The following is a 60,948-nucleotide window of genomic DNA, read 5'->3' as shown; positions in this document are numbered from 1 at the left end:
GATTTTCAGAAGATTTTAAGAAATACATTTTTTAAATATGCATACTTTATAATTCATAATGATTTTTCTTAAAAGTTTAGGTCCCAGGAAGTCACCAAATGTATCTTTCAGGTCTCAAGCTGAAAATGTTTGGGAAACAGTTATGTTCTAGAGAAGATAGCATTCCCTTTATAAACGGGACAACTCACAGGGCTTGGTAAACAGGACAGGTGAAGTTCTTAAAGCTGAGGCAGTCGAGGAGGCTTATGGGAACTGTAGGCAGCAGAGGCAGCAGTTTGATCTGGAACCACATCCTGATGAAGTCTGGGTCCTCCAGGTTCTCCTGGGTATCATCGACTCTGACATAGTGAGGTTGCTACGGGCAGCACAGTGCATGAAACGGGCCACATTTTCCACTGCGTTGGTAAGCTGGTAGAAGAGATGGGGAGAAGGATAATGGATGTACAGGCATGACTTTCCTATCCGACCACATCTAGAATAGAATTTGGAATCCTTTGTGTAATACATTTAAATTAAAGAAATTCAGAAACAATTAATAAAGCCTTCTCACGCCACATGATCTTTCTTCAAGGGTGATGCTGCAAGTGTCCTGGACCTCAGTGGTGTCATTGCCCATGTCCAAATAGCTGTTCAACAAGCAAGCACAATAATCAGCATCATATTCATAGATAATGGACAGTGGACGAAACAAGGGACTTACAAAGGACATAACCTGCAATATTTCTGGATGGCCACCAGAGGGTGCCCAGAGGCTGACCTTTGTTATCACTCCAAAAGCAGGACATTGTTGACCTTTGTCTTGTTAGGTTCACTATCACAAAGTGACAAATTCCTTGTGTCGGTTTGTATTTAAGTTCCCTTTAATAATTTTAACTTTGTTCAGCCACCTACCCTGTGTTCACATCTTAGTAAAGGGCTTGTGTTTGTCTTTCCTTTTGTAATCTTTGTGTCCTGCCTTGCTTAGGTCACTTGTTTAAGGTTACAATCAACAATTCCAGTTATTACTCACTCAATATTTGCTATCTCGCATGTAATATTCAAAGAAACGTTTTGAGTTAATCCATAAATAAACGTTGCCCTTTTGTTGATTTCCATTATTTTGTGTTGTGTTGTGTTGAATGTGAAAGGAAACAGAAGTCCACTAACACCACCGGCACTCTTAATTAAAATAGTTCGGCTCATCCAGGAAAATCTGTGACTTTGGTCAAGACTAACCTACACAACATAATTGGAAAGACATGGACGCTGGACTGTACATGCATCTACTCACTGTATGAAAGAATATGAATTGTACTTACAACACTTGGTGGAAGGCATACTTGATTTGGTCAGGGAGTTGCCCATGGGGTAAGAATCTCTGTAATAGTGGCGGTACAACATGGTTGAACCAATCCTCCACATTTGTCACATCAAACTCTTCCATTGGTTGGGCTATGGACGTATTATGTGGCGTGTACATGCCAGCCAGCTCAGCTAGGGTCCAGTTCAGCAGGGTCTGGGTCAGAGTCATGCTTCCGATCTCGGATACATTTCTCTGGAGAGCAACAGATAGATAGGAATGTCAGGGTCATGTCAGGTTAGCAGATGTAATATGCATAACCATAATAAACTAGTCATATAAAAACAAGTAATTGGCTTCTCATATATGCATATAGTATATGTATGTACGCTGTATGTACCTCACGTGTGAGACACAAACTCACTGACGAGGCTCCCAACAGGTCTGAAAGCTCCCATCAACCCATTCACCACCTGCAAGTGTTTCAAAAAGAACAAAATAATATTGTTTAAGGTTATGAAGATTACCATCAACAATCTGGTAAAAGTTTAATTGGATGAAAGAAATGTATAATATTTAAAGCTATGCAACCTCTCTGAAGCTATTCTGTGGTGGTGGTGGTGGTGGTGGTGAGTAGGGGCTATGTGAGGTGTATGTGTATCCGGGGGTGGAGGTGGGGGTGGGCCCAGGACCACCGGTCATCAAGCTGTGGAAGATCAGGCTGAGGGTCCCGTTGTCCAGGCCTGCAACCTCAGGCCTCAGTAGCAGCTCAGCCTTCTGTTCTGGAGACAGCAGGTGAAGAACCTCCAACTGCAACCCGGAAGACACGGAGAGAAGGAAGGTCAATTCATAGACAGTGTAGGGGAAGTTACTTTTAATTATTACACATGACTTTCAATTAAAAGTAATCATCGTCTTCACTTGGACCACAATAACAAAGGGTGGGTGTAAAAAATGTATCTGTCACCCCCCAGACGTTACGTTTCGCGTCCGGAGGAGCAAGCCGTTAATTCAAACTATACCGTTGACGTTTAATTGTTTTGTTTTGTTTTAGTTTTTTTTATCCCAAGAGAACAGTCAAATAATGACAGTTACAAAAATATAAGCCTGTATTTGGCCTCCCAAAAGATGCATAACAAAGAGGCATCAAATAGAACAAATAGACCAATTCCAATATTCATTTTGTGAACGTGAACACAGCTTCTGAACCATTCCTTAGCTCCATGGTTACTGAACTAAATATTGGACCCAATCGTCACAAGACACACAATATGTACAAGATTTTCATACGAAAATGGAACATTCGTGGTAAAATACGAACATTCGTGGTAAAATATATACCATATAAATAAAAGGCACGGGGCCTTTTATTTATATGGTATATATTTTACCAATGTTGAGCAGAAACAGGAGCACATCTAGCATAAGACTGAACTAGAATTTTAACAATTCAGGGCAATTGCAAAGTGTGGTTGCGCCGACGCAGAGTTCTGGGTTGCGGCCATGGGGGTCCAAGGAATCCATCGTCACATAGTTCACAGTCCAGTCTCCAGTGGTGTTGAAGATCTCAAAATAAATTATGGTTAAAGCAAACTTGCCTCTTTTTTTTTACCTTATTGTTCTGATCTGAGATATTGAGAGGAGACAATACCCTGTGTATATAGAGTAAATGGCATATCTGCTATTTGCAAACAAGTTGTAAATACTCAGAAGACATTTCACGTTTTCCTTATATTATGATGTCATGTTTTGTGAGTATAAGATTCAGCACCTATTTTCCCCCAGCCTGATAATAGATATTAAATACCTAGTAATGTACTTGGGAATGTCTCACCATATAATACATGTGGAACCATTACGATACATGTCGACCTGGCTAGTAGCTGGGTTGAAGCCATACCATTTTGTATATTGTAAAATAGATACTCCCCAGCATATCAGGCACATCAATGTTACTGAATGGCGTCAATACCACAATGAAAAACTATTGTTTAGCCTACATTGTGACAGACTTGTCATCACCAGGCAGGAGTTTTGGTTAAGCTCTAATGTCCATGTAGATTGCTTCACAGTTTTACACACAGTAGAGGGATTGAAGTCCATTTTGTCCAGCAGGCAGAGATTATAGTCTGACAACACTTTCAATTACAAGCTTTGACTCTTGCATGGATCAAACCGTTAAGTGGATAAGTTGGTCAAATAAATTAAAACACCAGATTGTAGAAGGCAAAAAGTATTGTCAGTTAAACAAAAAACTTTTGTGTATTATGTTCATATGTGTATGGGCTTAGGTATTAAGAGATGTTACATTCCAAAGTTTCACTTTTTGTTCAGCTTTAGTAGTGAAGAACCCTTCTGATTATGAATAGTAATTAAAAAAAAAAACACACATCTGTATTCATTGTAAATGTTAAATACATGCGACTAAATACATTACCAAACATATAGATTCACTTTTCAACCACATGGTAAAAAGAATAATAAGTAGAGACAAAGCAGAGCAGATATAGTTTAAAGTATTTATTAACACAATTGTATTATTGGTACCTTTACTGTAAGCAACACCTTCAATATATTTGGTATAATGTCCTATCAATTATTGTTATTATAGTTGTTGTTATTATGATTATATATGTAATAATAGTATGGTTATATTTTATGATTCTATATATAGGTTAATTATAGTTATTATTGATAATTATACAATTATATAGTATGGTAACTATTACAATGCCTGTAAACAGTTTATTATTGACAGATATATTGTTGATGCTATAATGATTATTATTACTACTATTACTGTTATTATCCAAAATTATATTCTAACTTTTAAGTAAATTCAATATTTTCCAGGGTGAAGCAAAAAACCCGCCTCCTATTTCAGCCAATTTAGGAGTGCACGGGGAAAATAATTCTTGCACCGACCCATTTGTTAAAAAAGGGGATCAAGCAAGCTCCTGGTAAATATATTAATATATTATTAAACAACATGTAACATTCTGAAAAAATAGGTACAAATTGTAGGGCTGCAACTATATTGATTAAGTTAATTATCTCAAAGTGTATTTTGTAGATATCTAATTTTGTATTTATCAATGAATCAATGTGTAACATTTTCCATAATTATTTTGGGATTACATTTATTAGTTTAATTAGGAAATTAAGTCCTATTTTAATAAGTGTATATTGGCTGTTTGAATAAAATTACATTTTTTGTCAAAATGAATTAAAAAATAATTTAGTCCTAATAAGTGTTACAGTCTTACAGCCCTAAAAACAAATGGTGAGTTAAACATTTACAACATGCACATGTAAATATAAGGTAGTGGGTCATGAAAAGGCAGTATACAATCCAAAATAGTTTGTTGTGAGTTTGTTATTAAATTCAGGGATGGCCAATATTGTGTTATAGAAATTGGGTACTACCGGTTCACGAGCCACAACATAAATGGAATGCAATTATCTTAGAAATATGACAATTATTCACAAAGAACATTCCTGAAAAGTAGAAAAAGGTTAAAGGCAAAAAAACATGTCAGTGCTGGACGGCTTCTGAAAAACAGGGAAACAAGTGTTAGTGTTCTTTTCAAACAAATGCTTCACAATCAATAGTTATGAAAAAAGACAAAACAATGCTACAATATGAATAATACTGTGATTTATGCCTTGATTTCATGGATTTATTTTTGTTTTTGTGGCATTCCTAAGACAATAATTTGATAACCGTGTGTATTTCCAGTAGGAGACACAAATAATCTACTTTGTCTCTCCTATTGGATACATTAGCTGGTAGGAGACGGGAATCAAATTATTGGCTTAGGAATGCGACAAAAACAAAAAAATAATTCATGGATTCAAGGCTTCATAGGGTGTGCAATTGATAGAAAATAAGTAATTTTTTGGGTGAACTCCTCCTTTAAACACTGGCCCTGGAATGACCCAAAGACACGTAGGCACACAGAAGTGAGCATGTTTGTATGCCAGGTACTTATTAAAGCATACTTTCAAATGGAAACGAATATACTAAATAATACATTGCATCCACGACGTGAAAACACAGCAACTATACCAGTTAACTACACCACTGTACCAGTATGCAAACACAGTCTTACTTAAGTAGGGGTGCGACTGCTATTATACTGCTTCTGGGTGAATACAGTAACTGCCTTTAAAACTAAATTGTGATTTTGAGAGACCAATTTCATCCAATCAGGAGAGAGAACTCATACAGGACACATCCTATACAATCAAGTTGTTGATTATGGTTGGATGAAATTGCCAACACACCCTTAATTTTCTGTTTAAAAAGGACCTGCAGAGACAGGCTGTTCCCTGTTACTAAACAAACACAAAGCAATGATGGCTATCAGCATATAGCTTTCTATAAACTGGACAATAGCAAAGAAACAGTGCCAAGATCCATCTTGAAAACTGTCATATTGTGCTGAAACATTGGCCACATATGGATAACCACACCTCTAATCACCCCCCTATTATCACCTTTCAGTCAGCTGACTCGTCCACGCCTTTATCTCCTCCAGGCTGGATTACTGCAATGCACTACTCATCGGGATCCCTAACAAGAGCCTCCAAAGGCTCCAATACATCCAAAACAGCGCTGCTAGGGTCCTGATGAGAGTGCGAAAATATGACCATATCACACCCACCCTCCGCTCACTTCACTGGCTCCCCATCTCCTTCAGGACCGAATACAAGATTTCCCTTCTCACCCATCAGTGCATTTACGGCAACGCCCCCCCCCCCACCTCAAAGAACTCCTCACCCCAAAACCTGCCACCCGAAGCCTCCGCTCCAACAACACCAACCTTCTTGTCGTGCCTGACACCAACCTCCGCACCATGGGCGACCGGGCCTTCTGCCACACAGCCCCATGTCTGTGGAATTCCCTCCCAGACCACCTGAGAGCGCCACAGTCCACTGATGCTTTTAAAAATTGACTAAAAACCTACCTTTTAAAAAAAGCATTTTTCTAATTTTTCATGGACTTTGTTTGTTTTTCGTATTGAGTTATAATTTCTAAAAGTTGGCCCTTTAGTTTAGCCTGGTTGGGTCTATTGTAATTGTTTTGTTGCCTATGCTGTTTTTATGCTCTGTTTTTAATCTGTAGCACTCTGACATCCCTGAGAATGTAAAGTGCGTTATAAATAAAATGTATTATTATTATTATTATTATTAGCTGACAACTATAGAAAATGTAAGCAACATATACTTGTCACCTGAATACCAGTGGTTCTCAAACTATTGTAATGTCAAAGAGCTTCCATTTTTTAGCCTATGCATTAAACCACAGACCCCCACAACCTAGTATTTGACCCCAAGACAATGTCAATAAGCCAACATTAGATAGTTACACACCTTGCAGTAGGCCTGGGATGGTGTGTCTGTCACCTGGGTCCGCAGCAGGAGCTGTAAAAAAAAGAAATACAATATTTTAGACACAAAGCTATGAAAGTACATGCATATCAATAGACAATAGCAGATCTACAAGCTGACAAGTGTCCAACAAGCTGACAAGTGAGCTTGTAAGCCTACAAGCTCACAACATGTTGCATTGTGAGCTTGTAGATCTGCCATTTTCAAATAGCCAAAGTTTAAATGGGGCTGAAGTGGTTAATGTACCCTATGTTTTTTTAAACAATAACCAAAATCTACAAAGTAACTAAAGTTTTCTAACAATTGTAGTGGATTAAAAGTACAATATTTGCCTCTGAGCTGTAGTGGATAGAAGTACAAGTACAGTATTTTTCTATGCAAACTGATACAGTAAAAATCACTGTTTTTGCTGGCAGCAGTGGCACACTATTACACTGTTCATATGGCAGTCAAAGAGTTAAGCTACAGAGTATATATATTGGCAATGCCTCCTTAAAAACGGACAATGGACTGACCACAAGAAAATGTCCATATGCTAACATTAGATAGTTAGATCTAAAAGGTTTTGATTTGCACATGTGTCATGTTATGTTAAACAAACCTTGCAGTAGTGCAGTCTGGGACGGTCCCCTCAGTCCACAGCTGTGTTGGCCAAGATATCAGATCCAGTGTACAGCCACGCCACAGCTGAAAATGTCAAGCAAAAATACTGTATTTTAGACACAAATATATATTTGTCACTATATAAATATAGTGACAATAGCAGATCTACAAGCTCACAAGTTATCTACAAGCTGACAAGTGAGCTTGTCGATCGGCTATTTAAAATAAGGCAACAAGTTTACAGTGAGCTTGTAGATCTGCTATTTTCCAAACATTAAACTCACAGTGAGCTTGTAGATATGGAGAGAAGGAGAGAAGGGGAGAGGAGAGGAGGGGAGGGGATATATATCTGCTATTTTTGAATAGTCAAAGTGTAAAATAATGCTTTTTAGCTCAAATGAAAAAGTGACACAGACGCTTCCTCAGGTCTTAGTGGGTTAATGCAAGGCAGTTGAAGAGCCACATACATACATACATACATACAGCCACATATACAATGGCCTCACGACACTGGGTTTCTGTGGTTAGCTGGTTTTCCTCACAGACGGGAGCTCTGTCGCCAGCATTTGGACCACCTGTAACAGTGTAGAAACCACATATACTGCTGCAATACTTTCCAGTGATATGCATTTACTATAAGGACTGGTTCTTCCTGTGTGTGTGTGTGTGTGTGTGTGTGTGTGTGTGTGTGTGTGTGTGTGTGTGTGTGTGTGTGTGTGTGTGTGTGTGTGTGTGTGTGTGTGTGTGTGTGTGGGTGTGTGTGTGTGAACATGTGACTTCAGCCTTAAATTCTAGCTACAATCAAAATCACACACCCGTCAGCGGCTGAACATTTCAGCTCTTTTTTTGTCCCTCTGATGCTTCTTTTTGAAGTGATTTCACTCGCCATGCCAGAAACGCACTCCCATCGACTGGACTGTAATACTGTTCCTAAAACACAAGAAGAAAAGAGGGGGGAAAAGTGTCATTTGGTTTTAATGAGCATGTGTAAATGTGCGTTAGACTGGTGTTTTATGTACTTACATAGCCCAAATTTCCCTGGGGATCGGCCAGGTATGGGAATAAGGCAGTGATGCCCTTTGCATAGTCCTCTTTAACACGCCTTGAAGGACTCGTCCTACAGTACACACACACACACACACACACACACACACACACACACACACACACACACACACACGTATGAGATCCAAACAAAAGTATTGCTGTGCCGCTGCCTTCTGCAAAAAGGAGGATTTTGGCCTGCACCAAGTACAACCAAAATTGTGTATTGGGTGCATAATTTTTAGATGACAACATACCCATGTTCACTTGCCATGTGTGCAACCAATATCTTCACCATGTCGCGTCTTCTGGTATCCGTTAGGCTTTTTGTCCGAGCATACTCGGTAAGGATCCTCTTTCCGCCAGGTCTGTCCTTCAGATTTTTTTCAACCATCTAAGTGGAAGTAAAAAAAAGGGAGGGGAAACACAGGGATAGACAGTAATATTTTAAAGCACTGGTCAGGGTTCCCACACATTTTTACCTGGTCATTTTCAAAACTTTTCCATAACTTTTTCACCCTATTTCCAGGCCTATATCAATCGTATGGTGGCAATAATGAGGCTCTTACTCCATCAATGCCCCAAGACAGACCTCGAGCAAAGGCGTCACGCGACAGAACAGATCTACAAGCTAACAACGTTTGTTCTTAGCTTGTAGATGTATTATTTTTGTTACGTAATGTTCTGTATAATAGGCAGCTCTCACGCAGCACTGCATTTTACCATGTTACATATTTCATGAAATGTCAGACATGTTTTTTATGAACAAAATCAATAGCCAAAAACTATGTATATCCAAACATCTTCCAAAACATTTGATGAATTCCAAACATTTTCCAGGCCTGACAGACAGTTTTTCTCATTTCAAAATATATCCAGGAAATTCATGACCGTGGGAATCCTGTTATTAACTGTTAAAGTACATAAAGAAATACATTCCGGTTGTCAGGGGCAAACACTCTAAGAGAAGTTGTCAAACAACATTTACCTGTATGTGGAATGGTCATTGTGAAAAATATATCAGTGAAATATTATATCAAAAAGTAGCTTTTTTTTTTTATTGAAAACATATTTTACAGGGTGGATTGGCGTTCCCAGAGATGAAGAATTGACCCCAGAGATGAATTGCACCAAATGGGGGTCTGTGCCCTAGTGCCTCCTTGAAATTCAAAGGTTTGAGAATCACTGACCCGTACAGACAGTAGAATGGGTGTATGTGTACCTGTGGTCCAAACATGACAGCGGCGGGTGCTCCCATCACGTCCGTTCCGGGCATGCAGCGACGGATCTTCTTGCAGAACTGTCTGATGTCGGAGCAGGAGGTGTCCAGGTCCTTCAGCAGGATGCAGAGGCTGGAGCTCTCCTGACCGGCGGTCAGGAAGGCCCGCAGGCGAGCCGACTCCACTGCCACACAGTCCAGGCCACTCTGGATGAACTGAGACACACCCATGGATTAAAGCAAAATACAATCTCACGACTGAAAAAGGTTTGTATGACCAAGTCGTAATGTGTGATTTGTGAAACAGTCGCAGGCGCATTGAGAGCATAGGTGCGCAACATGATGCCATAGAAGACATGCTGGCTTCTATGGAATACAAATGACTGAAATCAGTCGTGGCGAGAACTTGAATCCATGCACACCAGGCACTTATTCTCTCTCTCCATTCCCCTGTATCTCAGGGGCGCCCAACCTCTAGAGCCTGGTTCTGCCCAAGGTTTCTTCCCAATAACCACATGAACCCTATTCTGGGGAGCCTAGAGGTCCTGTATTGTTGTTACCTGGTAGTATTTGATGGCCTTGGTGAGTGGCTCCACTTGAATGGTCTCATCCAGCTGGTCTTTGTGCAGCAGGTCGATGAAGTAGTCCAGAGAGCGCTCGTGGACGCTCATTTCAGAGTACAGCGTGCCCATCCTCTTAAACACCTCCACACTGCAGCCACTCATAGCCCTGGATGAGAGGAGGACATGACAATGGAAGGACAGATAATGTTAGAAGTGGCGAGAGTGGAGAGACCGATAACGTTAAGGTTTTTGTGATACACAGGACGCTCAAAAGTAATGCATTAAGTGTGTTTTCAAACCAGTAGTGCGTTTGCTTTGTTCAGATTCAGGGACCAATATGATACATACAATGTTGCACTTTCCCTTGCAGCAAAAATAGCAGATTGTTGTGAGCTTGTAGAATTGCTAGTTTCACTATTCGTCATACGGTATGACGGTAAGTATGTAGGGCTTAAGTAGTTAACAGAGGACAAAACTTACGAAAAAAATACGAGCGAGAAAAGTTGTCTCTCATTGGACTGAATTTGTATTGAAGATGCTCAATACATTGGGAATAAAGGTGTTCAGTTCTGGATAGCAACATGGAGCATTACCAGAATCTTTTAATTTATTTGGAATCTTGTTATAAAGTTTTAGCATGGTGGGTATTCTCCAATGACAACATTCCCAATTTAGTCTCTCATGTGCGATAGTCACTCACTGTTCATATTTGTGCAGAGTGGCCTGCAGCAGGCCCAGGGAGTAGACCAGTCCTGAGGCGAAGCTGAGCTGCTCTCCACGGGATCCCCTCATCGCGGTTCCCTGCAGGGGGTCACCGTTCAGGTCAAACTTCTCCTGGGCCTGCTTGCTGATCAACTCCGCCTGCAGGGGAAATGACACACGGACATGTTGGGAACAGGTGGTAAGCAGAGCCTGAGCGATACATCGGTTGGCTGATATATGGCCATTGTTTTACTTATTTGTCGACGATCAGTATTGTAATTATGCAGCAGATGTGTCCAAATGTTTTACCACTTTCAACAGAGTATCCCTACTACCTATTTGGGCATGTCATTTTAAGTGAACATTAACAAACGTTTTCAAAACAATAACAAAAATAGTCGATCTACAAGCTCACGACACATTGTGAGCTTGTAGATAGGCTATTTCTGAAAATGTATGAACAGGGCTTATGTTGTTAAACACATTAAAATACTTTTTTTTTACAAAAGATCGGTCAAACATTAGTGGTCTAGGACTCTCCAAAATCAGGATCGACCCATGTGGCATTGGTCAGACTATTTTTTTCGTTTTTTTGCAGATCACACACACCTTGCAGATGAGCCTTGGAATGAGCAGCAGCACCAGAATACAGTCGTGGTCTCCTCCATGGCGGAGGAAGGACTCAGGCATGAAGGCGGTGAGGAGGGACACCTGGCGGTTAGCCTGGCCCACCTCCATCTTCCTCAGTTCCATCTCGATGGCCTGGAAGACACACAGTCAAGGTTGGGTATAGAAGTTAGGGTATAGAAGAACCATATCCAAACTGCCAGGTACCCATGAAAATGAAGGAATCGGAATTGATAAATATCGTAATAATTTTAGGATCCAGAAATGATTATCCTAATTTTATGATATGAGCGGTTACTATTCATTACTCTTCTTAGGGTTTATTAATGTAAAACTTTTAAACTAAATGTCCATTGATGCCATTAACAAGAATTATGATCACGTAAGCCTAGTGCTCAGTTAAACTGGATACAAACTTTTCCAATCCATTTCTTTCCAGTATGGCTTGGCTTGAGTTTTGTGGTAGTGGTACCAAAGTGTCACTTTAGACATTTTATTGTCATTGGATTGATTCAAATCCCCATCAACTCCCAATCAGATTCCTAGCATTCTGACATTCGTCTCAGCCGTACCTTGGCATAAGCTTTGGTCTCTGCAAACTTTATCTTGAAATCAAACATCTCTGCAGGAGGATGCAGCAGGACCTGCTCAGCGTTGGCATTCTGCTGGTTGGTCAGCTCTCTGTTGGTCTCCTGGTGTACAGGGAAAAGCACACACAGACAGCAGTGAGTAATGTGCATTTACTGACGACCTACTGATAATCATAGCAGCTCACTTCTCATTCCTGTGTGTGTGTGTGTGTGTGTGTGTGTGTGTGTGTGTGTGTGTGTGTGTGTGTGTGTGTGTGTGTGTGTGTGTGTGTGTGTGTGTGTGTGTGTGTGTGTGTGTGTGTGTGTGTGTTTATGAATATACTTGAGGGCCACGTGTTCCCATAAGTATAGTAGAAATTGACCTTGTGAAGGCCATTTTCCTGGACACCACAAGAGAATTTGTTAACAAAGACTTTTAGAGCCAAGGTTACAATTAGGAAAAGATTCAGGTTGGGGTCAGAATTAGGATTTAGAGTTAGGTTCAGGGTTACAAACGGCAAAAAAACTCATGGGGGAAAAAATGCATTTAAAACGAAAATCCATCCTAAAATGTTGCGGTAAGTATAGTAGTACAACGTGTATGTGTGTACTGTGTAGTGATCTATGCACCTGCAGGCTGGCAGTGAGCTCTCTGTACTTGTTGATGGTCTGCTGGTAATCGGCCATGGTCTCCTGGGCAGCCTCAACTCTCTCTTGTGGGCCTCGCAGACCTTTACCCCGCTCATGTCCAGCTGCTCTCTCAGCTCCATCTCAGTCTCCCTGCCGTTCTCCTGGAGCTCGTCGTTCATGTCATTAATGGCCTCCTGTTGGGAGGACAGAAGAGGGGACCGACCGTCATGTGTGGTAGTATATACATTGTAAGGCGTAGAACAAAGCCAAATGCAGTGGTGGAAGGAGTACTCAAATCTTTTTACTTAAATAAAATTATCAATAATACAATGTAGGAAAACTGTTACAAGCTAAAGTCTGGTATTCAAAATTTACTTGGGTAAAACTACAAAAGTAGTGGCATCAAAATGTACTTAAGGGATAGTTCACGCCCAAAATGACGTTTTCTATCGATTACTCACCGGCAGCGGTTCTGTATGGAGACACAAAGAATCTCCTTTGTGTCTCCATACGGAACCGCTGCCGGTCATCAAATTATTGGCTTAGGAATGCGACGGAAAGTTATTTTCGGGGTAAACTATTCCTTTAAAATACCAAAAGTAAAAGTATTCCTTATGCAGAATGTCCCATTTTAAGTTTTCAAAATGTATACCGGTACAAATCTTTTGTAAATAGCAGATCTACAAGCTCACAACGTGTCACTTCGTGCCACGCTGCAAGCTTGTACAACAATTTGGGGGTCCTTGACATGAAAAGGTTTGAGAACCACTGAGAGGGCGTTTGTAAAATGGGCCTCAGGTCTTAATGGGCTATGAAACAAAACACTGATTGCATGCAAGTCGGGGTGAAGAACACAGGTGCACTGACCAGGTCAGTGACCGTCTCTCTCAGCTCCCGGACTTTCTCCTCCAGGTCCAGGTTCCTCTCCGTCAGGGTCTCCACCATCTCCACTGACCCCAGCGCAGCATCCACCTGTGACACACACACACACACACACACACACACACACACACACACACACACAATCCTTACAAGAGGCACATGGTTTGAAAGTCAGGTACAATTATCCATATCCATTTAAATGTCACTTCACCCCATCCCATTCACTAATATCTGCAAATTTGACAGAATGACATTCATATCTGCAAAGGAAACCTGTTTAACCCAGATGGTTTGCCTCTTACAATTTTTCATCACTTTGTATTGTGTTTCTTTTGCTGTGCTTTTGTTCTTTTAAACATTCTATTTTTTTGACAATATCAGCATCAGCAAATACAATATTTAACCACTTTCATTCAACGTCCCGTCCCAATTTTGGGCATGTAAGTGAGAATTTTAGGGCTTAAGTGGGGTTAAATAAAATTAAGTTCATGTGTATTGCATACTTAGCTGTTTGATTGTTCATTGTATAATTAAAGTGTGTAAAATGTATTATTAAAGTAGTTTAGATATGGTGAAATAGTAAACTAGAACATGTTACCCCTTAAAAATGGGAAAGGATCTGTGTCATTTTAGATTTTATCTGCCATTTTTTAACATTTTTGAAAGATCTTGGAAAAACTACTGGTTTAGAAGGCATTTGCAGCATCGACCTCAGGTCTTAACGATAAAGAGCATTAGCAGTCATCTTTTTAAAGAAAAAGATGAAATCATCTTCATTTTAAGCATGTGGTTCATATCCTATACAGGGGAAGACAGTACCCCCTCTTCAGAATGATAGTGATTCGCTCTAACTGTCCGTACCTGTTCTTTCAGCTCATCGATAGTTGCCTCGGCCAGTCCTCTTGGAGTTTCTCCTTCTGGCTCCTCACAGTGTCCAGCTCCACGTTCTTCTTCTCCGTCTGCTTCTGCAGCTTCACGTGGTCCTGCTTCTCTGACGAGGACAGGTCACGCGTCCTGTGAACATAACAGGGGGGTTAACAACTTACAATTAGAGATGTAACCGATACCATTTTTTCCCTTACCGATCCCCATAACTTGCGCATCTCATTTAAACAAATCTAGGACAGTGGTTCTCAAAGTGGGGTTCAGGGACCATCTGGGTTCCTTGAGGGGGTTCCAAATAGACCCTTACAGGTCTGAGAGTATATCATTTGTGCACTCTCAGGTAAATAGTACAAGTAAGAGTATAAAACAGTCGTGCAACATCAATTGAAGAAATCAAAATATGAATGAAATACCATGTCATTTATGTGGTATCGGAATGGCATCCTCGCCAATACAGACACCAGCCTTTTAGGCAGTATCGGCAGCTTTTCCGATACAAGTATCGGTACAACTCTGCTTACAATTTGACAGGGAGGCAATGCCATAACCAGACTATGTCTTGTTATTGTAAAAGTACAATGTGCGTGTGTCCGAGGCAGCAGAGGACACCTACATATCATTTAAGTCAAGTGGTTTATTTTTAAACCACTTGCTTTTGTGGATAATGGTTATTATGACTATCATGCTGTTGTCAAGTCATTCCTGATTGGAAACCATTTGGGTCAACTGCTGTTGTTTTTAAACAGATGTACACATTTTGACTGACCTGACCAAGGCCTCCTTCAGCCTGCCGTTCTGCTCCTCCAACTGTTTGACATGGTAGCTGGAGGCCGTGCCGTCTGTACCTGGAGGGACAGCATGATGAGAGGTGGGAGAGAAAGATACACACAGGGAGATAGGGTTGATAGAGAGAGTGGCGTAGAGAGAGGAGTCAGAGACAGAGAAAGAATGAGAGAGACAGCAAGGAACCATTGGACAGAGAGACAGGGGTGGATGGGAGAGAAAGATAGACAGATACAAACCATTAAGAAACACGTGTACATAGATTTTTGAGCAGTGATTATCAACCTTTATCATTTTGAGGACCCCCAGTTTGTTTTGCATGAGGTCGCGGACCCCCATTTCATACGATTCTCATCTCTGGGAGCCCAATCTACATGGCAAGGCATCAGTCTGAGTGTGTAAATGGAACCAAATGGACCACTACGGGTCCATTTGGTTCCCGCTATAGACTCTGAGTTAAAGACCCATTAAGGGTCGATTTGGTTCCTAGCAATCAATCAAGCTGGGGACCCCCTGGAACCCCCCCAAGGACCCCTTCAAGTTCCTCAGTCTGGTCCTACAGGCCAATACATTTGGTGGCCAAGTATATTTAAGGAAATTGGAATGGAATTGCTTGCAGAGGGGCTCACTGAATCTAGCAATAATGTTGACATAACAAGTGTGATTAGCAAGAGAGGAATGTTTGTGGCAAGTGTAATGTAAAAAGCTCACATTAGATACCGAAGGATCCACACACCAACAAAGTTCTTCCTCAGACACTTTCTCTCTTTTACTTACATTGGGCGTATAGAAACAAAGATCATTTAAAAGTACAAAAATATACCTGTGTGACATTTTAGGTTAGCCAGAACTGTATGGATGAGGCTATAAGGCTCCATGTTGACAAGCAACAGAACTCTTCAGGATTTGAGTCTTGGGGTGAACAAATCTCCAACACACAAGGTCTGGTTTCTTTATAAAAAAATGAAACGCCTCCTCGTCAACTTCAGTGTTCAAGTCATCATAGACTTTTAAGTCTGAGGTACTAGGAATTTCAAATTTCTTGGCAACTGAAGACAAAACAAGATTGCACAAGCTTATTGATAAATCTGTTGTGCAATTGATTTAATTTGTATTAATGTGTCATAAAAATGGATTAAAATAGCCACAGAAAATTCAATCATATGAGGAAGATTGACAGCCCTACCGAAGACATTGAATCACTCTATCCTAAATAAAATGGATTGTGCCTTGTACTGTACACCCAGCATGTTGTTGCATATGACAGTGGTTCTCAATTTTTCATGTCAAGGACCCCCCAAATTGACAATTAGCCCACAGACCCCCATTTGAAAAGATATGCCAGGGACCCCCATAATAAGAAGACTTTTACGGCTCTAGCAGTGATTCTCAACCCTTAATATCAAGGACCCCCATTTAATGGCATGTCTATCTCTGGGACCCCAATTTATATTGTAAAATCAATGTTAAGACAGTGTAAAAATGGAACCAAATGGACCCCAATCATTTATTACACCATCAATGGCATAGGGCATGCTGTGGAACAATGTTTCACTCACCACACTCCAGAAATGATGTAAAAGACAGTGGTCCCTCAAAGCAGATGTATTTCTGCCGGTCAAGATGTTTCACACGTACAGCATGCATGCTTTGATGGAGAAAACATAATAATGTTACTAAGACGATATAGGGTACAACATGCAGTATGAGGAGTGTTACAATTAGAAACTATTACAAAAGCACTATCTACAGGCAGGCTATCTAGCAGTGGTGTAAAGTAACAAAGTACATTTACTTAAGTACTGTACTTAAGTACAATTTTGAGGTATTTGTACTTTACTTGAGTATTTCAAATATACTATTGTAATTACTTTTACTCCACTACATATCAGGGGCAAATATTGTACTTTTACTCCACTACAATTATTTGAAAGCCATTTTAGCCCTACTTTATAAATATGCTACTTGAAAATAGCAGATCTACAAGCTCATGAGCTTGTAGATCTGCTATTTTTCAAACATTCTAGTACTTTAAGTATATTTTATGTTTGAAGTTTAAACACAGAAACACGAGGAGACAAAGAGATGTTGAGCTCTCTCAGATGCCTCACCTGTCTTTAGCGACTTCTTTCTCCTCCTTCTCCTTGTCCTCTTCCTTGCCCTTGTCTTTGTCCTGGTCAGTGATGATGTCCGACACCAGTTTGAGGGCACGTTCTGTGATGGACACAATCTTCTGGATAGCTTGGAGTTCATCCTCTGAGGGATAAATGGCTGCATGCTTGGTCATTACGTAGCGATCGTCTGAAGAGTCGGGGCGACGAGGCGGCTAAAAGAGAAATGGTGGAAAGAAAACTATTCATTCACAGGACAAGAAAGGAATCGCAATGAGGTTTCAATTTAGTTCATGTAAGAGTATTCCAAAGAGTTACTATTCTCAGTAGGCAATTCTGTAACCAATTACTTTTTAATGACAAAGACGTAGTTCTGAAACGAGTTACTTGATTAACAGAACGCAAAACTGCATTCAAATAGTAAACAATCACACCCAGTGTGAAGTGGGCGGTGTGTGGTCATCACAACATGACTCACTTTAAAAAAGGATAAATTACTTTTTTTAAAGTCCATACTGCTATTCATAGGGCTGCACATGTGTCATGTGTTTCGCTAGCCAATCACAGTCCTGAATTTGCAAAGTCAGCCAATCACATTACAGTTAGTGGTGATGACACTAGCTGTAATGTGATTGGCTGACTTTGCAAAAGTATCGATTTGCATTAACAATGGAAGGGTTAGGGGTATACAATGCGTTGTAGACTATTGGCCAATCACGGTGCAGGATTGGTCAGTGTCCAAAACTCACTTATAGGGGGCGGCTACACCGCCCCAAAAATCACACCCAGTGTGAAGTGGGCGGTGTGTGGTCATCACAACAAGACTCACTTAAAAAAAAGGATAAATGACTTTTTTTTAAGTCCATACTGCTATTCATAGGGCTGCACATGTGTCATGTGTTTTGCTAGCCAATCACAGTCCTGAATTTGCAAAGTCAGCCAATCACATTACAGTTAGTGGTGATGACACTAGCTGTAATGTGATTGGCTGACTTTGCAAAAGTATCGATTTGCATTAACAATGGAAGGGTTAGGGGTGTAGACTGTGTTGTAGACTATTGGCCAATCACAGTGCAGGATTGGTCAGTGTCCAAAACTCACTTATAGGGGGCGGTTACACCGCCCCAAAAATGTGAATTGGGCGGTGTGGTCATCGCAGTGATGGAAGCTCACTTAAAAAAAAAAGTTTTTTTTAAAAGTGCATAGTCCTATTTATAGGTTATTAATTTCATCATGTGTCTCGCTAGCCAATCACAGTGCTGAATAGAGTCAGCGGGGGTGTCCAGGGGCCACCCATTGTGGGTGGAAGGGGTGTACAATGGGTGACCAATCACAGTCCAGGAGTGAACTATTGGCCATTAGACTGCATGGTTAAACTAGGTTATACACTTGTTATTCTACAAGGCACAGAACTTCAAGAAATGTCAGGTTTGGAAACGCACGCCTGGTCGCCGTCCATCACTACACAAGTTGGCAGAGACTTATCCAGACATTGGCATGTAGCCTTTGAGTGCAAAGCACGCTCTGTGAAACCAGCTTCACTCTTTATTAGTGATGAGTGTTTGAACCACTTTCAACCTGGTGTCCCTATTTTGGGCACGTCATTATAGGTGCAAATTGTCAAAAATAAAATGTTTTATCATTTTTAAAGTGAAAATGGAAGTCGTTTTCTTTATTCATTGTGTGATAAGTACATAGGGGTTCAATGACTTAAACCCTATATACTTAGATGGGTGTGCAAGGGGTCTGTAATTGGCCCCGTCCTTTTCTATCACTCATCAATCTCTGCCGATCTACAAGCTCACACAATGCCTTGTGACGTGTAGTGAGACATTTTTTGTTTTCACTGAATGTTTGCCTATTACGACGAGCCCCGAATAGGGACGCTAGGATTCATGTGGTTGAACTGGTTAAATGCAGAGCTATACTAATCAAACAGGAATACAGCAAAAACACAGTACAGAGCATAATGGCAACAAGGTGAAGAATGAAGTCATTGTCAAATACCGCCAGGAGACGTCAAAATTCAAAGGGGACCTACTGACCGACAGAGTTGATCTTGGGGGGCGGAGGCCTTCTTGGCGGGGGCGGTGGAGTTGGCAGACGACAGACTGTTGCCGAGCGCGTTCTTGCCGAGCGCCCCCCCGCCACCGCTCACTATGTTGACCGGCTTCAGGTAGTAGGAGGAGTTGTGGGTGGAGGCAGAAGCATTGGAGGAAGAGGTGCCCATGGACAGGGACGAAGAGGTGGTGCTGGAGCTGCCCCGGCCAGAGGAGGGGGGGTCTTACTGGGGGCGGCCGTGGTGGAGGAGGAGGTCTGGGTGACCACGCTGGGCTCCGTGGAAGGGATTGGGGTTTCCCCAGCTTGGTGTGAAGCTTCACCACCTGGGGAACGGAGCAGAGCAACACGTTTGAGGGTTTGTTGTAAAAAGCAGCTGTCCAAACCCTTTTCTAAATCAGTGGTTCTCAAACTTTTTCGTGCCAAGGACCCCCAAATAGACTCTTATTAGCCCGCGGACCCCCATTTGAAAAGATAAGCCAGGGACCCCCATAATAGAAGATTTTTACGGCTCTCTAGCAGTGATTTTCAACCATTTTAATTTCAAGGACCCCCAGTGTGACATGCATTAGGCTACGGACCCCCATTTAATAGCATGTATGTCTCTGGGACCCCAATTCATATTGTAACATCAATGTCAATTTAACTCTGAGAGTGTACAAATGGAACCAAATGGACCCGTTAGGGTCCATTTGGTTCCATTTGTACACTCTCAGAGTTAAAGACCCATAAGGGTCCATTTGGTCCCTTAGCTGGGGACCCCCTGGAACCCCCTCAAGTACCCCTGGGGGTCCCCGGACCCCACTTTGAGAACCAATGTTCTAAATGACATTGTGTATTGTAACGACATGTATGTTTACGACACTGAATTTTGTTAACTAACACCACTAAACTAAAAGCCTATCCATCCATCCAACATATCACTGTTTATTTGCCATCCTAGGCAGCATGATAGCAAAGCCATGTTCAGCCATTGCTTGAGCATCATGCAAATTGCTGTGTGGCTTTGATTGATTGAATTCTTTATCAGCAGTTTGCAAAAAGTACAGAGGCACAGTAAGGCCTACACAATAATGCTAAAAGGATAACACAAAAATCCCTGAGGGCTTGTTTCCATTGTGGTCCTGCGTATTCAATTCATAAAGGCCGAGTTCTGTAGGTGGACACATGTTTTTTTTTCTAAAATGAAATTATAGCTATTCAATAAAGGCTTTACCTTCAAGAAGGATTGCCCCTTTTCTTTTCAATTGAAATTAAAAAAAATAAATTGTACATCATGCTGAATATCAGTATTGTGGTAAGATCTAAAAACACTGCAGCATGATTTAATACCACAACACAGTCACAGACAAACGTTGGTAATCATTCCAGCGTGCGTCAGTACGGCCAATGCTCTCATATCATAAATCTCATATTTGGGAACACACATGTTGACATCTTTGCTTTAATTGCCAAAACACGTCAAAGCTAAAGTTCCCCTTATGACTTATGAAGCTGTAAAAGGATTGGCTTATGTCTTTATTAAACCAGATATGCAAATATGTTCTGTTTTTTTGTCCTTCCAAACACCTGAACCAAGCATAGAACTTGCGTACCGGTCATATATGCATACATCTGTGCCAAATATACACAGTATAGAGACAAGTACACAATGTCCAGTAAGCCTGCCTGTATGTGGGCGTGTGTATATTGAATGAGGGTTAATATCTTTTGTGACCGTTTACAATCCATTATGTTCCTAAATAATGTGTTTATCGGTGTCAGCCAGGGGTCTATAATGGGCCCCCTCCTTTTTTACCCCTTTACAAATATCTACAATCTCACAGTGCGACACGTTGAAAGATTGTAGATTAATGTAGTTAACCACATTAATCCTGGCTTACCCATTTTGGGCATGCCATTATAGGCAAAGGTTTAAAGACTTAAAAAATATGTTTATCAAAGTTCTCACATTTTGAAAAATAGTCAATGTATAAAACTTCATAAGACAAGCTGTGAGCTTGTATCCCAAAGTACAAATTAGTGCTTACGTGGTTAAGCCTAATCCATAGGTAAAATGGTGTCGCTGGTCAAAAAGAACTGATCTATGCGAGCAAGTGACACATGATGGTAATACATGGTAGCATAAAATAAATACATTACCTTCTGATGCTTGGCCCCACGGATATGAGCGGCGTAAGCGTCGGCTCCGGTGCAGGAGACGTCACACAGCTCACAGCGGAGCTGGTTCTGGACGCCGCGGGCAGAGCTGCTGGTTCCTCCACTGCTGCTGCTGCTACTGCTGCTCTGAGACACCTTGAGAATCGCTTCCTTCTTCTTGTGCTTCTGGCCCTCCAGGTGCTCCTTGTATGTCTGGTTGGAGAGGAAGGGGGGTTACTATTCCTTCATTTGAGACACCATTTGCTTCAAATGTAGGACGTATAATGCAAGCCAAGCATGGCGTTTCAGCATAAAATCTAATCATGTATTAAGTCGGACAAACCTGCAAAGTTTGTTAAACTAATTTGATCAGTGTAAATGTAGAATTGATCTACAGCTTTTCAAGGTACTCAAACAAGCTTGTAGATCAGGTTTGTTTTTGGTCTATAACAACATGCCCAAAATAGGGAGGCGAGGTTCAAAGTGATCCCCACCAGTCTTTAGGCTTCAAAGACCAAGGACTACAGAGACAAGTGTGAGTGTGCTCACCTGCGGGCCTGCACAGCTGATCTTACACCCGTCACAGTAGTGGATCTGAGGGGGTTTGGGCGGCTGCTTAGGAAGGGCGGCTTCTTGGTGAAGGTGCTGCCCGTCCACGCTGCTGTAGCGGCTACCGCGGCCACCGCCTGCTTCTGTTGCTGCTGCTGTTGCTGCTGGTAATATGTGGAGGCAGCAGAGTACACGGCAGCCTCGTAGCCCGAGTAAGACGTACCTATGGAGCAGGAATAGGGGCAGTGATGAAGAAATGCATTTCAATAAAATATATTTTTTAAAGATACCAATAGGCTCTATTCACAGCAGCCATATTATGAAGACATTCACAGGTGTTACCAATGATACTAATGAAGGCTCTGTTCCATTCTGGTCAAACAGAGTCAGGGTGCTGATATTGTGCATGTTGGCTCACTGGAAACACTCTGTTACACCAGTGGGTCTACAGCTGGGGTCCAGGGACCCTCATGGGCTTCCAAATGGCCCCTTGCAGGTGTGTAACTCTGAGAGTGTACAAATGTATGTAAATTTGTACACTCTCAGAGTTATGGGGGTCGTGGGAAACCACTGTGCTACACTAAATGGAACAGAGCCTTCATTAGTATCATTGGTAACACCTATGAAAGAAGTGATAATATGGCTGCTGTATAGAGCCTATTCTAAGTCTACAAGCCACAGCATCTCAGAAAGAAATCAAATGCGTCAGTGTTTAACACTGGGAACTTTTGGCTTCCTCCTCCATTCTAAAATGTGCAGTCTAGCTAAACTGTGTTTTGAGTGACAAGATTCTGCATCTACGCCCGATGCGACACAACTCGCGTACGTTGAATAATTATGTTCGACTGAAGTGAATTTTGCGCAAGTGAATACGAGCGACAGCCTATGTATGGGGAACGTTGCAAAGTAATGAACACGTTGCATCCATTCAAAATTATTCAAAAATAGCAGATGTACAAGCTCGCAGCGCGGCACGAAGTGATGACTGTGAGATTGTACATCTGCTATTTTTGAACATTTATTGAGAGATCTTTTAAGTGTTCTTAAATCGTGTTTTGCTATACAGCTAAAATGACAGATGCTTTCCCGGTTTTAATGGGTTATTATAACGATGGCACCCAGATCAATTAAATGTGTTTCTGCAGCTCACATTCTACTATGTTGCTCGACTACGTTTGGGTTTAGCGTGTGGGTAACTTGTATGTGTGGGTGACGGCCGGGCATTTCCTTACCAGAATATGTGACAGCGTTGGTGCTGTAGGTCGGGCTCTGGGAGTACGACGGCACTACGGACGCTCCAGCAGAGGGTACGGGCTGCACGGTGGACGACACCGGGTAGATGGAGAAGGTGGAGGTGGCCTGGCTGGGCGTGGCCGGTTTGATGGCAGTCACCTGGCGCGTCTGCTGGGTCTGGGTGTACGGCGTCATACATTGCGTGTACGCTGGTTTGGGGGCTATGTGGGGAAATAGAGAATATTACAAAACGATTACTTTTTTTTTAAAGGTTGCACAAAACTCAAAACATTATCCAAAAACCATGTGGGATATAAACACCACATGTTTTTGCTGTTCTCTTGTCCTTAATAAACTGGTTTGGCATCAGCAGCCATGAGTGTGCCGTGACTCTTTGATGTTTTAAGAAATAAATGTTTGTTGTGGTCGGGTCATTGTGAAACATTTTCAAAAGTAGCTGAGTATACAAGCGTTGTGAGAACCACACTTATAGATTGACCTTTTTTTGTACAAATGGAAGCAAATGGACCCTAATGCAGTGGTGGGATCCAGGGACCCTCAGGGTTCCTTGAGGTGGTTCCAAATGGACACGTGCAGGTCTGGAACTTTTGAGAGTGTACAAATGGAACCAAATGGACCCGTACGGGTCCATTTGGTTCCATTTGTACACTCTCAGAGTTATGAGGGGTCATTGAAATTAAAAAGTTTGAGCACCACTGGCCTAATGCACACCAAACTGGAGGTCATCAAAGTTTTTAAAAAGCTTTGAGAATGACAGCTTTAGGAGGACTTTTCTTCACCATGATGAGTCCAGTCAGTGGCGAGTTGAACGTACCTGTCTGATAGTAGGACTCTGCCACTGTGGGCTGGGGCTGTGCTGCGGCCACAGCTGATGTAGCGATGGGCTGCTGGTAGTATCGCTTGGGGTCATAAGCGACAGCCGGGGCTGTAGACCGCACATACGAATATGTGTCCTGCAGAAGACAAACACCACAAGCAATGTTTATAGTATAGGCCATTTGAAAACCATACCTGCGCTGCTAGATTTCATAGCACAGTCAAACAATCAATTTATTATTATTTTCAGAACAAACAATATTGGACACAAAATCAATAGCTGAATGGCAGCTTTTCCCTTGCTGTTGATTTTATTGTTATCTTGTTCCAAGCAGCGATCCGCCTCATGACAAAAGAGAGACGGCCGTTACCATACCACTTGAGAAAGAGGTACTCTAACCCACCGTTTCCCAAACAGTGTGGGTCGTGGACCAATTTGTATGGGTCACGCGAGTAAATATGTTTATTTTGTGTTTCCTAACTTCCTCATTTTTTTATTATTTCAAAAGATTATCAAAACATTCCCAACAAAAAACTTTTTTTCGAAAGCATACAAATACATTTAAAAATCCATTAATTAGAGGGGGAAAAGTACTTTTATGTCCACTACATCTCAGAGGCAAATATTGTACTTTTACTCCACTACAATTATTTGAAAACTTCAGTTACTAGTTACTTTTAAGATATAAATTATTATTACATTAAAAAACATACCTTAACCACTTTAGCCTTATTTTATACATAGTCTATTTGAAAATAGCCGATCTACAAGCTCACAGAGCGCGACGCCTTGTGAGCTTGTAGATCTGCTATTTTCAAATAATTAGTACTTTTACTTTTGATACTTTAAGTACATTCTGATGCCAATACTTTTGTACTTTTACTCAAGTCAATTTTTAATTCTGGACTTTTACTTGTAACAGAGTACTTTTATATTGCAGTATTGGTACTTTTTACTTAAGTAAAGAATTTGATTACTTTTTCCACCACTGCTCGCACGCTCAATAACTTTGTTATTGTGCAACAGTGAAACGTGTCTGGGCGGAAACAATTGCTTGACATTTTGATTCCGCATCGACAGTTTCTCCACATTTTAGAGGCAAATGTGGGCACATAATCATAAATATGATGATCCTAATATACAATTGAGAGTGGCGCGCATGCGCGACCGACACGGTACGACCGACCGTGTACCGTCTACTCTCATTACGGTCCTTTTCAACCCCAAAACAAGCCCCAAAAGAAGCGCGACCATCCGCTTACAATAAGCGGACATGGCAGTTGTTGCCAGGTTCAGCGAGAGATACAAGCAACCAGGTTAATGAAAACAAACAACCCCAAAGCCACGGCGTCCTCTAACATTAGTCAACCCAGTACAATGCTCGGTGCAGATAAACACTTGTTGAACCAAACAGTGCGTCAAATGAATGTCTATTTACTGCTAGTAAAACAGTCAAATTACAACAGCATCTCCTTCTAGCGTTAAACTCGTGTTACTCTATACCAGTGGTTCTCAAACTTTTTCATGTCAAGGACCCCCGAATAGACGCTTATTACCCCACGGACCCCATTTGAAAAGATAAGCCAGGGACCCCAATAAGAGAAGGTTTTTACGGCTCTCTAGCAGTGATTCTCAACCATTTTAACTTCAAAGGACCCCCACTTTGACATCCATTAGGCTATTGACCCCCATTTAATGGCATTTATATCTCTGGGACCCCAATTTATATTGTAAAATCAATGTTAATTTAACTCTGAGAGTGTCCAAATGGAACCAAATGGACCCGTTAGGGTCCATTTGGTTCCATTTGGACACTCAGAGTTACAGACCCATAAGGGTCCCTTTGGTTCCTATCCATCATTTAGCTGGGGACCCCCTGGAACCCCCTCAAGTACCCCTGGGGGTCCCCAGACCCCACTTTGAGAACCAATGAGTTATATCAGCACTTTTAACAGCCTGCTCAGGGACTACAGATGAAAGCTAGCTTCTGGCTAACTCTGGTTCATTACACGGATGTGAAAACCAACATGTTGATTAATGTGCACTGTGTCCCTGGTAAATAAATGAACATGATAGCAATACTGTTGATAATGTAATCATTTAAAACGTCACTGCCATGCAGAAGTTGTAAGCATACTTTTATAGCCGTTAGCACTGGTTAGCCTATAGCTGACTAGTCGTTTTTAACCCAGTTTCAGAGCAATCGTCGCTGCTTAAAGTTAGTTTTAGCAGATCTACAAGCTCAATTTTAACAGACAAGATATAACAAATGCCATGTTGATTAAAAGCTGCATTCTGCGTTGTATAATGAATTGTTATGGACATTACCCAGAGTCCTGGGGCCTGAAACAACTTAAACTTAACCTGGCGTTTGTACTTAATTCATTTAAGGCCCGTACATGTACATAAACGTTCTACGTTCACATTTCAAATATAAAGTTCTTACCTCACGGCCACGGATGTGAAAATTCTGTTCGAGCCCTCAGAAGTAACCGTATCTTCAGTATTGTTCAATAAAAAGCATTTTAATCCGATCGGTGGCCATTTTCTCAGCATGTCCGCCGTATGCTTTCAACTGCATTACCCATCGGTTGGTAGGTGTACTGCACTCTGATACAGTGTGCCAGCTATGAGCAAATGGCCACCGATCAGATTAAGATGCGTTTTTATTGAACAATACGGAAGATACGGCTACTTCTGAGGGCCCGTACATAATTATAACATCCGTGGCCATGGGGTAAAAACTTTATATTTGAAATTTGAACGTTTATGTACATGTACGGGTCCAAAAAAGGCGGGAAAAAAGTAATAAAGGCGGGGAAAAAAGTAGATAAAGTAATATTACTCACCTTAGACAAAAGACGACGAAATGAAAGTAGATCAGTGATATATGAACCGAAATCAAGTAGAACAGTTTCCAATAGTAATCTCTCATCGGACGGAGCGACGTAGCATCCGCACGAAAACATGATAAGTGAAGACGAGCAGCCACAAGCGGGGAATTTAAGAGGAGGGACCAAACAGCAAGGGCTGTGATTGGTCTGACAAGCAGACATGCGTACATGCGCATGTCTGCACACACACACACACACACACACACACACACACACACACACACACACACACACACACACACACACACTATTACAAGCACGCACATGCGCACGAACCAAAAATATATACATTTGTTTTCAATGCAAACGTCATTTGACTAATTTAAAAGTTAAAGAGAAGAATAATAGCGAAATATATAACAGCAATAATAATAATAATAATAATAATAATAATAATAATAATAATAATAATAGACATACATTGTAATATTTATTTAACAATGAATATCAATGAATCAGTTATATCAATACTGCAATTGTAGAAACACTCTGTTACAAGTAGTAAGGATAAGGATAATTCCTTTTAAGGCCTGAGGCCCCTCAACTGGAAGCTAACATGCTTGCTGTCTATCTGATCTGTCTGGCTGAAATGTACGACCCAGCGCTGTGGTCAGCAGGCATATATGTCAGACGATATTATGAGCCAAGACGGCCAGCTACCAGTAGGTCGCTTGGGGGTGATAGCACTGCTACAAATAATGTGATCCAGGGACGTGCACAGATAGACTCTAGGTGGTGCTTGAGCACCTGCCCTTTGCCCTCTTGACCAGAAGTGCCCTTTTGAAAAAAAGTTTATTTTTTTCTGAGGTGAACTTTAGCCAAAAATAGCAGATCTACAAGCCCACAACGCCTCGCGCTGCGAGGCGTTGTGGGCTTGTAGATCTGCTATTTTTGGCAAAGAGGTATAGGTGTAGAGGGGAAAAAAGAGCAGACCAAGTAAACAAAAAAAAGTATAATCTTAAACACAATTTTATACAATATAGAGGGGGTCCCTGCTTCATCTCTCTCTCAGCTGGGGGTCCTTGGCCTGAAAACGTTGAATACCCCTGGTTTACAGTATGTAGCCCATGGTGACATCGATCAATTCTGGATTAAAAGCTTCTAATATATTAACAATTTCCCAAAATGTGCGTTGCAATTTTCTTCTATAAATCTTACACTACTAAGGCAGCCGGCGGTTCCGCGCGCCGCACAAGGTGCCCTTTTTGTTTTACTTGAGCACCTGCCCCTCAAAATGTCTGTGCACGCCACTGCCCTGCCCCAAATTAATATGTATTTGGGCACGGACCCCCGTCTGAATTTTGTGCCAGTGTCGACTTTCATACAACGTCTGTTATTTTTTCCCCCCACGTTTTTTATTTATTTATTGCAGATCTAGCTGACAATGTGTCACAATGCGATGGAATGTGAACTTGTAGATCAGCTATTTTCAAATAGCTGGCGTGGTTAAACTGATTTTGATGCTATATTAAGACATTTAGCTGGGGACCACTTGGAACCTTCTCAAGGACCCCTGGGGGTCCCCAGACCCCACTTTGAGTACGACTGCACGACTTTACACCAAAGTATTACAACACTGCTCATGTGTAATTATCTCGACAAGATTAATCAAGACAGATTCAGCACCACTGCCCTAAACATGTAGTGGTGTGAATGAACGCAGAAGCACTCGGGAGGAAGTGAACTAAGAAAGGGGAGGAGCCAAACCCAGTTCCTGTTTCTACACAAAAAAAGGAGGTGGTGCCCCCCTGAGGCAAAAACAAAGGGTGAAAAAACTCTCTTTACCGAATGGGTTCCCAGATAGGCTCTATGCACAGCAGCCATATTGGGAATGAATTGGGCCTTTTCCTTACTTCCTTCACAGGTGTTACCAATAATACTAATTAAGGCTCTGTTCCATTTAGTGTGGCACAGTGGTCTCTTATTTTCAAGGACCCCCATAACTCTGAGAGCCAAAATGGAGTGTTTCTAGTGAGCCAACATGCACAATGTCAGCACCCTGACCAGAATGGAACAGAGCCTTCATTAGTATCATTGGTAACACCTGTGAAGGAAGCAAGAAGAGGCCCAATTTCTTTCCAATATGGCTGCTGTGCATAGAGCCTATTGCTCATGTGAGAGAAGTTGTGACACAGTGACTGCACTCTGTTTGGACTGAAGAGGGCGCCACAGTCTGCCAAATCCTTTGCCCAAGCCTGAAGCTCCAATGATGTGGGGAAATAAAAAAGGCATGAACTGACAGACTGCAGCCATTCTAGCAAAATATACAACAAAACACAGTCTCACAAAGCAATGCAGAAAGACAAGGCAAACATGAAAGACACACGCTCTAGTCTACAAGTAGCCTACAATAATAATAATATCTTATGTTAACCACTTAAGCCCTATTTTATTCTTCATCGTACTAAAGTGTCGCACAAAACGAGCCTATTCACAAGCTTACAATGCATTACAAAGGGATTATAAGCTTGCAGATTGGCCATTTTGTTTTTGGCTAACTAAAATAAACTTATTTTTTTTTATGTTGACATGACCAAAATTCTGATGCCATGTTGAAAGTGGTTAACTCTTTAAGACCAGGAAAGCATCTGTCATTTTTAGATTTCTTTGGCTATTCAAAAATAGCAGATATACAAAGCTCATAGCACGGCACCGAGTGCTGTGCTATGAGCTTGTAGATCTGCTATGTTTGAAAAAAAATATATAATTTTTTTGCAAATCATATGAATATATTGTTTTAAGCGAACATTTTAACTCAAGTCTTTGTTTCTGGGGATTCTACAAATGTCTTCTAACTCCTGACAGTTTTTCTTTTAAACTTATGTTGCTATAATATCAGTGCAGTTCTTAAACTTAGCAAAGATATGAGTTTGCTTTAAAAAACAAATATATATATTCAAAGATTTGCACAAACTTTCACGATTAAAAAAAAAATGCAGATCTACAAGCTCGTGCTACGAGCTTGTAGATTATTATAGACTATTTTTGAATAGCCAAAAAATCTAAAATCAAGGTCCACATACATGTCACTGTATACACCAGTAAGACTCCCTAATCGGGAGATAAGCGACCGTAGGTCACATGTATACATAAGAGGGCTGTAACGGCGATTGGTTCCTAGTTGTGTGGGCAATGGATAGTTTTGTTTGGTGGTCTAGCTGTTGGTGTGTGTGTGTGTGGTGTGGGAGAGAGAGTGTGTTTATAGGGGAAAGGAGGGATTGTTTGTGGGGGGCAAGCCCCCGAGTTACGGCATTTTATGTGAGCTGCAGTGGCAGGGGGTCCTCCACTGGGGGCGCCACCACTTTTGCATCCGTTCTGGAGCACCAGGAGTGGGTGGTCCCCGGGAATGCCCCGTGAGCAGCCCCGTTGGGGTGGTCATTTGGTAATTTGTCCACATGTGCTCATTTTCTACACTTGGGGGTCCCCGAGGCCGCTGGGGGTCCCTGGAGCTCCGGGGGTCCTTGGAGGGTGTAGTTTGGCAGGTAAGGAGTGTGTGTGCAAAATCTGGCATGGATCGGGGCAACGGGTGCGGAGATATGAGCAGGGCAAAAGTGTGACGGACGTGTGTGACGGAGTGACGGAGTGACGGACGGACACCTGGAGCAGGTTTCTATAGTAAGTGCGACCTACTGTCGCAACAATACAGTGACATGTCTGATGTCTTTCAAATTTCATTTTCTGTATACGATCCACCACCCATGTTTGTCAAAATAGCACAAACACTTCTAACCGTTCTACCAGCAGTTGATTTGTGATCTTGTTTTAGTCACTTGATAAAAGTTACTCAGACACATACCTGCCTGGCATGAAAACCGGTTGTTCTTCAGTCAAATTATTCTTTACACATGAATTCATGTGTAAATAGCAGATATACAAGCTCATAGCGCGGCACCTATGAGCATGGTTGTGTGTTTGTAATTAGATCAGACCTGCAGACCCGTGTAATTTCCAGTGTAGCAGACACAACTAAAAACGATATTGAGAGAAGTAGTCTCCACCACACATTTATGTGCAATGGTTGTGAAAAATATGCCAATGAAAAATAAAAATGTGTTGAAAAAGTTACAGTTCAGCCATATGACATGTTGACCTTTTTTGCACAGTGTATTTTTTCCTTTAATACTTTATTTCTTTGAAAAAAACAGTGGTGTAAAGTAACTTTACGTTTAAAAATTTACTTAAGTACAATTTTGAGGTATTTTTTACTTTACTAGAGTATTTCCAGTTTTCAGTACTTTTACTTCTACTCCACTACATCTCAGAGTTAAATATTGTACTTTCTACTCCACTACAATTATTTGAAAACTTTAGTTACTAGTTACTTTGCAGATGTAAATTATTATATTATAAAACATCACTTGAGCTCTATTTTATACATAGGCTATTTGAAAATAGCCGATCTACAAGTTCACAATGCGATTGGATTGTAACGTTACAATATTATCTGACTCAGGGAAAACTAAGTGAAGAAAATGCCACACAACCATTTCCAATTCAAGACTTTATTACAACTAAGTCAAATACATCCATCGTTTAGACAGGGGTGAGCTATCATTGGTCTCTTGCTGTTCTAAAAAGGTTGGAATGTTCAATATCGTTATTGTTGCCAGATTGAAAACCTCGGAAAAACTCCAGCTGAACTACAGACAAAACTGTAACTCTTAGACTGATGGTATAGAGTCCACACCCGTCTTTAATCCATTAAAAAAGGAACACAACATTTTGAAACAGTTGGTACAGAAGTGAACAATGTTTCATCCTTCAACCCCAAGACCGGGAACGCATCTGTGTCATTTTAGATTTCTTTTTACTATTCAAAAACAGCAGATCTACAAGCTCATAGCGCGGCACCGAGTACCGCGACTACGAGCTTGTAGATCTGCTATTTTTGAAATCGTGAAAATGTGTGCAAATCTTTGAATATATATATATATATATATATATATGTATACACTGCTAACTCAAATCTTTGCTTCTGGGGGTCCCTGGAACAAAACATTTTGAGATGGGGGTCTGTGGCCGAATACATATCATTTTAGGGGGTCTTTGACATGAAAAAGATTGAGAACCACTGATACATATAGCAATATATGTTTTTTTCACTGTTAGGATTCAGAAGAAAAATAATATATATAAAAATAAAAATATATATTCAAAGATTTGCCCACGGTTTTTCAAAAAGAAAGATAAAAGCAGATATAAAAGCTCATAGCGTGTATATCTGCTATTTTTGAATATAACGTATAAAATAATGGTTAAAGTGCGTTCCCGGTTTTAATGGGTTAATGGGAGTAAACTTTGAATGTGAAATCTAAAACCCATTCATGGTCTTGTTGGCATGTTAGAACACAAAAATGTAACTCAGGCTTCAGGTTCCCCTGGGTTCACATCAGTGAGGACCTGAGCAGGTCAAGAGGTCAACACCACACAGGTTTCAGTTGAATTCCTGGTGGCCAAGACAGTGGCTTTTCTGCACAGCAGGCTGAAGCCTGATTTAGTTGTGTGCGGGTGTCGTGCACAGATAGACCATTATCGTTGCTGTCGGGCAGAAACCTCTTATCTCTATATTTTAACTATTGGTGTTTCTTTCGTAAATTAACACCCTGCTTTTTTTCCCTGCATTTTTATCCCACTATTTTGTAGTCAATGCCTAAGCTTGTAAAAAGCCTCCGTCTGTCTAATCAATGGGGTCACTAATGCCACGTAGCATAGCGGGCACGATCACCGCATGCGATGATAAGCTTGAAGCATAATTAACTCACTAAAAAGTGGGTTCCAAGAATAAAGGAACTGACGGACGACCCCACCCTGGGGTATACACATTGCTGGGAGCCTCGGTGCAGTCTATTGAACAAGACCCATTAGGCATGGAGACATCAGTCAACCTCGCAAGGGTGAACGCACGCCTAGCCCCGGTCCAGGCATGGCTCCTTGGCTGTTTGCGGCCCTGGATGAATCCCGCAATCGCCCCTCAGGTCCTGCCTAGACTAGGATTACTGCATGTTTTTTGTGAGGGCACTAGTACCTACCCTAGGGGACACGGGGAGAACATGCAAACTCCACACAGAGTAGGCCCTTTCGCCAACCCCACCCAGGGTATGGGCACTGATAACGCGGAGGAGAGGACACGCCCACAGCGTCCCCGCCGTAAATCGAACCCAGGACCTTCTAGCCGTGAGGCGACAACGCTACCGACTGCGCCACGTGTCCTACTTGATCACACTACAGCGTCACACAAAAGCATCAAAAGTAGCAGATCGACAAGCTCGAAACGCATCGCTTTGTGCCGCATTTTGAGCTTGTAGATCTGCTACTTTTGATGCTTTTGAATTCGAATCCTGAAAAGTAACTGTTTTGCACATAGGAGGTTTCCACCCGACAGAGAAGATATACAAGCTTATACTGTAGATCGGCTATTTTCAGTGTGCCACACCCTCGCACAACTACGTATGCACAAATCCACGGAGCGCTGCACTGTAGGTGGCGCCGCCATTGCTGCGGTGTCAGACTCGATCGGCTGCTGCTGCGCGGTGTCAGTCAGCTGCAGTCACTGACTGCTCACGTTACTCTTTTACCTGCTTTTTACTAACTTTTACTAACACTTACTTTACAAAGATGTACAGAAAATCAGGATGAACCTGTGTAGTTTATGGCTGCTCCAACAGCCAAGCAGGTAAAGAGTAACGTCACCAGACGGACAGAACCGCAGCAGCAGCTGACTGAGTTTGACACCGCAGCAATGGCGGCGCCACCTACAGGGCAGCGCTCTGTGGATTCGTGTATACATCGGGCTTAAAAAGATGTTGGGCATGGACTCTAGCATGCTCTGCAACTTGTGAAAACATAAATCACCTTGAACTTCCGTCTGATTTCTGCCCCTGTGTTTTACACAGTAAAACATTATAAACACACAAACACTGTAACATTTACAGTGAGCACTAACCGACTGTTTATTTTTTGGAATTACACACCGCAAGCAATGCAGGAGCCATTGGCGAAAAACTCTCCCATCGGTGAAACTCTCGCCCAACGTTTGCGTCGACAACGCTGCGGTCTGCGTCGTTGTTCCAGCTGATCGGACTAACTCTTTGGTTGGCTCACAAATGACTTTTTTGCTTTTAAAAGCACATTAAAAACTCAAGCCAAGTAGCTGGTTTTAGGATGCAGAATTTGATTCTATAATCGCCACTTTCTAAAAAAACATAATAATAATTGGCAACTGACGCTTTAATACTGCACTCAACTGCATTATTGAAAAGTGACAAAAGTTGATTAAACACAACATTTGGACAAAAACTGTATAGGAAACTCAGTATCCTAGATAACACATTACAGATCCGTCCTACCCTGTCTCCCTCTCAGCTTTCTACATTGTCTTTCTGGTCAGGAAGTCAACAGAATGAAACCTGACCATTATGATGATGAAACATTCAGAGTTGGAGTCTGTCGGTACTATGTGACGGACGCGGTGATGTCATCACCTGTCCCTCTGATGTCATCTGCCAGAGACATCCCCCTTCACGTGATGTCATCAGTGGAGGACGTCCTTTGGCGGCGATGTCAGCAGGCGTGTCTCCCCGTGGGTCAAAGTGAAGAAGATGTCTGGAGGTAAATTCTTCTTCTCCAACGCCTCTTTGAGACGGAGAGGCGGATCCAGGTAAGGCTGAGGGAGAGAGAGAGAGAGAGAGAGATGGGTGGAGGGGAGGAGAGAGGGATAGACAGAGGGAGACGTGGGGAAGTAGGGGGGGAGAGATGGAGAGAGAGAGAGAGAGGAAAAGAAGAATGAGAGGTAGAAAGGGTAGAGGGGTTGATGGAGAGAGAAGTTGTGGAGAAAGAGAGACAGAGAGAGTCAAAGGCATTCTTGACAGTGTATTTGGTGTATTTGGTTGTGTATTATTGTATGTCACACTTCTTTCTTGCTCTTATCTCACACACACACACACACACACACACACACACACACACACACACACACACACACACACACACACACACACACACACACACACACACACACACACACACACACACACACACACACACACACACACACACACACAGCTACCTCATATGCAAGGGCGAATGTTCCCCAGTGAATGGCCACAGAGTGTTTAGCCTGAACGTCTATGTGGATCTGAACAGCTTCTTCTGGATCCACATGCTGTCCACGCATTACATCCCTGCAGGACACACACACACACACACACACACACACACACACACACACACACACACACACACACACACACACACACACACACACACACACACACACACACACACACACACACACACACACACACACACACACACACTCACACACACACACACACACACACACACACACACACACACACACACACACACACACATTAGGGTTCCAACTCCAATAGGTAGAGTGTACAGTACTGGGGCCAGTTGCACACTAAGTTCAAACTTAGCCTAGTTATACTGTAGCTTAAACGGCTTTTAAAAAGCCATTTAACCCATTTAGCCGGGAAAGTATCTGTGTCATTTTTAGATTTCTTTGGCTATTCAAAAATAGCAGATATACAATCTCCGCTCATAGCGCGGCACCGAGTGCCGCGCTTTTCTATTAGTACCAGGTTTTTTTGTGCAGTTCCATGCGGGGCCAAGCACTAGCAATGCGCAGAGGGGTTTGGGGAGGGGGTACTTGAGGGGGGGTCCAGTGCAATGGAAAAAACAAACAAAATGAGTAGAGCAGAGCAGAGGTGAGACAAGATGAGATGATGCTATGTACTGTATGTGTAGGGCAGTGGTTCTCAAACTTCTTCATGTCAGGGACCCCCAAAATGATATGTACTTGGCCGCAGAAAATATTTTGTTCCCCCCCAGAAGCAAAGATTTGAGTTACAATTAAATGTTCGCTTTAAAAATACAGTATATACATTCAAAAGGTTTGCACAAATTTTCTAGATTTAAAAAAAAATGCAGATCTACAAGCTCATAGCGCGGCACTCGGTGCCACGCTATGAGCTTGTATATCTGCGATTTTTGTGGTTAAAATGATTGTGATCCTATATTAACACATTTTGCTGGGGACCCCCTGGAACCCCGCCCAAGGACCCCACCACGTTGAGAACCAATGGTATATAGGGTATATGGGTGACTGTGTGCGAGACCTGGGCAGGTAGGCTCCTATAGGGATAGCAGCGAGGTTGAAGGGTCCAAAGCGTCGTCCGATCTCCAGGAAGGAGGAACAGTATCCGGTATCACCAGCGAAGAAGAACCGGTGAGCTGGACCCAACACTGACCAGCTCCCCCACAGAGACTGAGTGACCACACAAAATAAACAAGTTCAGGAGCCCTGACAGCAAAGTTACAGCAAAAACAAATAGTGGTCGGCCGATGAATCAATATTTGGCTTAAAAAAAGACAAAAAGGCCAACAATTGACCGAATTTCAGACAATTTCTTCTCCTTTTTTGCCCATCTGTAGTTTATAACACTGATCACAGCTTTCTATGTCCATTAGCAAGTGATCCTGGATATATAAAAACATGGGTTAACGTAGTCTGGGAGGCTTCGGCTCAAAGCCTGGACAGCAGGGGCGCGGCCACTGCGTTCTGATTCAAATCAACAGCCAATGAAGAAAAGGGGGCGGGATCCACATGCAGTGGGTGTTGCATGTAAATAGGAGCGACGGGAAGCAATTTCCCCTTGAGAAATTGCGGCCGCCATTGTTGTGTACTGCTGTTTGCCTCTCGTCAGACTTTTTAGACGAGTTGCACAGCTCTCAGACCGGTAAGAGGCGTGTCCGCTCAGATTCTGAGCGTAAGTTACATCCCGCCCACAAATACAGGGGTTTTGGCCCAGAAGTTCCTCGCCCCTCATAACCCAATTATACAAAGAAATGACTGACTTTAATAACTTTATATTTAAAAAAAAAAACATCAATAGTGGAAATAGCTGAGTGAGCTTGTAGATCTGCTCTTTCCACTATTTTTGGAAATGTTTGAAAATATATGAACATTTTTCAACATGGAAACGATTATGATGATTATGACAAAATAATTGCGATTATCTCAAATAATTGTGATTATCTCAAATATTTGCTATTAGACGATGATGTAATAATTGTGACAGGCCTAATGCCGACCTTATTGTCGTCCAGCGCGTTGCGTTTGCTCCAGTGCTGAGCAGGGGTGCACACGAATGTGATGTCATCGTGACCCGGCACACAGTTTTCCTCCCACCAGTCGAGTTCCATGACGTTCTCACAGCCTGCCTTCGCCAACCAATCCATCAAACCCATGGGTACAAACCTAGCACACACACGCATGCATGCACGCACGCACAGACGCACGTTTCTATATCACTAGGTCAAGCTCAAACAATCCCCTATAATGTTGTTTTTAACCAGATACTGACCAGTCTTTAAAGGGCTCGTACTCTTGATAAGGTTAGAAGAAAAGAAACACCTTGGCACTTTCTAGTTTTTTAACAGTAGGCCTAATGAATAGAAGAAATACCTATGTCTATGTTGTTCGATGTTGTTGTTTTTTTTTGTATTTTTTCTATTGTTATGCATTTATGAATTAATTGAAGAATATATAATATGTGAGTATTTAAACATTTCTGATGTCTGTCTGGATGTCTTTTGTTCTGTAAGAATAAAAAAAAAAACATACCAGCGCAGATCCCCTCCAAAGCGAGAGTTCAGACTAGCCACTGTCCCTGTGTCCAGGTGGTCGTAGTGAGAGTGACTGATCAGCACAGCATCTATCCTGGGGAGCTAGAGGAGACGGGACAACCGAGGAGAGATGAAAGGAGGAGGAGATGTAAAGAGTAGTGAAGATCACAGAGAGATTCAATTGATTTGATGCCGGGGCCTCGGGTAGAGCTCAGGCTAATTAAATTGTAGACAGACGAGCAGTGGTGGGAAAAGTATGTTTTACTAAAGTAAAAGTATCAATACTGCAATGTAGATATACTCTGTTACAGGTAAAAGTCGAGTAATGCAAAATTTACTTGAGTAAAAGTACAAAAGTATTGGCATCAAAATATACTTAAAGTACCAAAAGTAGAAATACTCATTATGCAGAAATGTCCCATTTCAAGTTTTCAAAATGTATTGAAATCTTTTGAAAATAGCAGATCTACAAGCCCACAATGCGTCGCGATGCGACGCATTGTGGGCTTGTAGATCTGCTATTTTCAAATGGCCGAAATGTATATAGGGCTGAAGTGGTTACTGTATATATTTTGTAATAATAATCAAAATCTTCAAAGTATCTAGTAACTAAAGTTTTCAAATAACTGTAGTGGAGTAAAAGTGCAGTATTTGCCTCTGAGATGCAGTGGAGTAGAAGTAAAAGTACTGAAAATTGGAAACACTACAGTAAAGTAAAAAATCCTCAAAAGTGTACTTAAGTACAGTACTTGAGTACATGTACTTAGTTACTTTCCACCACTGATAGGAGGGGAGATGACAAGAGTAGTGAAGATCACAGAGAGATTGAATTGATTTGATGCCGGGGCCTCGGGTACAGGGCTCGGACTAATTAAATTGTAGACAAGACGAGCTCCAACACCACAGGCCAGGGGTCGGGCTCGGGCTGGAGTTTTGGGCTCTCCGTGCAGGGCTCTAGCCCAAGTACGGTACAGGGTGGTCCCTCTATCACAGTGGTTCTCAACCAGTGGTCCTTGAGGGGGTTCCAGTGGGTCCCCAGCCAAATTAGTAGTTAGGAACCAAATTGACCCCTTGTGTGTATGTAACTCTTGAGAGTGTACACATTGTACTCTCTCAGAGTTAAACGAACACTAATGATGATGATACAGTGTAGATTGGGACCGCCAAGAAATCAAAATGGTTGAGTCCCTGGCATATCTTTTCAAATGGGGGTCCGTGGGTCCGTGTCAACTTGGGGGTCCTTGACACAAAAAAGGTTGAAAACCACTGCTCGATCAAACAAAAGGGAGGAGGGCGCACACCAGTAATGGTGAGGTGCTGCTGACCTTGGTACGTCAATATGAAAAGAAAGAAAGAGGCCACACACTCGTAGCCACGATGCAGGACTTATTTGGAAACCAACGTTTCGACCACGCAAGGTCTTCTTCAGGGAATGACAGGGTGGTCCCCACTACCAACCTGTTGGACGGTACAGGGTGGTCCGCGGTATCGTTTGGGGCCCAGGAACTGCAGCGGTGAGGCCCTCTGGCTGAAGATGGGGTCGGTCAGGATATTCAACCTATATGGACATTAAAATGATGTGTTGTGACTCACGTGCTCTCATCGTACCGTCATACAGTACAACAATTGTGGTGCTATTTTTGACAAATGTTAGCCCCCAGAATATGGACACTAGGCTTCATGTGGGAAATTACGGAAATGACCAGTGGTGGAAAAAGTACTCAATTGCTTTACTTAAGTAAAAGTATCAATACTGCAATGTAGAAATACTCTGTTACAAGTAAAAGTCCGGAATTCAAAATTTACTTGAGTAAAAATAAAAAAAGTATTGGCATCAAAATGTACTTAAAGTACCAAAAGTAAACATAGTCATTGTGAAGAATGTCCCATTTCACAAGTTCAAAATGGATTTAAAAAATAGCAGATCTATAAGCTCACAATGCGTTGCAATAGATCTGCTATATTCAAATGGCCGAAATATATAAATAGGGCTGAAGTGGTTAATGTATGTTTTGTGAGAAATAATCTAAATCTGTAGTGACTAGTAACTAAAGTTGTCAAATAATTGTAGTGGAGTAAAAAGTACAATATTTGCCTCTGAGATGTAGTGGAGTAGAAGTAAAAGTATTGAAAACGGGAAATATCCCAGTAAAGTAAAAATTCCTCAAAACAGTACTTGTAATTAGTTACTTTACACCACTGATGGACACTAGGCTTCATGTGGTTAGAGGGGAAATGACAACTACCATTGTAAACAGTGCTAATGTTGGATAAATACTTTCACAATGACTACCACTGTTGTGGATAAATACATGGGGGTCAACCAACCCGTCCAGTTCCACCAGCACACAGGCGTGTCCCAGCCAGGTGACCCGCAGACCTGGAGCAGAGGGCTTCTCACTGCTGTTCAGCTCTGATGAGGAAGCACTACGCACAAAATATGGAACCATCACTGGTAGCGCAGAGTCTAGAACCTGGAGAGAGGGAGGGAGAGAGGGAGAGGGAGAGAGAGAGAGAGAGAGGTATGTTGCTAGTTAGTTAGTTATAATAACCTCTTTACGAATAGCAGGCATGCAAATTGGTTAGTAGGCCTGTCACAATTATTACATAACCGCCTAATCATTATATGGCTGTATTTCTGAGAATGCAGCCAATCATAACAAACTTTATTATGCTGAACATTGAGCAGATTATAAAACCATAAAAGTAAATAGAAGCCTATATATACCAATAACCAAATAATATCTTGCATCATTTCTCGTATAGTAGTGAACACCAAAAAGGTTATAAGCAAGAAACAATTTGACCTGCCACATTGCATGCACTATGTCTTTCTTCTGACTACTGTGACACGCACAACATTAAAGTTACAGATACAAGCACACTATTTCCAGGAAACTAAGTCATACATGCCTTTCAGTTTGCCATTTTTCTATTGTAATAAACTCATATCCTAGAGCCAGGGACATGCACAGATAGACTCTAGGTGGCGCTAGAGCACCTGCCCTTTGCCCTCTTGACCAGAAGTGCCCTTTTGAAAAAAAGAAAAAAAGTTTTTTTTACTGCAGGGGTCTTCAACAGGGGGTCCGGGACCCCTAGGGGGTCCTCAGAGTTACTACAGGGGGTCCGCCAATTCTTTATGTGATATGATTTTTCTTTTTACCATAACCACTCGAAACCTAGCATCCCTTTTCTGAGGAGAACTTTAGCCAAAAATAGCAGATCTACAAGCTCACAACGCCTCGCGCTGCGAGGCGTTGTGGGCTTGTAGATCTGCTATTTTTGGCAAAGAGGTATAGGTGTAGAGGGAAAAAAGAGCAGACCAAGTCAACAAAAAAAACGTATCATTTACTTGAGCACTTGTCCCTCAAAATGTCTGTGCACGCCACTGCCTAGAGCAGCTAGACGAACCAGTGTCTGGCATGACGTTGCATTAGATGCAACACGTGATGAAAACCATTCATATAAACGATGATCGTCTTAATAATCATACGACTGGCTATAATTTGCCCATATATCATAGACGATAGATGTATATTAAGTGTATATCAATATAACTGTCAGTTAGTTGCAGTTACCTCTGTACTAGTAGGTATGTTGCTGTTGTTCTTGTCCAGCAGCATGAAGCGGAGCAGAGTACCGTAGGAGGGGAAGGTCCACGTGGGCCAGGGGTTGGACCAGCGGCCATGTTTGTCCCGACACGACCTCGTCACTTCCTCCTGCCAGCACAACATAGAATCAAATCAAGTATTGATCAAAATGTATTCAACATTAAAACTCATTCACTGCCAATGACGTCTTTTGGGGTTTTTTTTTTTTGTATTATTATTTGTAACTCAAATCTTTGCTTCTGGGGGGTCCCTGGAACAAAACATTTTCAGATGGGGGGGTCGGCGGCCAAATACATATCATTTTGGAGGTCCTTGACATGAAAACGTTTTGAGAACCACTGACATATAGCAACATGAGTTTTTCAGAAAACTGTTGGGATTTAGAAGACATTTTGTAGAATCGGAACCTCAGGCCTTAACCCATTAAGACCTGGAACTGTGTCATTTTTAGATTTGAGCTAAAAAGCATTATTTTACACTTTGGGCTATTCAAAAATAGCATATATACAAGCTCGAGCTAGCATATATACAAGCATATATACAAGCATATATACAAGCTCGAGCTTGTAGATCTGCTATTTTTGAAAATGTGTGCAAATCTTGAACATATACATTTTTAACTCAAATCTTTGCTTCTGGGGGTCCCTGGAACAACATATTTTGATGGGGGTCCGCGGCCAAATACATATCATTTTGGGGGTCCTAGACATGAAAAAGATTGAGCACCACTGATATAGAAACATACGTTTTTCAGAAAACTGTTGAGATTTAGGAGACATGTAGAATCGGCTTCAAGTCTCAATGGGTTGATGGATTAATGATTAAGATGAGGAGGTAATGTGATATGAGGAGATGATAAGGAGGTGTTTTTTTAATTTTATTTTTACCTCCAGTCTGTAGTCCATTCTGTAACTCCTGGAGGGGGTGGAGAGAGTCGTATTCTCTTCACCCTCTCCACCCTCTGCTCCACCTAACAGACTCTCACCCACATTCACCTACGCACGCACACACACACACACACACACACACACACACACACACACACACACACACACACACGGTTTTCTTTAGTAAATTATTAGTGCTCCGGGCTCTCTCATCTCTGTCAGAGTTTATATTTATTTCACAATAGAATCTGGTAATGTATGTTTATTTTCAATATAACAAATGGGTGAAAATCAGAACAGGACTGGAAAAAGAATTACACTATCAAATATAAACATAATAATATAATAATATAGCAGATCCTAAGTGTGACCTACTTGTTTAACCCAAGACCTGGAACTGTGTCATTTTTAGATTTGAGCTAAAAAGCATTATTTTACAATTTGGCTATTTTTGAAAAATCGTCAAAATGTGTGCAAATCTTTGAACGTATATATTTTTTAAAGCGAACATTTTTAACTCAAATCTTTGCTTCTGGGGGTCCCTGGAACAAAATATTTTGATGGGGGTCCGCGGCCAAATACATATAATTTTGGGGGTCCTTGACATGAAAAAGATTGAGCACCACTGATATAGAAACATACGTTTTTTCAGAAAACTATTGGGATTTAGGAGACATGTAGAATCGGCTTCAGGTCTCAATGGGTTAAATGGGGGTGTCTGAGAATGTGTATCTCTACCGCACAACATTTTCTTCAGTAAAGAATGTCGGGCACCCAATGTACATTTGTTTCACCCCCCTTTTCTTTCTCTTTTTAATCACTTCAGGTGAATCTTAGTCTCTCAAAACAGACAATCCTCCACAATCTTAACGCTAGTCTGTAAAAAGGTGACAGGTGTCATCTGTTATTTCCATTCATTCACCATTTTCCTCACTGTTTTTGAATTTCCATTTCTGATAAGCATCAAGCTCGACAGGCTTCAACTCATTAGACAGAAGTGGGGGGAGGGCGAAACATCCGCTTTATTTTCTCATAATTTTCAGCTCACAGCGAGTTGCATTGCAACGCATTGTGAGCTTGTAGATCAGCTAATTTTGACATGCCCAAGCAGGGATGCCTGGTTGAAAATGTTTAAAAAAAACATAAAACCAAAAAACCTTGCTTAGTACAGCACATCATATATAGTGATGGTATAATTTAGTATTTACATTGTGAAAACATTACCTCCAGGTCCAACACCTTCTCATCTGATCCTTTTCTGTCTGAGGACACGGCCTGCTCCATGAGTGCAGTGCTGCACACACACACACACACACACACACACACACACACACACACACACACACAGTTTGCATACTGTTAGGCATACAGTATCCATATATTTAAATATTATTTGAATGCAGTCTATAAAATAGCGATCATCGCCCCACACACACACACACACACACACACACACACACACACACACACACACACACACACACACACACACACACACACACACACACACACACACACACACACACACACACACACACACACACACACACACACACACACGTTTATTCAAAGCAGGCCTGAACAACGGACATTCTAACTCAGAGACCTGTTATTACTACTACCACTAAAACTACCACTACTATTATTACTACCACTACCTGCAACTACTATTACTACCCCTACATACACATACTGTATATAACAGTTTACTATTACTACCCCTACATACACATACTGTATATAACAGTTTACTATTACTACCCCTACATACACTAACTAACACTATATAACCATATCAAGCTTGCAGCAACATACAAGGCTGTTGTCAAGAGGCAGCCTGCCTGCCCTCACCAGTGGTGCACTTAAGTACAATTTTGAGGTATTTGTACTTTACTTATACATTCTGTATAATGAGTACTTTCTACTTTTGGTACTTTAAGTACATTTTGATATCAACACTTTTACTCAAGTACATTTTGAATTTCGGACATTCACTTGTAACAGAGTATTTCCATATTGCAGTATTGATACTTTTACTGAAGTAAAAGATTTCAGTACTTCATCCACCACTGGCCCTCACCAGGCTCGTCCAGCAGTGGTCAGAGAGGAGCCGAGGGAGTGTGTTTCAGGACAACAGACTGGGGACTTATTTGTGGAGGTCTGCGGTGAGGACATCAATGGACTCTGCCATTGTGCTCCACACTACATCAGGTTCTGTGAGGGGAGCATTGTATGGCCACCAGAACGGTGCGCTGCTTTTTCCAACAACAAGCCCCGGATCAATGGGTCCATTTATAGGCCTGTTTGTGTTGATCAGGAAGAAGCGGGCTTTCACGGTATGGGACACCACTAAGGGGGGGCAAGGCTGTCCAGGACGAGTTTAAAAGGGCTTGTGCGGCAGCCAAGGGGTGTTACAAGGACACACTGGAGGGCATGCTACACTTGCTACAGGCCTGCAGCACCAGAGAGGTTCCTGGATGTACACACGAACAATAAACTGTAGGGCTGCAACAGTTAATCAAACTAATCGATTCAATTAGGGATGCATGCAAATGATCGATTAATTCATTAATTGATATCATATATAATTGATAACCTTATCGATCGATGAACTCTTTCACTGCCAGACTTATTTATGGCTGTGAATTTTTTTTTTTAATCAAACGTTTTTTAACTCGTGATAACTCGTTCTTGGCACTCAGCGAGTTAACCGATTAATTGATGAGCGGCTTTTTTTAGGGACCAAAAGGAAAATTCTTGTCCGAAACCAAAAATAAGTGCAGAAACATAATTGCCTTGATGTATATAACATTAACGAGCATCAACGAGCATCAGCTGGACACAGACACACACACCTCCCATCTGCAGTGCTCTATGGAGTCTGTCTCACTTCTCTCCAAAAGCCCATGATGGAATATAATTAAGGATTACTGTGATTATTATGGTAGGCTCACATTTGATATCACACACACCATACCTGTAACTTTTGCTAGCCCCCCCCCCCCCTAGCGGATGGCTAGCTCTGTAGTTAAAACTGGACACTGGATGTGGTTGCGGAGGTGAGCAGGATGAGGAGGAAGCTGAACCCCTCCCATCCCCTTTGTGGTGTGCTAGTTGGAATGAGGAGCACATTCAGCCACAGGCTCATCGTCTCCCGGTACAAGACGGAGCGACTTGGTCAGTTCTTTGTGCCGGTAGCCAAAACAAAGCCCCCATATGTTCTGCTCTTTTCTTGAATTAATGAATCCTGCTTGACCCTAGCACTCTCACACACAGACTACTGGAACGTACGCTACAGATTACAGAACCATATGATGCCTGTTTGTGTAACTGCTGTTAAAGTTTCATTATTGATAGATTGTATGTTATCAGATATCCGTCTCATATCCACTCTTGATAGTCTGTAGTTTGCATAATATAGCCATTCATAGACGATAGATGTATGGTTGTGCATTAATATTACATTACATACCTATTCATAAATCAATATATACGGTACATTATATTAACGCATTCAGACCAAGTGCCTGACTGCAAGTGTTTGACTATTCAGTCAATTATTTATTTTTTATATCCGTAAATTAAAAAAGATGTATTCTTATCTCTCTACTCTTACATGTGCATATGACACCTGGATTTACCCACAGGAGGAATCAATAACAGTCTGTCTGTCTCTCTATTTATCTATATAAACTACTACTACTACTACTACTACTTTAATACTGCAACTAATACCTATTCTACAACTACTACCACCACTACAAATACGACCTCAACTAGTTGCACAACTACTGCAGAGGTTAGGACTCAGCATATTAAATGAACTCGACCCCTGTCAAAATATCTCATCCGCCTGACTTTTTCGGCCCCTGAGCCAGTGGTTGAGAAACCCCACGAGGAGAAGTTCAAGTGCTGGTGTATTATTGATGAGAAATGACATCATCCTCTTGTTCTAGCACTCCCTGACACACACAAACATGCACCTGTCCCACAACAGCAGTGTTAACGTCCCACACCCCTCCTCCTGGCCTACCAGATCCTATAAGTACACGTCCATGACGGTCATACATGCACACGCACACACCCCACCACATCATCTGTGCATACTTTTTCATTCAATGTCTGCTGCTTCCAACGTTTATTAGGGTTAGATCGATGCTCACCGCATCAATCTGAGGCGGATATCAACACAACCAGAGACCCCTGGGGACCGTGGGGCTGGAACAAATGCTCTGACAGCTAGAGTTTGACGCAACAGTATACTGCATACTGTAAAATCCTGAGGATTAACTCTGAGTGTACGTACGGTAATGCTGTATACAGTGTTATTTTTATCAATTTCTAACTCTGGGAGTGTGCAGGTGTAACCACATCATGGACACATTACATTACAGTCATTTAGCAGACGCTTTTATCCAAAGCAACTTACAGTACAATAAGTGCAGTCCTCACAGTTACTACAGGGGGTCCGCCAAATCTTTGTGTGATAGGATAATGATTTTTCCTTTAACCACTTGAACCCTAGAATCCCTATTCTGAGGAGAACTTTACAACGCCTCGCAGTGCGAGGCGTTGTAAAGCTTGTAGATCGGCTATTTTTGGCAAAGAGATTTTGGTGTAAAGGGAAAAAAGAGCAGACCAATTACAGAGTGAAAGGTCAAGTTTCTGATAGTGCCGTCAAAGAACTCTATGAAGTTCTCTATGAAATCTATCACAAAGTTTAATCTGCAGAACTATTTAATGCAATATGTAGTGGGGGGGGGTCCCTGCTTAATCCCTTTCTCTGCTAAAAACGTTGAAGACCGTTGAGTTACACAGTTAATTTTCTCAGTTTGACTACAAAGACATGTCACCGGCTGGCTGCCTGCAGCACAGCTGAAGTGTTGTGTACTTGTGTGTACATTAAATCATATGGAGCGTAGACGAGGCTCAGTGAATGGACTTTAACACGGCTCTCCGACACAGCCATGCTGCAACAATGGAGCTTTTGTGGAGCTACAGCAGCCAAAAACAATGATGATTGCATGGCAAACATGCTGATGGGGTCATAATATATGAAAGACAAATTCACACCAAAGAGAGTCTCTCTCTCTCTCTCTCACACACACACACACACACACACACACACACACACACACACACACACACACACACACACACACACACACACACACACACACACACACAGAAACTGATTTATCAGCATCATCAGAGGAAAAATACAAATACTGCAAAAAAACATATTTTTTCCTCCTTACAAACAACAAACAATAGTTCCAGGAAGTCACTCATACATACCTGATGATGATGAGTAACAATATTGTATTATTGTCCATAAACTGACACATATTGAGGCAGTATTCAGCTGGGTACATCGTTATAAAACCATAATTCCCAACCCAAATGTTCCTGGTATACGTTTATAAATGAATACATATGTTATTGTTATGGTCTATATATTCCACCTACCTGAAATATGTTGAATACAGCAAAACAAACAGTTGCTGTAATGTTGTCACTGATGACTCGTTGGTTCTGGATGTCTGTAGTTATAAGTCATTTACCAGATCTATAGAATATAGTTTAAATTTGTCCGTTATGATTATTTATTTCAGATGATCATATTCTGGACACTAAACCCACACACTACACAAGACACTGTCGGTAAACGCAGACAGATTGTATGGGTGTTACATTGCAATTCGTGAGCTATGTAATTATGTGACCCCAGAGGTCGCTGCTTTAATGTTTTTGCTAATGGCGGTGGTATTGGATGTTTGTTTAGTTTGGTCAGGTCAGATTTTATGGCAATTATTATGAAACAGTGACATTTTTTGCTGCTATTTCAGGCTGAAACTGAAAGGTTAAAGATATCTTTCGATTGCATTTGAAAACTTCTCACCATTTTAACATGTGGATGATGTATATGAATATTTTCAAAACACTATAGTTTAAAAAATATTTTAAAAGCTTAAGGTGCCGATGATATTTCATCAGCATCCGCGATCCAATATTTCACGCAATTTTGACAGTGACTCTGTCAAAAACGCGACTCCTTGAAGCCAGCAATAAATTGCAGGTCACCAATTCCTATGTAACGTCAGTAACAGACGTTAGAGTAGATCTGACGTCAGGGCAAAATCCCTCCTCCTGATATCATGACGTCACTCAGGCGGCTCGCTCAGCAGGTCTTCTATGTTGCCCTTTTATTAATAAAATAATTATAATAATAACAATACATTATTTTGGAACTTATGCGAATTCTGTGATTTTTTGGGGGGCAAATGTGGGTTGAGAATTAATTCATAATTGGGTATTTTGGGCAAATTTTTAAGAAAAAGTCTGTTTCCACTAAGTTGGGTTTTCAGTAGCCCTGAAACATGACTGTCATGGCGCTACTTGTTCCTGTTTTTTGAGAATGTTATATTTACAACCCGTACATCTACAAAAACGTTCAGATTTCAAATATAAAGTGCTGACCCCACGGCCACGGATGTTTCATGTTAAAACGCCCATGTCTAAGTACCCGTATCCTCCGTATTGTTCAATAAAAAGCATTTTAATCCGATCGAATTGTCTTCATATGCTTTTAACGACACGTCCCTAACGGTTGGGAGGTGTAATTGCACTCTGATACATTATTTAAAGATTTTGGAAAATGACCGCCGATCGGATTAAAATGCTTTTTATTGAACAATACGGAAGATACGGGTACTTAGACCCAGGCGCTTTAACTTGTTACATCCGTGGCCCCCCGTAAGCACTTTAAATTTGAAATCTGAACGTTTATGTAGATGTACTGGTTGTAAATATAACATTTTCAAAAACCAGGACCAAGTAGCGCCATGACGCTTGTGACAGACGAGCGTCATGTGAACCATGGCTAGGTTTTCAGATGTTTCACAGCGAGTTCAAAATCATTCTTCTCTAGTATGTGGACAGTCGTTATTTTAGATCAGTGGTTTTCAACCTTTTTTGCGTCAAGGACCCCCAAATTGACACATATTAGCCCACGGACCCCCATTAAAGATATGCCAGGGACTCACTCAACCATTTAGGTTTATTGGGGGTCTTAATCTGCACTGTATCACCATCATCAGTGTTCATTTAACTCTGAGAGGCCCATTTGGTTCCATTTGTACACTCTCAGAGTTACAGAAAATCAGACATAAGGGTCAATTTGGTCGCTAACTATTAATTTGGCTGGGGACCCCCTGGAACACCGTCAAGGACCGCTGGTGGTCCCCGGACCACTGGTTGAAAACCCCTGTTTTAGATTACAGCTGGTTTCAACAGCCATGTGCAAAATTATGTGTTGATCAACACGTTTTCTCTGTGTCGCTTGCCAAAAACAACAGATCTACAAAGGCCAATAACTCCTCTGGGTTGGACATTGGAGTTGACTGCTTACCTGGAACTCTGTCTCTTGTAAGAGGTGACTCCTCGCGATAAGCATGACTTCAAACGAGGAGTGAACGCGTTTGATTTACCAAAGTTCAACAGAAACACTGACGAGCGACATAACAATAGCACAGAGTCCATTCATATTTACACAGGAGATACTATTAAACAAGAAAACTGTGTTCATATGATGTGACACAATAATAACCAGTACAGTTACAACTTCAACTTCCTACATCCTATAGCCAGGGGGACGATCGTGCTGTGATTGGCTATACGTTGGTTGCCATGGAGAAAGAGGTCGAATGGGTTCATAAAATGGAAAATGTCCTTTGGCTTCAGTCAGTGGTGGAAGAAGTACTCAAATGTTTTACTTAAGTAAAAGTATCAATACTACCAAAATGTAATTCAGTAAAGTACAAAAGTATTGGCATCAAAATATACTTACTAAAATACCAAAAGTAGAAGTACTAAAATGTTTGAAAATAGCCAATCTACAAGCTCACAACGAGTCACATTTGAAATAGCCCATGTATAAAATAGGGCTTAAAGGGAATATTTCACTTTCCTAAAATGTTTTGGGTAATTTGATCATCTACTCAGGCTTTTGTGAGCCCCCCAGGCAGTTTTTAAGTTGGTTGATTCAGTATTTAGATATTTGATATTCATTTTATCAGACACGTCCCTTTCCTATACAAACCCATTATAACTTCAAACTCCATTTTAACCATGTTAGATTCATCAAAAACACCCGTCCTTGGTTCTGGTGACTCACCCTGCCCTCCTTATACGTGAGGGGGCTGTTTATTTTCGATACCCTTTTTCATTTTTCATTTTTTTCATTTTACCCAAAAACATTTAAAATAAATGAAAAAAGTAATTGAAAAAGCACAGTCTCCTCAGGTATTAAAAGGACAATATCAGTCACCAGAACCAAGGATGGGTGTTCACCATTAATACTAGTTGAATATACTTTCATTGTTAACTGTTAACTGTGAGCTCAGTTACACTGACATTTATCAAGCCACCCCAACATTGTTTATACTAGCATTTTAGAGGACTTGTTGACATGTTATTTAGATACTGTAGATGCTAGGTTTGATGTCTTCCTCTTTAGTAGTTTTTTTTAGAAATTATTTAATCACACTTCTTTTCTTAGCACTCATTTCTCGTGATGGTGTTTTTAGTGAAGCCTCACTCTCACTCCCACAGGAAATGGTCCACATCAGTTGGTGTTTGAATAGCATCAACTTTATGTATAAAAAAATCTAAATGATTGACAGTGCCTGGTGTCTGAATAAAAAAAAAAAAAAAAAAAACAGACTAGAATATAAAAATAAAACATCACACCACATAAACAAATCAAAGTGTCTCTATTCGGTCACACAGATCGTTGCTGTTGGGCAGAAACCTTGTATCTCCATATTTCATAACTGTATACCCTACTACGGTATCCACTATTTTAGAAACATTTTCTTTAACCCATTAAGACCGGACACACATCTGTGTGTCATTTTTAGATTTCTTTGGCTATTCAAAAATAGCAGATGTACAAGCTCATAGCGCGGCACGAGTGCTGAGCTTGTAGATCTGCTTTTCTTTGGAAAATTGTGAATCAATGGGTGCAAATCTTTGAATACATAGTATAGCAAACCATTGTAAAATATTTTGTTCCAGGGGACCCCCAAAGATTTGAGTTACAAATGTTCGCTTAAAAATATATATATACGTTTTGGGGGTTCTTTACATGAAAAAAGTTTGAGAACCACTGATAGTATAGCAACATACATCTTTTTTTTATTTTTTATGTTAGGATTTAGAAGACATTTGTAGAACCCCCCAGAAGCAAATATTTGAGTTAAAATGTTCACTTATATTATAATATAATATATTCAAAGATTTGCACAAATCTTCACAATTGTTCAAAAATAGCAGATCTACGAGCTCATATATATCTGCTATTTTTGAATAGCTCAAAGAAATCTAAAATGACACAGATGCGTTCCCCGTCTTAATGGGACAAAGTGAAAAAAGGTCAATTGTGTCTGAGGGTTTGATAAATATTGAACCAATGTAGTATTAACATGAGCTTGTGACTAACCAGTACCCCCCCCCCCCCGTTTCCTGAAAAGTAATGGTTTTATGGACATACAAGGTTTCCACCCGAAAGGGACCAGATATCTGTGTGTAAAAACAACGTGCTCTGCGGTGTGTGTGTCAGGTGTCCTTGAGATCTCCATCCTCCTCCAGTCTTCGGATCTCGGTCTTCAGGTGGTTGATGTTCTCTCTGCTGGCCTTCAGTCTGTCTTTCAGCTCCGTGATCTCCTGGCTCGTTCTCTTCTTCGCCGTCTCCAACTTCTCCCTGGTTCTCTGCTCCAACTCTGCAACTACAAGTGCGCACACACGCGCGCACACACACACACACACACAAACACTCAATCAATCCGTTTCTAGACTCCAGTGTGTGTGTGTGTCTACAACAGTTCAACAAAAACACTGACGACCGTCACACTCAATTATGACGATTATGCAGAATTATCGATTATCTGAAATAATGCTATTAGACGATTATGTAATAATTGTGACATGCCTAATGCTCACGCGCACGCACACACACACTCAATCCGTTTCTCGACCCCAGTGTGTGTGTGTGTCACAACAGTTCAACAAAAACACTGACGACCGACATAATGTGCGTTCAGTCCTACTGCTACAGTAAACGAATGATGTGTTCCTGTTTGTTCAGAGACTTTTTCCTCTCTGTGTCTTGTGTGTGTGTGTGTGTGTGTGTGTGTGTGTGTGTGTGTGTGTGTGTGTGTGTGTGTGTGTGTGTGTGTGTGTGTGTGTGTGTGTGTGTGTGTGTGTGTGTGTGTGTGTGGTGTATACATACATTCAGTCTCATGTTTATAAGCTCCCAGGGTCAGTTGTCTGGAGGTGGTCAGTAGTTGTTGCATCATAGCCGTTGGATCCTGAAAGATCTGAGATGAAAGAGCAAACAAACGGCCAATCAGCTGTCTGTCTGTCTGTCTCTCTCTCTCCCTCCATCTGTTCATCCCTCTCACTCAGTCTCTCTATATTTCTTTCTGTCTCTTTCTCTCTCTGTGTTTATCTCTCTCATGAATGAGTGTCTTGCCTCAAGACCCCTCACTTATTATTATATGACACCAAAAACATAATTACATAAAGTTGCATTCACTTCTCAATAACTGAAAGTAGCACGATATGATAGACACAAGTTACACTAAGAAAGAATTGAAACACAATAAATACTATTTAATTATTATTCAACTATTATTTGTAACAAATGAGGAAAAATAAAAAATATCTGTTCTCTCTCTCTGTCTAGATCAGTCTAATATACTGTGTGTATGCATGCTGGGAGATACTATTTTAAGATTTTACTTATTACTTTCAAAGCCCTGCATGGGCAGGCTCCCAAATATATCTGTGATATGTTGGAGCCCTACAAACCGGAGCGTAACTTAAGATCCTCAGGCAAGGCTCTGTTGGTCGCTCCTACAGCAAACATTGTTACCCGGGGTGAGCGGGCTTTTTCAATCCGGGCCCCTGGCCTATGGAACGCCCTCCCCGAGAAGCTGAGGCTGGCACAATCGGTGCTTTCTTTTAAATCTCTCCTGAAAACACACTTGTATGCTAAATGTTTTTCTTAAGTCTATTTGTTTTTAATTTCTATTGCTGTATATTGTTGTTGTATGTTGTTACTACTGCTTGGCTGTTTTTATTACTTGTTTTGACATGTCTGTAAAGCACTTTGGAACTTTGTTTAGAAAAGCGCTATACTAATAAAATCATTATCATTATTCAAACATGATGTCACAATAATTACATAACAAACTTAAATATTCTATATGTCTCCATGTTGAAGTCCTTGAAGACTCAATTCAGCAGTGTAGCTCCATGCTTTATATGCACTTATTACACGGCTTGGTTGAATGCTCGATTCTGATTGGTCAATCATCGGTCATTATTTCTGGATAATGACCGATGAGCTCAATAACGGACCGCTGTATAATCAGATACTCAGAACACCTGCTCATATCAACCTGCGCTGCTTGTATGTAATGTATGTAATGCTTGTATGTATGTAAACAAACAAACAATGTAATTTACAACTAAACGTTGCTCTCAAGAATGTGTTTGAAAACATTTTAAGTGAGAAATAGACGATGCAATGACCGAAAAGTCATTCTATTTGGTCCTCTACACTTCCTTGTTTATCGTGGCGCACCAACGGGGGAATACCAAAACACTCGCCCCAAACACAGTCGCCCCGGGGCAAATACGGCGGTATTAAAGGCAAATCCAGCGGTATATAGAATGGGGGTGAGTGTGTTTTGGGGCGAGTCTTCCCGTTACCTTATGGAATACTGTCATTTGTTTTCCGAGGCAAACTTGTCCGCCCAGCCCAATACTTATGGAATACTTTCATTGCCGTAAGCAAGGAAATACTTCGTTTTGTTGTTACTTTTGAGTCAATTTATTTATTTATGTATTAAGTAGCCGTGTAATAAGCGGGATAATGTATGGGGAGGTAGTTATTATTGAAATTTAAAGCCCGACAGGGTGATAATGCACCGAGGAGGAGCCGAGGTTACTGCTTACTTAATGAAATGACACCTGTAAGTACACAGGGTACATTTTCAATATTTGAATGAATAAAACGTTATTTCAAACAATCTGCACGGTAGTGTATGTTAATAACTAGTACATCGGTAATGGTTGGAGGCGGTGTCCCTACTCTTCCATTGAGACATTAGACCCTGGTGCCGGTAGGTCGGGTAGGACACCTAGTCACCTACTAGTTATTTGAAGCAGACGCCACAGTGGTGGTAGTGGTAGTTATTATAGTTCTCCATTGGGAGAGGGACACAACTTGTTGGATTGTAGCTTTAAATCATCTCCATGATGAGTTTTTCATATCACTGATTAACCACTTGAATCCTAGTGTCTCTATTCTGGGCAATGGGCATTTCGTAATAGTCGAACATTTGGCAAAAATAACATGACGTGTTGTGAGCTTGTAGATTAGCTATTTTCACAATTTTTGGAAAAGGAAATAGTGATTGATTAATAATCGATTATTTTGTTAAATTACAGATTATCGAAAATGTAATTAAATAATACATTCAATTAACTGCAATTAACTGTTGCATTCCTACCCTGTCAACGAAGTATACAGGGTTTAAAATGTGTCTCATCAGAGAGTTTCATCATCTCACCATCTCATCATAGAACTCAGACACTACGGTCTTCTTAGGCATGGCACTGGAGTCAGACTGGAACAGCTTCAACAGGTGGTACAGCGTCACCTGACACACACACACACACACACACACACACACACACACACACACACACACACACAATAGATGATGTGTTTCCATGCATGTGTGCATCAAGTGTGTGTATTTGAATGTGTCCACAACATGTATAGTGAGCTTGCATGTGTGTGCATCTGTGTGTAATGTTACATGTGACTCTTAGGCCCGCCTCATGACTGTGTGTGTGTGTGTGTGTGTGTGTGGGGGGGGGGGTAGTTCTCACAGGTCTCTCGTTGGGGTCAATGAAGAAAATCTTAACGACGATCTCAAACTCTCCCCAGCCTGTCTCCGTTATCTCATATGGAGGCTTAGTTACCACTGCAACACAACGCAACACACACACACACACACACACACACACACACAGGATCTGTTAGACACACTTTAACTTCACATACACAGAGAATATTGGCTTAAAAAACAAACGGTAACACATCATTTTCTTGTGATACAGGTGTTTGGTCAAAGATTTTTGTGAAAACATCTCATTAATTACTGCTACGTCAGCATTTTGTAAGCCTGACGTGTCATAGTTGAAAGGCAGCCACAGCAGACGGATTCACACGTCTGCAGTTCACTGCTGTCTGTGGCAGCATTTGGGCTTTCACAATTATTACATAATCGACCGATCGCTAATTATTTGAAATAAATCACAATTACTTTTTGCATAATTGTCAGAAATCATCTGTATAAATTCAATAGTGACGTCGATCGGGTGTGCTGCTGACCTCTCAGTGGATTGGCATAGCTCTCATGTAGTTTAAACTGGATCTTCTTCACATAAGCAGACATGTCCTGGAACATAAAGTAATGCCAAACACAATGAATGGCATTTCAACAGATAAAAAAGACAACCGCATGCATACAATAGATACACGTGATAATGCTGTGGTTAATGTATTAAAAATAATATTACTATTAATCCATTAAGAAGACCGGGAACGCATCTGTGTCATTTTAGATTTCTTTGGCTACTCAAAAATAGCAGATCTGCAAGCTCATAGCGTGGCACCGAGTGCCACGCTATGAGCTTGTAGATCTGCTATTTTTGAATACTTGTGAAAAAATGTGTGCAAATCTTTGAATATATATATTTTTCAAGCTAACATTTGTAACTCAAATCTTTGCTTCTGGGTGTCCCTGGAACAAAACGTTATAAAACGTTATAAAACGTTATAAAACGTTATAAAATAAAATAAAATAAAATAAAATAAAATAAAATAAAATAAAATAAAATAAAATAAAATAAAATAAAATAAAATAAAATAAAATAAAATAAAATGCTGGGCTCAGGTCTTAACACAGTATGTTTCTTTCTGTATGTTTTCACTTAAACATACCACTGGTGTATAATTAAATATCATTAATAATAATAATAATAATAATAATAAAGTACCTCGTTCCTGTATGGTTTGACATAAACAGACCACTGGTGCGTGTGGCCGTCCTCTTCTCTCTTCTTCCCAAAGTAACGAGCAACGTTACCAAACACTAGTTGCTTTACAATCGTCACCCCCTATACAACACATAGAAATGATACGGACAAAAATGTGATTAACATAAATATGTCTCCATAACTGCCAGACCTATTTGTATTTGTGCATAAAGAAATAAGCTAAGATGCATCAAGATGGTTTTTGGTAACTCATCATTCATTTGTGTGGACTGCCCATTAGACTCAGTGGTGGAAAGTAACTAAGTACATTTAACTTAAGTACTGTACTTAAGTACAATTTTGAGGTACTATGCAGAACATCATATAAACAGTTTAGAAATGAAAAATAATGAGAAAAAAACTTTTACAGGGGCCAGTTTTGAATTGCAGCCACTTGAAGGTACTCTTTCAGGGCAGTTTTGAAGGAGAGTAGGGTTTTACACTCCTTCAATACTTTTGGTAGGGTATTCCACATTTTTGTTTCATAGCGGGAGAACGAATTCAACCCCTTGTTTGTGCCAAATCTGGGTTGGGGTAAATTTAGTAAGTTAAACAGAAATGTTTAATTGCAGACTTTTACTTACTGCATTGCAGTATTGATACTTTCACTTAAGTAAAAAAAAATTGAGTACTTTTTCCACCACTGGTGAAAACATAGTTATATTAATTATTAACTATAATATTATATAGTTATATTAACTATAATATTACAAATATTATAGTTATATTAACTATAATATTATAGTTATATGAACTATAATATTACAGTTATATGAACTATAATATTATAGTTATATTAAATATAATATTATAATTATATTGATTGATTGATTGATTGATTGATGTACATTATTTAGTAAGACATGAGAACAACAGTACATGGAAGTACAAATTCACAATACAAGGTCTACTAAACTGGAAGACTCATTAAGCACTGAGCTTGTTTAAGATTAGTTCCAATCGGAACCTCACCCTCCGCTGTATAGCTCCGAGATGAGGTTCTTCGTTTATCTCTGCCGTTTGGTTGAAAAATATCCGCACATTTTCCACTTTACATGTCTCTTACCTTTTTTTGCACATCGTATCCAAAAAGTAAAGGTTTTCTGAAATGCTCACAGATGTCTGAAATTTTAACGTACCATAAAATCTATCCAACGAGTTGAAAAAAGCACTTAATTCGCCTCTCTCCTCTGCCGGTTACATGTTTTTAAGACATTGCGCAAGAGTTGCACCCATAGAGATAACATTACTGATTCCCCTACTGGTCAACTGTTTAATTGCATCTTCTAATGCATAATATTATTGAACCGGCTGAGGAGAGAAGCGATTTAAACACTGTTTTCAACTCGTTGGATGGATTTTATGGTACGTTAAAATTTCAAACATCTGTGAGCATTTCAGAATACCTTTACTTTTTGGATACGATGTGCAGAAAAGGGTAAGAAACATGTAAAGTGGAAAAAGTGCGGAAAATGTTCAACGAAACGGCACCGCTCCACGTAGGACCTCATCTCGGAGCTATAGCGGAGGGAGAGGTACTAAATGGGGCTAGTAAGATGAGATCCCCAATTAACTATATTAACGAGTAACTATAATATAACAGTTATATTAACCATAGTAATAATAATAACAACAAAGACTCTACCTTAACTCGACCCCCGGAATCTGGACCAAATTCAGCCATCTTTTTAAACATAGTACGTTACAGTAACTATATACTCCCGTTACTCCAGTAGTTAATACTCCAACCGACACTCAGCAACACTGTAGTTGTTTCTGTGAAGGTTTATTAATGTGTTTATCTCATGTTTATCATCTCTAAAGCACAGAGCATCCAGACAACACAAGCACCGGAACTATGCGTTGTGCAACGACTTCAGACGTCCGACTGGAAGAGAAGGATGCTAAGACAAAAGGTTCCGGCCTGGCAGACTTACACAGCTTGCAGTATTTTTTGCATTCATTTGGGCCTTGCAAACGTTGAGAACTGGTTTAGACAATCAAAAAAAAATGGAAGCAAGCCCAAATAACTACACTTTAGAAACAAGCCCAAAAAACTGCAACCACCAATATTTACAAGCAACTTTACAGAAAAACAAGACCAACGTTGCTTATAATAAGCAGACATGGCAACACTGACCTAAAGCCCAATTCATAGTCCACAGCATTGGTTCTCAAAGTGGGGTCCGGGGACCCCAAGGGGTCCTTGGAGGGGTTCCAGGGGGTCCCCAGCAAAATGTGTTGATATAGCATCACAATAATTTTAACCACTTTAACCTGTTATACTTTGGCCATTCAAAAATTGCAGATATACAAGCTCATAGCGCGCCGCGGCACCGAGTGCCGCGCTATGAGCTTGTAGATCTGCTATTTTTTGAAAAATCGTGAAAATGAGTGCAAATCTTTGAATATATATTTAAAAAACATATATATATATTTAAAGATTTGCACAAATTTTCACATAAGAAAACAAAAAATAGCAGATCTACAAGCTCATAGCTACAAGCTATGAGCTTGTATAGCTGCTGTTTTTGAATAGCCAAATAAATCTAAAAATGACACAGATACTTTCCCGGCTAAATGGGTTTAAATGGCTTTTTTAAAAGCCATTTAAGCTATAACTAGGCTAAGTTTGAACTTAGTGTGAGGTGGTGCAACTGGCCCTCCAGATCCGGTCTAGAGCGGATATGAAAACGGCCCGTGTGTTTTGCGTGTGTAAATGACCGGATACAGTAGGCGGGACTCTACACCGGATCAGCGCACTGAGCCGTAAAGAGAAACCAGGCTTTCCACGTGCTTTTAAAAACCTGTTTACGTCGGTTGTCACATGATATGTGCGGAAATCAGCTGTTGAGTCGCATAAAGCATACAGAAAGCCCACATTAGCAACATGGTGCCCAGTTCAACAACTAAGGAGAAGCAGCATAAAGAAGACAATGTCGTCAAGCTTGTAACACATGGGAAGGTTGCAGGGCAGTTTTCTCAACACAGTTTCAGTAAACTGTCTCCTCTCGTGCGCATCCCGTTGAAAGACATAATCAGTGAAGAGCTTCTGGCAGGTTCAGATTCAGATTCCTTTATTAGCCATTGTGTAATACACATAGGAATTTGTTTTGGCAATTACATTGTTGTGTTTCTCTTTTTTCACATATAACATACAAATACCAACAAACACAAAACAACACCGTGCAAGGAAAAAAGATAAATATAAAGTGCCATAGTGGTCAGTAGTGCAATGTCATTGCCAGTGTCAAGTTTCAGTGACCCTTGGGGGCGGGGGAGGAGGGAAGCCAGACTCATTGAGCAGCCTGGCAGCTGAGGGAAAGAAGCTGAGTCTGTGGCGTGCTGTGGTGGCCTTCAGCAGCCGCATCCTTCTCCCAGAGGGGAGCAGGGTGAGGAGGCCGTGGCCAGGGTGGGAGGGGTCAGCCATGATCTTTCTTGCCCTCCTCAGCGCCCTGGAGTCGTGTAGGGACTTGAGGGAGGGCAGGGGACGGCCGATCACCCTCTCTGCGGAACGAATCACCCGCTGCAGCTTGACGAGATCTTTTGCAGCTGCAGCGGGGAACCAGGTGATGATGGAGTGGGTGAGGATGGACTCGAAGGTGGCCGTATAAAAACGGGTCATCATAGCCCTTGACAGTCTGTACTTCCTCAGCTGCCGGAGGAAGAACAGTCTCTGCTGTGCCTTTTTCAGTAGGGCCATAATGTTCAGTTCCCACTTCAGGTCCTGGGAGATGGTAATGCCCAGGAACTTAAAGGACTCCACAGAGTTCACCGGGGTGCCTCCCAGCATGATGGGAGGGGGAGGGGCTGCGTTCCTCCGGAAATCCACCACCATCTCCACTGTCTTTTGGGCATTTAGCTCCAGGTTGTTACTGCTGCACCACCTACGCAGCCGCTCGATCTCCCTCCTGTAGGCCGACTCGTCCTCCTTGGAGATCAGGCCCACCAAGGTGGTGTCATCGGCAAACTTGAGGAGCTTGACCGACGGGTGGAGGGAAACACAGCTGTTGGTGTACAGGGAGAATAGTAGTGGGGACAGGACACAGCCCTGCGGGGAACCGGTGCTGGTGGACCTGGAGCTGGAAATGCTCTTTCCCAGATTCACACGCTGAGACCTGTTGGTTAGAAAGTCCGTAATCCACCTGCAGGTGGAGGCAGGCACTTGCAGCAGGGACAGCTGGTGCTCCAGGATAGATGGTAGGATGGTGTTGAAGGCTGAACTGAAATCTACAAACAGGATCCTGGCATAGTTGCCGGCAGTGTCCAGATGGTGTAGGGCGTAGTGCAGAGCCATGTTCACGGCGTCCTCCGTGGATCGATTTGCTCTGTACGCGAACTGCAACGGGTCCAGCACAGGATCGGTGATGCGCTTCAGATGAGCCAGGACAAGGCGCTCCAGTACCTTCATGACCACAGAGGTCAGGGCGACGGGTCTGTAGTCATTTAGGCCTGTGACCTTGGCCTTCTTGGGGACGGGGGTGATGGTTGAGGCCTTGAAGCATGCTGGGACATGGCACAGCTCCAGTGAGGCGTTGAAGATGTTGGTAAACACCGGGGCGAGCTGGTCAGTGCAGTGCTTCAGGACGGAGGGGGAGACAGAATCCGGGCCGGGCG

The 60,948-nt window shown here is 41.4% G+C and overlaps 2 protein-coding genes, 1 long non-coding RNA gene and 1 pseudogene across 5 annotated transcripts; all 4 read right to left on the bottom strand.

The window, feature by feature from the left end:
• Positions 1–338: 338 nt before the first annotated feature.
• LOC311040277 lies at positions 339–1,358 on the bottom strand. The gene is made up of 3 exons (XR_014600254.1): positions 1,299–1,358; positions 551–626; positions 339–408 (listed from the first exon to the last, which is right to left on the bottom strand). It is a non-coding gene; the product is annotated as an uncharacterized lncRNA (long non-coding RNA).
• A 503-nt stretch (positions 1,359–1,861) lies between these two features.
• On the bottom strand, positions 1,862–27,087 carry LOC311040100 (annotated as a pseudogene). Its single transcript has 20 exons — positions 26,958–27,087; positions 24,106–24,244; positions 23,270–23,491; positions 22,064–22,260; positions 21,492–21,701; positions 19,526–19,675; positions 19,333–19,461; positions 17,292–17,506; positions 15,810–15,814; positions 15,164–15,242; positions 14,374–14,526; positions 13,498–13,602; positions 12,631–12,824; positions 12,004–12,123; positions 11,414–11,566; positions 10,803–10,963; positions 10,100–10,268; positions 9,543–9,755; positions 6,656–6,706; positions 1,862–2,089 (listed from the first exon to the last, which is right to left on the bottom strand). The product of its transcript is annotated as an uncharacterized misc_RNA (transcript).
• Positions 27,088–31,498: 4,411 nt separating this feature from the next.
• LOC311040265 (N-acyl-phosphatidylethanolamine-hydrolyzing phospholipase D-like) lies at positions 31,499–50,015 on the bottom strand. Of its 2 annotated transcripts, XM_084050441.1 has the most exons (12): positions 49,565–50,015; positions 47,623–47,722; positions 43,378–43,447; positions 42,154–42,261; positions 41,234–41,374; positions 39,984–40,129; positions 39,114–39,213; positions 37,654–37,757; positions 37,122–37,287; positions 36,146–36,294; positions 35,068–35,182; positions 31,499–34,665 (listed from the first exon to the last, which is right to left on the bottom strand). In XM_084050441.1, the coding sequence occupies exons 3-12, from the start codon at positions 43,435–43,437 to the stop codon at positions 34,534–34,536; spliced, it is 1,221 nt and encodes a 406-aa protein (XP_083906567.1). In that variant the 5' UTR covers positions 43,438–43,447; positions 47,623–47,722; positions 49,565–50,015; the 3' UTR covers positions 31,499–34,533. The 2 variants fall into 2 exon arrangements, with proteins under 2 accessions (XP_083906567.1, XP_083906566.1); XM_084050440.1 differs by lacking the exon at positions 47,623–47,722.
• Positions 50,016–50,783: 768 nt separating this feature from the next.
• yeats4 (YEATS domain containing 4) lies at positions 50,784–58,194 on the bottom strand. The gene is made up of 7 exons (XM_084050448.1): positions 57,977–58,194; positions 56,293–56,412; positions 55,625–55,691; positions 55,120–55,214; positions 54,795–54,884; positions 52,445–52,532; positions 50,784–51,941 (listed from the first exon to the last, which is right to left on the bottom strand). Exons 1-7 carry the CDS (start codon positions 58,025–58,027, stop codon positions 51,772–51,774), a joined length of 681 nt encoding a protein of 226 aa, XP_083906574.1. The 5' UTR covers positions 58,028–58,194; the 3' UTR covers positions 50,784–51,771.
• Positions 58,195–60,948: the final 2,754 nt, after the last annotated feature.

This window comes from Gymnoscopelus microlampas, assembly GCF_963454915.1.
Source record: "Gymnoscopelus microlampas genome assembly, chromosome: 23".
NCBI lineage: Eukaryota > Metazoa > Chordata > Actinopteri > Myctophiformes > Myctophidae > Gymnoscopelus > Gymnoscopelus microlampas.
Note: the sequence above shows the minus strand (reverse complement) of the source record. Positions and strands in the feature narration are given on the sequence as shown.

What these genes read in the sequence shown, in the direction of transcription:
- LOC311040265 (XM_084050440.1), bottom strand. Translation starts at nt 49,695, where the DNA reads ATGGACTCTGTGCTATTGTTATGTCGCTCGTCAGTGTTTCTGTTGAAC. An exon ending in GAATGGACTACAGACTGGAG is followed by an intron (nt 41,375 to 42,153) that starts GTAAAAATAAAA and finishes TTGTGCTGGCAG; the next exon opens with GAGGAAGTGACGAGGTCGTG. An exon ending in CATTCGCCCTTGCATATGAG is followed by an intron (nt 34,666 to 35,067) that starts GTAGCTGTGTGT and finishes TCTCTCCCTCAG; the next exon opens with CCTTACCTGGATCCGCCTCT.
- yeats4 (XM_084050448.1), bottom strand. Translation starts at nt 58,027, where the DNA reads ATGTTTAAAAAGATGGCTGAATTTGGTCCAGATTCCGGGGGTCGAGTT. An exon ending in TCAAACCATACAGGAACGAG is followed by an intron (nt 55,692 to 56,292) that starts GTACTTTATTAT and finishes TTTATGTTCCAG; the next exon opens with GACATGTCTGCTTATGTGAA. An exon ending in TTGACCCCAACGAGAGACCT is followed by an intron (nt 54,885 to 55,119) that starts GTGAGAACTACC and finishes TGTGTGTGTCAG; the next exon opens with GTGACGCTGTACCACCTGTT.